A 72,089-nucleotide genomic window follows, 5' to 3' on the forward strand; every position below is an offset into this window, starting at 1 on the left:
AGAAGATAAACAAAATTGATAAACCTTTAGCCAGACTCATCAAGAAAAACAGGGAAAGGACTCAAATCAATAAAATTAGAAATGAAAAAGGAGAAGTTACAATGGACACCACAAAGAGACTACTACAAGCAACTCTATGCCAATAAAATGGACAACCTGGAAGAAATGCACAAATTCTTAGAAAGGTATAACCTTCCAAGACTGAACCAGGAAGAAATAGAAAATAAGAACAGACCAATCAGAAGTAATGAATTTGAAACTATGATTACAAATCTTCCAACAAACAAAAGTCCAGGACCAGATGGCTTCACAGGTGAATTCTATCAAACATTTAGAGAAGAGCTAACACCCATCCTTCTCAAACTCTTCCAAAAAATTGCAGAGGAAGGAACACTCCCAAACTCATTCTATGAGGCCACCATCACCCTGATACCAAAACCAGACAAAGATACTACAAAAAAAGAAAATTACAGACCAATATCACTCATGAATATAGATGCAAAAATCCTTAACAAAATACTAGCAAACAGAGTCCAACAACACATTGAAAGGATCATACACCATGATCAAGTGGGATTTATCCTAGGGATGCAAGTATTCTTCCATATACGAAAATTAATCTATGTGATACACCACATTAACAAATTGAAGAATAAAAACCATATGATCATCTCAACAGATGCAGGAAAAGCTTTTGACAAAATTCAACACCCATTTATGATAAAAACTCTCCAGAAAGTGGGCCTAGAGGGAACCTACCTCAACATAATAAAGGCTATATACAACAAACACACAGCACACATCATTCTCAATGGTGAAAAACTGAAAGCATTTCCTCTAAGATCAGGAACAAGACAAGGATGTCCACTCTCACCACTATTATTCAACATAGTTTTGGAAGTCCTAGCCACAGCAATCAGAGAAGAAAAAGAAATAAAAGGAATACAAATTGGAAAAGAAGAAGTAAAACTGTCACTGTTTGCAGATGACATGATACTATACAGAGAGAATCCTAAAGATGCCACCAGAAAACTACTAGAGCTAATCAATGAATTTGGTAAAGTTTCAGGATATGAAATTAATGCACAGAAATCTCTTGCATTCCTATACACTAATGATGAAAAGTCTGAAAGAGAAATTAAGGAAACACACCCATTTACCATTGCAACAAAAAGAACAAAATACCTAGGAACAAACCTACCTAGGGAGACAAAAGACCTGTATGCAGAAAACTACAAGACACTGATGAAAGGAATTAAAGATGATAGAGAACAGATGGAGAACAGATGGAGAAACATACCATGTTCTTGGATTGGAAGAATCAATATTGTGCAAATGACTATACTACCCAAAGCAATCTACAGATTCAATGCAATCCCTATCAAATTACCAGTGGCATTTTTTACGGAACTAGAACAAAAAAATCTTAAAATTTGTATGGAGACACAAAAGACCCCAAACAGCCAAAGTGGTCTTGAGGGAAAAAAACGGAGCTGGAGGAATCAGACTCCCTGACTTCAGACTATACTACAAAGCTACAGTAATCAAGACAATATGGTACTGGCACAAAAACAGTAACATAGATCAATGGAACAAGATAGAAAACCCAGAGATAAACCCACGCACCTATGGTCAACTAATCGATGACAAAGGAGGCAAGGATATACAATGGAGAAAAGACAGCCTCTTCAATAAGTGGTGCTGGGAAAACTGGACAGCTACTTGTAAAAGAATGAAATTAGAACACTCCCTAACATCATACACAAAAATAAACTCAAAATGGATTCGAGACCTAAATGTAAGACCAGACACTATAAAACTCTTAGAGGAAAACATAGGAAGAACACTCTTTGACATAAATCACAGCAAGATCTTTTTTGATCCACCTCCTAGAGTAATGGAAATAAAAACAAAAATAGACAAATGGGACCTAATGAAACTTCAAAGCTTTTTCACAGCAAAGGAAACCATAAACAAGATGAAAAGACAACCCTCAGAATGGGAGAAAATATTTGCAAACGAATCAACGGACAAAGGATTAATGTCCAAAATATATAAACAGCTCATGCAGCTCAATATTAAAGAAACAAACAACCCAATCCAAAAATGGGCAGATCTAAATAGACATTTCTCCAAAGAAGACATACAGATGGCCAAGAAGCACATGAAATGCTGCTCAACATCACTAATTATTAGAGAAATGCAAATCAAAACTACAATGAGGTATCACCTCACAACAGTTAGAATGGGCATCATCAGAAAATCTGCAAACAACAAATTCTGGAGAGAGTGTGGAGAAAAGAGAACATTCTTGCACTGTTGGTGGGAATGTAAATTGATACAGCCACTATGGAGAACAGTATGGAGGTTCCTTGGAAAAGTAAAAATAGAATTGCCATATGACCCAGCAATCCCACTATTGGGCATATACCCAGGGAAAACCATAATTCAAAAAGACACATGCACCCCAATGTTCATTGCAGCACTATTTGCAATAGCCAGGTCATGGAAGCAACCTAAGTGCCCATCGACAGATGAATGGGTAAAGAAGATGTGGTACATATATACAATGGAATATTACTCAGCCATAAAAAGGAACAAAATTGGGTCATTTGTAGAGATGTGGATGGAACTAGAGACTGTCATACAGAGTGAAGTAAGTCAGAAAGAGAAAAACAAATATCGTATATTAACACATATATGTGGAATCTAGAAAAACGGTACAGATGAACTGGTTTGCAAGGCAGAAATAGAGACACAGATGCAGAGAACAAACGTATGGACACAAAGGGGGGAAAGAGAAGGGGAGGTGGTGGGATGAATTGGGAGATTGGGATTGACCTATATACGCTGATATGTATGAAACAGATAACTGATAAGAACCTGCTGTATAAAAAATAAATAAAACAAAATTCAAAAAAAACAAAACAAGCATGGCAGCCTCTGCAGCACTAAGAGGAGGAAGCAGTGTGAGACGAGGGCTAGGGAAGAGACTCGGATTTACTCTCACCTCTGCTGCTTATTAGCGCTGGGACCGCTCATTCATGGCGTCTAGAAAGCAGGGAGACTGGAGGCTTCCTTCATGGAGTCGGTGGGTCCTAAATGGTGTGATGGGTGAACAGTGCAGAGCACAATGCCGTGCACCTCGTTGTAACTGAGAGATGTGGCTGCAGATATAGATGGATGATGGATGATGGATGATAGATGATGAGTAGATAGATAGATAGATAAATGGATGATATACAGACATAGAGTCAGGGCTAGAAGGGCTCTTCTGAAACCTGCACACCTCTTCTCATCGGAATCACCTGAGGCCTCTACAGCACCCTCCACGCGGGGCCCCGCCAGCAGGGCCGGTCAGGTTTGTCCCTGCGCATCCTCAGCAGCAGCAATGGGCTTGGCTCAGAGTCAGGGCACAATGAATATTCTTGAATAGGTGAAGCATCGCATAGACAGTGAAGCTTAAGAGGCTGAGCCAGCGGCTGCTATGGCCTCGGATGAAGAGATGGGGGTTGAAATCCTCGCCCTAGGAGCCCGGGGGGCCTCCATTTCACTACTGTGACGTCGGGGTGGGGCAGGGGTAGCGCCAGCCTCAGGGAAGACTGTGAATCCACAGAGAGCTGCTCAGGCCTGGCACAGGGGGTCTGGGGGCACCTTCTGTTTTATATCCACCATCCACGTTCGTCTGCTGTTCAGCCAGGAACTCCCGCGTGGGGCGGGGTGCCATGAGGCGAGGCCCAGACCTGGGGACCTGAGCGCTGGCATCAGCAAAAGGCGCTAGAACTTTTCTGGCAGGCATTAGGTAGCCTTTGGGTGTCTCTGCACGGGGCAGGGCCGGGAGACCTGAGCCTGCTGTTCGGGGCATCGGTTCCTGAGCCTCGGACCTCCCGTTACACAGGCAGCCGGCGGACCCCATCCCGGGCCCCTGAGACCATCTCGGGTCAACATTTGAGAACTCTCTCCAGTGAGACAGAGCTGTACCTCCGCCCTGCCCCTCACTCTTTTGGGACCCCAGCCCCCTAAAACAGGGGTCTCTTCCCAGAGCCGGGTGTTGGGGGTTTCACTGCCTCCGCCGCACTCCTCCCTGGGGCAGCCGGACTTCCCACCCTCCCTCTGGAGCCTGTGCACCAGGCCCGCCCGTCTGCCCCTCCCCCACCGCCCCCGGCCTCTCCATCCTCACACAGCTTGTCTGGCTCAGGCGCCCCAAGTGCCCAAGGCCTTCACGCGTGCTGTTCCCTCTGCCCCTGCCCTGAGTCCCCAGCTCACCCTCCAGACCCGCCTACAGCCGTGACCTCCAGAAGAAGCCACCCGAGCACCTGGCCTGGGTAGGTGCCGAACGTTCCCTTCAGCGTCACCATCCCATTTGCAATTTTGATGCGATTGTGGGACCCTTTGGCCCCTGGCCCTGCACAAGAGCTTCCCAGCCCTGGGGCCCCGCACAGCTGGCAGAGAGCAGGGCTCCGGCATTGCACGCTGGTGAAGGAATGAGTGAACGAAGGAGGGCAGAGCTGAAGACTCACTCAGGGCCAGCTGGGACACACAGGCCCATGGACCAGAGGGGACACAGCCCTTGGGGCCCCCAGGATGGGGGAAGGTGCTCTGATGGGGGGCAGCAGGGCAGACCAGGGTCACGGTCTGGAAGGATTCAGGTGGAGGCTGGACGCAACCTGCCCTCCTGCCCTGGCTGCCCCCCCCCCACCAGAGCCCCTGGGCACCGGACGCGGGCCCTGGGCAGCCAGAGGCCTGAATACTCATAGAGCCTGGGGGCAGGAGTCCCAGGAGGGGCACAGGGAAGGAACTGGGAGTCCCCTGAGGCCTCACGGAAGGGCCCAATTCAGGGCAGATTGTGGTCTTTGAACCCAAAGCCCTGGGTTCGAATTCTGACCCTGACCCTCCTGGATGCGGGGACTTCAGCAAGCCCCATCCCTCTCTGAGCTGTACTCTCCTCATGCATCAAGAGGACCACTGATTCCCCCCTGCACTCTGCAGATCAGGATGAAGGTTAAGAAAGCCATACCTGCGATGTGCTTTTTTAAGGACAGAGTGTCACTCAGCACCCCAGAGCACCACACGCCTGCACCCTCTGAGCCTTCAACCATGCTGTGCCCTCTGCCAGGCATACCCTTCCCCATCCTCTTGTCAGGAGCCCCTCCTCTTCCCTCCGGACTGAGGTTAGTGTCTCCATCTCTGTGACCACTTCCCCCACCTCCGGGCCTCCCAGCTGTGCCGCACGCTGGCTGTTCAAGCCAACAGCTGTTATTAAGCACCCAGTGCACGTCGGGCCTTCAGCGTAGGGATGCTCGGGCCCGGTCCCAGCTCCATCACTTCGAAACCATGGAGACGTGGGGCAAGTGTCTCTGCCCTCTGCTTCTGTTTACTTGTCTGTAGAACAGAGCGATGATAACAGCACCCTCCCCACAGCAGGGCTGAGGTGATGAAACAAAGTCATCTGCATCTACAGCCGAGTAAATGCCCCATCAACGCAGCTCTGCGTATGTATATTCACCGGGACATTTTGGTTGCAAATGACAGCTCAGACTGAAGCAGAAGAAGGAACGTGTTAGCTCAACTCCCTGGGCAATGCAAGATTGCAGGACGGGGAGGGTATCAGATCCCCCACCCTCTCCTTCCCCTCCCCCCGCCCCCCTTCTTTCCAGGGCTGATTCTATGATTCTCTCCATGAATCAGCCTCATTTCTCTCTTCTAAAGAGCAATGGGGTTAGGTGGGTGGGAAGCGAGAAGGACCCAGCCATCTCTCCATCTACTGAGCCCAAAAGGAAGAGGAAGCAGCCTCTTATAAAAGTATAAAATCCCAGGAAGAATTCTGTCTGGTAGAGGTGCCCACCTCTACCAATCACTGAGGTCCAGGGTGGGGACACCACAGTGAGTGGCTCCAGGGGAAGCGGCTGGAGTCGGGGGACAGTTCAACAGAAGAAAGGGGATTCGGGGTAGGAAGGAACAACAGACGCGCCCATATGTGGCCCCGCTCCTTCCAGCTCACAGAGGGGAGACAGCCAAGGCCCCCCACAGGGCTGGGCTGCAGTTTCATTTCACACTCGGTGCCCGAGCTTGCATCACGGTGCTGGCCAGGAGCCTCGTGTGTGGTTATTAAATGCGATGTGCTGTAGGTGTATAACTGTCAGAATGGTTTTGCATATTTTGATAAATCTATAAATATGGATTGTAATTATCCATCATTAACATATGCTTATGTTCTGCATAAGTGTACATTGTTTGCCCAAGGTTGCAAGTTGCCAATTCACGACCAAGAGACAGGGACCCTAGCCTGATGGTCATGTGTCCCCCATCACCCAGGACACGGAACGTGTCCATTCGTCATTCTGGGGACGAGGGGCAGCAGGGACGGTGGGCAAATCTCCCCACACCACAGGCAGGTCCTGGAGTCCTGGAGCTCCGGAAGGACAGAGAGCAGGGTCGAGAGAGAGGTCAGCCCCAGCCACCAGCCTGGACCAGGTGACAGTTGAGGGGGGAGGGGTTACCTGAGCACCTGCCTGTGGCTCCACCCAGGGCCCTGCAGGGGGTCAGAGCTGGAGCCCCGGCTGCCCTCACTCACCTGGGGTCACCCTTGAGTCTCAGTTTCCTTGGCTATAAAATGGGGATGAAAGCAGCTCCCTCCTCGAGGGGTGGCGGTGAGGATTAAGGGAGCGAGTGCAAGTGAAGGGCACCCAGCAGACGCAGGAAGTGCTCACTCGTGTGAACTGATGCCCCTGCTGTTGTCACCCCAGGACTGTGACAGAGAAGGCACCCGGGCCCATTTCACAAATGGGGCTAATGGCTGCGATGGCTCCTGGCTGCTGACACCCCCTTGGGCCAGGCGCCTGCACAGCCGACCCCATGTCCCCTTCACAAGCACCCTACATGGCAGGTGCTGTTCTGGCCCCCTCTCCACAGGGGGAGGCTGTGCCTCAGGTGGGTCAAGTACCTCCTTGATCACACAGCCTACAGGGAGCAGAGGCTCAGAGCAGAGCTTTCTGCCCCCAGGGACCAGGCTGGTCCACCACCCCAGACCCCACGCGACCCAGGACACTCAGTCAAGAGCATTGATGAGAAGGTGGCGGACATTCGTGGCTGCCTGCCCAGCAGCCCACCCCTCCTTTCTTCACTTGCAGAGCCCTTGGTTTGTTCTATAGCAATAGGTCTCCCCAGCCCAGGGGTGACACCAAGCCTGTTACCCCAACCCCATTCTCCAGAGATTGTTTCAGGGGTTGGAGTATGACCCAGAGCTGGTCACTGAGATGTAAAGGAAAATCTGCTGGTGGAGGGATTGCTTCTGGGAAATATTTTTTCTGCTTTACTCCACACCCTTCTTCTCAACTTGAATGTTATCGTGTGAGACATGATGTTTGGAGCTGTGGCAGCCATATTGCAACCATGAGACAATAAGCTAAGGAAAAAGGCAAGAATGGTCAATGATGATAACTAGGAAAAAGGAAAGACCTTGGTTTTTTGACATCACTGAGTATCTACCAACTCCAGGACTACCTCCCTCCAGACATCTTTTTGTGCTCAATCATTTCACATCTCAATAACTTGAGCCACTGTTGTTGCATTTTCTGTTACTTGATACCCAACACATCCCAACTGATGGAAGCACCTACTGTGTGCCCAGCCCATGTCTCACATAACCTTCAACACACAGAGTCAGGGCTATTCGTCTACATCTCTGTCTCTCTCCCATATCAGACTCTGGACTTCTGAAGGTGAATGTTTACCTTGTTGCATCTGACCCCCAGAGCTCCACATGGGTCATAACCCCACAGTGAGCCCCGATTGCCATAAGCTGAGTAACATGGATGAATGAGGGAAGGGGTAAATTAAGGACTAAGTGAACGTAGTGGATGTGAAAGTGCTTTACAAATACAAGGTAAGGTTCTGGAAGTTACATGGAGATGAGAGGTGGAGGAAGGTGCGAGGTGGAGAGCAGGGATTAGAGGAAAAGATTCTTCAGGGAAATGAGGCTGTGTCTTCTTCCCAGACGTCTCCCTGCCTCTCCGTCCTGCTGACACAGACTTCAGGTTGGAAACCCCACCTACCCGGTGCGCAGTCACTCCCCTGGGCTGAGGGAGCCTTTGACAGCCAGCGCCTGCTCCCCCAAGCTGGAGAGACGGGCTTTGTGCTCTGTCATTTTCCCCAAAAAAATTGTTGCGAGCAACCAAATGGTTATCATTACTTCAGCGGCAATTCTTTGCTACATTATTTTGTAAGAGATGGAGGACGGGCCACCGGGAGAGGAGGTGGCAGGAGAAGTGAGGAAAACCATTTAGGGTGAACAGGCTGTAAAATTTCAGCTCCGGGTTCTGCAGGGAAACTGAATTAAAGAATCAAATCAAATGAATTTTGCCATCAGAGCAAGAGATCTGTCTCCCCCGACATGCCTTACTTTGACAGTTGGCTTCAAGAAGTTTGATACAATTTATTTATCCAGAAAATAAGATCAAGGTATGAAATAAGACTCATTCTATCTGTTAAGCGCTTGACATAACTGTGGGTTATCCAGAGAGGTTTTTTTGGCAAAACTGATGAGTCTTTTTTTGTTGTTCTTTTTCCCACTGATGCCTTGCATTCCTGGTGCCTGGAAAGGTCCAGTGAGGCAGTAATCAGCAAGTACGTGGTGGGTGAAGGTGTGGAGGCCAGAGCCCCAGCCCAGCACAGCCCTTACCCTCCTGCTTCCCTCAGAGTCAGGTAGAGGACCAGGAGGGGAAATAGTAAAAACATCTTTCCTCCTTTGAAAGCATCATTAAAGAGGTTACCAGAGTGGACATATAAGATCCAGCATTAGCCAATTAACTCAGTTTCCTCATCCGTAAAAGACAATGGCCTTGATGCCATTTACCCCGTGGGGAGCTGCAGGTTCCATGAATCACAGATGCGAGACCTGTGCGCAGCCTGGCACACAGTAGGACCTCAAGAAGTAGTCTCCCCCCTTCCTGACCCACCTCGCAGACCCTTGGGAGAGGGCCTGGGCCCCCGTCCTAAGGCACAGTTTGCAGAAATGCCTCTGGGATATTCCCCATGGCAGCTCCCCTCCCCCACCCAAACACCGTCATTTTTCTGTGTCTTCAGAAATGACAAGAGTGACACAGTGTCTCCATCTCTAAAAAGAGCCTGTCTGCACATGTCAGATCCCCTGCCTCCCACCAAGGGTGTGCATGGGCACACGTGTGTGATCGTGTGTATGCGTGTGCACACGTGTGTGCAGGGCCCCACGGGGAAGGACCCTATACCTCACATCCTTCAAGGCCTCCAATGTGATCTCCTGATGCTGTCTCTAAAGTAGGGCCATAGGGACAGGCAGAAAGGAGGCGAAGCCCCACTAACAGCCTCCAACATGTGTCCCAGCTCCCATCTGCTCTGCCTCTCATGTGGCAGGAATGTGCTTTTTCATAAATCCTGTGGTTGTCTGGTGAATCACACAATTACAATGCATCATGTATTTATTGACGAAAGTGTTCATTTGTACTATGTAAATATTTGAGTTCTATCCCAGTGTCTGTGACTCTGTCATAGCATTTCTTCATTTTTCAATCTTCTGGGAGCCTGCAAGCAGGGAAGAGGCCTGGGCTGCCCTGGGCTCTGAGAGGCTGGCGTGGGGTGGACACGGGCATGGGTGATAGTGCATCACACAACAGGTGTGACCCCATCCACATGTCGGGGCCTTATAAGTGTGCCTGGGGACACACTAGACACAGGTGTGCAGGGTTTGGTCTTGTTACCTTCCTGTCTCATGGAAGGAAGAGAGGGAGGGAGGAAAGGAAGAAACAAGGAGGTGGGTTAGTTTCTCAATGACTTTGATCAAAAAGTGCCAGAGACTTTCATGGGGTTGATCTGTGATTTCCCAGGCATCTTGAGAGGGAAGTGGTGTTATCCCCATTTGACAGAGGAGGAAACTGAGGCCCAAAGAGGTCCAGCAACTTGCCCAAGGTCACATTATTGGTAAAGGATGGAGGTCAGCCCTGGGCCCCCTGAGCGTGAAGCCAGCTGCCCCCCACCTCCACTGTGGGCAGGAGAGTCGAAGGCTAAACAGCCGGACCAAGGAGGCAGACCGAGCTGGGCCAGGTCCCAGCTCTTCTGATGGCTCGCTCTGTGACATGGGCAAGACGCTCAACCACCCTGGGCCTCAGGGTCTCCCTCATAGAGGGTGTCTGCACCAACGCAGTCCCAGTGCTTTCACACATGTTCTCCTGTCACCCTCCCTGCTTTGCAACCCTGTGGGGTCTTGAGGAATAAGCGGGACCATCCACCTGCGACCTTCGAGCGTGCCAGGCGCTAGTCACCGGCTGTCACCGGGATTGTGTCAAGCCTGGAACTGTGTCCTTTAGAGCAGGGCCCAGGTTTGGGGGTGGCCACAGGCCCTGGACCATTGCAGGAAGGCACCAGTGGGGAGGTTGTGGAGGAGACAGGCTGGGGTCAGCTGGGGCCTGGAGGCCTCATTCTGTCCAGAGGCCAAAGTCACGGCCCTTTGTCCCGGAGGGAGGGCCTGCCACACACATGTGAGGTCTGCACCCCTCCCTCCAAGGGCAGGAGGAGTCACTGGTGTGAGTGCCACGAGGGCAGGGGCTTCGTCTATTTGTGTTAATCACTGTTTCCTTGGTGCCTACATGTTTGTAGGTGCTCCATGAGAGTTTGTTGAATGAATGAGTGAATGAGTGAATGAAGGACTATCCTTCCTCTAGCAGTGTATGCCTATCACCCGAGCCTGGCATGCAATGGGCCCAACGGAGCTGTGAGTTGAATGGATGAATGGTTCATACAGGGGGTGCCTGGAGGTGGTCTTCAGTTTTGAGGATGACGGCGGGAAGCAGAAGTCAGAGCCATGGGCAGGGGGCAGGGAGCCCTGGACATGAGGGAGGGGCGAGTGGGTAACCCTGAGTGGCACTGGAGCAGGCCCTGCTCGCCAGGGGAACCCAGCTGATCTAAGGCCCAGGGGACAGATGCCCGTGATTTGCTCTTGCCCTGCCCGCTCGCACCTGGGCCACTTCCTCATTCCCCTCCTGGCTTCTGGCCACAGGTCTGACACGGGACACAGGCCTGTCCACCTCCCATGCTGACCCTCAGAGACCCTCTCCTGCTGGAGAAGGGCCCTCTTCCTCCCCCGCTGCTTACCGGCTCTGACCCTCAGGGTCTGGGGGTGCAGGGTCAATGCTCCCCCTCAATGTGACCACCCCACTCTAACTCCTGCCGCGTGATGAATGGAGACCAAGTGGTGGGGACGGGGAAGGCAGTCAGGTTTCACTGGGCTGCGCTCCACGCTGGATGGACTAAGCGGGCGCTTTAGCTGTCGGGAACTGTAATAAACCGATTCCACAGGGGCAGCCAGGGTGGAGCCAGTGCAGAGCCCTCAGCTGGAGGCTGTGGTGGGCCCTGCCCCCGAACCCTTAAACCTGAAGCTCCTCCCGCACCTGTGGTGGGCTCCAACCACGCCCAGCCCTGCCCATCGGTGCCCAGCCGTTCTGATGGCCTCTTAACTCTCAGACTCCTAAAGTCCTAAAGCGAGCTGAATCGAGCTCATTAAACCACAGGCATTTAACATCCATTGTCCCACCCCCTCAGGTTCCCCAAGTCACAGAACCAGAGCCAGAGCACCTTAGACTCCCAAATTCCCACAATCAGAGCATCAGGGGGTCTGCGAACCACAGGAGGGGCGCATTTTAGACCCACAGACCCTGAGAAGCACAGACTCCGGGTATCACAGATGCTGGACCTGGGTGTGTATTATACACACCGGGGCTCATGGTAGGCCTGCCAGGAGCTTGGGGCATGGCAGGGGAGCAGGGGAGGGGTGAGGGGTGAGCACCGATCCTGCCCAGGACCGGCCCAGCGTGATATACTCGGGACCACAGCCCTGAGCTGGGTCCAGAGGCCTGTGGTGACCTCACTGTCCATTGTATGGAGCCATGGTAGGTAGAAGTAAGTCAGGCCCATACCTGGCCAGGAAAGAGGTTGGTGCCTAAAAACAGGCAGTATCTAGGCTGGGGACACAGGACTTCAGAGGAAGGAGAGGGTTGGGGCATCCTGGAAGTCTTCCTGGAGGAGGTGTAATTGAATCTGGGCCCAGAGGGAAGGTGGGATTAGCCCCTGGGCTCATGGTGGAGAGAGTGGGTCAGTGGGTAGTTCCTGGCTGAGGACACAGCTTGTATGAAGGGTGAGGCGTGTTTGAGGAACAGCAAGTGTTCTGGGAACCAGCAGCTTGGAGAGTTGGGGAAGGAAATGGAGAGAAAGTAACAGGCAAAAAAGTAGTACTTTAGCAAATGGTCCTGACCTTCCTTTGCAACTTGGCAATGCTCCAAGCTGGGCAGACCCTGCCCTGGCTGTCCCCTAGCAGGAGGATGACTTTGGAGCTGGACGGTGACCCTAGCCCTGGCGCCTTCCCTGGTAAATTCAGCTTCAACATCATCCTGTCCTATGGTGGTGCCAGGTGGGGCCCCAGCGCCGCCCACCTCCCCACCTCGGCATCTCCAGGCCTATTAAACAGGAGAGTCACAGGCTGACACGTAGGCTTGTATGAGCTGCACCAAGTCTCCACCCAGCCTCAGGCACCACCACTCAGCCCTTGAATTCATCACCCCCTCTCCCCCAACACAGGGCCTTTGCACATGCTGTTCCCATGGCCTGGAACATACCTCCTCCTCATCTCCCCAGAGTTTCCCTTCCTCACCTCTCAGACCTCCTCAGGGAAGCCCTCTTCGACCTTCCTGCCAAGGTCAAACCTGGGCACAGGCTCCGGAGCCCTGGGAACCTCATCCTGGGCACACTGGTCACAGGGCAGGTTCCAGGTCATTTGGGGGCTGTCTGTGCCCCCACTGGGCTGTGAGCTCAGGGCTGGGGAGTGTCATTGTTTCGTTCACTGCTGTAGCCCTCGGAACAGGGCCTGGCACATCGTAGGTGCTCAGTAAATACTGGTGGGAGGAACGCGTGGAGGGAGAAGAATCGGTGGAGTTCGCCCTGTTCAGAGAAGGTGCCTGGAAAGCAAAACAGCTACACAGGATGAAAGGAGGGAGGACCAGGGGCCCCCGACCCACAGCTGAGGACTCAGGGTATGTCATTTCCAACCAGGAGCCCCTGAGGCCGAGTCAGGGGACAGAGGATAAGAGTCACTCTGGGAAGCCCCAGATGGAGGCCAGAGAGGCGGGAGGGCAAGGAGGGACATGGTCTTCCCAGAGGAACACGGTCTCCACTTAAGGCTCCCATCTGTGGGAGGACCCACCACTCTGACCACATCCCTCCCCTGCTCCCGAACCATCCATGGAGCCCAGCGCTGCCTGCTCAACCCACCTTCCCCGCCTCACCTCCCTCCATTCACCCCCACAGGCCCTGGGCGTCAGGTCCCCAGACCAACCCCCTGGTCTCTAATCCACCACACTCTTCAGCTCAAGCGTCACCTCTTCCAGGAGGCCTTCTCTGATTCCCTTTGCTGCTTGTCCCTCCTCCGTTCCCAGAAGACCCAGCTGATGTCCTTCCTACAGAGCTTGTTTCAGTCTCACCACTAGATCGTGAGCTATTGGAGGCTACAGGAGGTTTTATTCTTCTTGCCCTGATGCCTGGCACACAGCCTGGCACATAGTAGATGTCAAAGTGGGCTGGATGGATGAATGAATGAGTGAATGAGTAAATGGATGGATGAATATTACTAGCCTCCATTAATTCAGGACCTGCTGTGTACCAGACACTATGCTGACATTTTACAAGCATCATTTCATTTACTCCTCCCTACAACCCCTTGTAGAGTGTACTGATATATGCCCATAGTACAGACGGGGAAACTGAGGCTCGGGGGGTTGGGTCACTCACCAAAGTCACACAGCAAGTAAGCTGAGGCAGTAGAACCTTCCTGCTCAACCCCATCCGATGCCTCAGTCTCCTGGCTGAGCTGAGCCCGCAGTTCATGGTCACATGCAAGACATCCTGGTCAATCTCTCCACTCACTGGGGACCCACGATGGCTGCTTTAGCTGAAAATCATGATCACGATCATCCAGCTTCAGTTCTAGAGCAACAAAGAAGGACCTGCCTTTTCCCAGCACGTGTGCAGACATGAGGGCGTCACTTAGGGACCCCTGCGTAAGTGACAGGTGCATCTACGAGACCCCCAGTCCTGCCCACGGAGACTCTGAATGCTCATCGTCAGCAGAGACCCCTGTCCTCTCCCCCGCCCCCCGAGGCTGGCAGCCTTTCCAGGCCCATGTGGACCTGGCAGCTTGTAGCTCCCTCTCCATTGCTCCAGGAACATCATCTATCTATCATGAAGACTGAGGCTATAATGTGAGGGTCATTTGTATATCTCCAACGAGCAGAAGCCACAGGGCTGTTCAGATCCCAGAGATTCTGGGGAGAGGGTGAAAATACTCAGATGAAAAGCAGAGGGGACACAGAGGAAACAGGATGTGCCAGGGAGATTAATCCACTGCTCAGGCAGGAAATAAATACATTCAATTATGTTTTATTGCATTTCATTTGAATGTATACATCGTAGTTAGCTGCCTGCAAGCCTTGGATTACCCAGAAAGAAAGCACAATGAAAGATGAGAGAATAAAAACACACACAAAAAATTCTCCTGAAATTGGAATCATTAAGACCAAGTAATTAAACCAGACATGAGACAAAAGCAGCCGCTTGGCACCGAGACCCTCTCAGCACTGACACCAGGTCCCCACAGCATACAACCCGGAACCAGGTGCCCTTGGCTAGATCGTCCTGATCACCAGCATCAGGGAAAAACTCATGACAGAGTCAGAAGATCCAGGCTGTCTTGAACTGGCACCAACATGCTGTGTGACTATGGGTAGGTCACTGCCCCTCTCTGAGCCTCATTCCCCAGGGGAGAAATGAGATGCCTAAACCAGATGCTCTTAAAGAATATGGGGAATATAGAGCAAAAAGGGATCCCATGGGATCCAGGGCAGGGAAAAAGAAACCCTAGAGACATCCCTGGGAGTTGTGATCTCCTCAACAGAGCCGTTCAATGAACCTGTACCAGATGGCATCTGATGAATCAGGGCAGCCAGACTGGGCACAGTGTGGGAGGGAAAGATGGGTTTCTGGTGCCTCCCATCTCCCTTCCAGCAACTTCTGTCTCCCCCCAGGAGTCCAGCCCTTGTGCTCTGTCCCTCCACCATCAACACTGCACCCAGGAAAAACCCTGGAAATCCCAAAGGTGCCTGGTCCCCCAGGGCAGCATCTACTTTCTAAGAAATGGGCACTAAGGTTCTCAGGCATCAGAGGGAGAGGACTTCGGTGGAAGGAGACCTTCCAGCTTCCTGGCCACTGATTCTGCCCACCCTTCAGGCCGGAAAATCGTGAGGGATGCAAGGAGCTCAGGAGGGGCCATTAGTGTAACATCCAGCTGCCGCGCATGTGTGTGTGTGTGTGTGTGTGCGCGCGCACGTGCAAGAGAGAGAAAGTGTGTACGGGTGTGTGTGCAGGGGACCAGCACCTCAGCAACAGGGCACAGTGGTAGGCAGGTCAGCACACTCTTTTAACCCTGGCATCAGAGGTAAATCATCCTCAGCTGCCCAGAGCAGGAGCGAGGCTCCCAGGCAGGCTCTGGAGACACGTTTGTGAACCAGACACAGCCCTGGGTTGGAAGGTCCGGCAGCTGGGCCCCACCATGTCCAGCCTCAATAAAAACACACTGACATCCCCTCGTGTATTCATTCAACCAACATTTAACTGAGCATCTACTGCATGCCAGGTTCTGTCCTGGGCGCCTGCAACAGCAACAGACAGAGCACAGACATCTCTTGTGAAGCTTTTATGTAAAGCCCTCTGCAAATGGCCAACAGTAGCCACCATTTATGGAGCACCTGCCGTGTGCCGGGCACGCTGCCCAGCACTCCGCACAGCCCATCTCTGAGTCAGGCACTGCCCCTGTCTCGGGGAGGGAGGGCGCGTGGTACCCACCCTCTGCCCAACCCGGCCTGGGTGTGGCCACCAGCCCAGCCTCTCCAGGTTCTGGCAAAAGCCACACATACTTCTCCCGAGAGGACCAATGGGGGCACAACAGAGGCCTACCTTATAGGAGCCCCAAGGCCCTAGGGAGCATCCAGAGACTGTCTGCTGGTCTTCCCCATCCAGCCGTCCCTGGGGAGCTATCATTCTCTCCAATTTACAGGTGAAGAAGCCGAGGCCTGATCACAGGATGGTCTGTAGCTGAGGCCTGAGTTCACCTTTCTCGCAGGAGCCCATGGCTGCACACAGCCTGGGGTCCATCTCCTGCCCCGTTCATTGCAGCTTTGTGACCCTGAGCAAGTACGTTGCACCTGTTCCCCATCTGTGAAGCAGCCGTAATAATAGGACCCACCTCACAGAGTGAGCAAACGAACTAGGAAACTGGCCTTTGTAAAGACCCAGCACAGGGCCCAGCACACAGGAAGTGCCAGGGGCTCAGCCCGCATCCCCCTCAAGGCCAGGGCTCTTTTAGTTTCCTTGGACTGCCCCCACCCCAGCGAGTGGGGGGTACCACCTTCTCCTGGGCACACTCGTGACCCATGAGGCCCCCATCTGCCCTGACTGATGGCCCGGGGGACACAGGAGGGGGTGGGGCGATCCCAGGATCCTAATAAAGTCTCCTAATAATCACAATTTATTTATTTATTTTTTTTTTTCATGGGTTTTTAAAAGTAATTTATTTTTATAATGGGGTTTAGCTGCTTTTCACTGCTGTGTTTATGCCGCTTTACACCCACTTGACTCACTTACACAGAGATATAAATACATAGGTTTTAAGATTCTTACTAGTCAGATATATTCTTGTGTGGTGAATAGGGGGTGTGGGGTCCAGTTTCCTGAGCAAGGAGTAGGTCTTTCTATTACATATTGGGTTTATGGAACGGTATCTGAGCTAATTTGAAACCCTTGTTTTATGCATCACCCCACCTCACCTTTCCCGTTCAGCAGCCATAGTGTGTTTTCTAAAGGTGTGACTCTGTTCTGTTTTGTAATTCAGTTCAAGTGTAGCGATTTTTACATTCCCTCTATAAGTGATATCTTATGATAAGTGTCTTTTTCTGCGTGTCTTATTTCACTTAGAATCGTCGTACCTAAATCCACTCATCATGCTGCTACTAGCCTTATGGCATTGATTTCACGGCTGAGTGATATTCCATTGTACATAAGGAGCACAACTTCTTTATCCATTTTTCTCTTTCCTAATAAAGTCTCCTAATAATCACAATTTAAAACAACACATATTAGGGGACTTCGCTGGCGGTCCAGTGGTTAAGACTTCGTGCTTCCACTGCAGGGGGTATGGGTTCAATCCCAGGTCGGGGAACTAAGATCCCACGTGCTGCATGGCATGGCCAAAAAAAATAAAGTAAAATAAATTTAAAACAACACATGTTATTTGAAGTGAAGAAAAAAAAAACACTATGCTTTAGAGAACCATGCTTCATCTAAAGGAAAAAGACAACAACATTAAAACATCATTTTTGGTTTTTTAAGTCATGTTTTCTTTGCATTCTCTCAATTCTAGTGGAGTCAACTGCCGTGGTATGCACTTCAACAGAGGAAAGCATGAGTCTGAGAGATGGCAGTTCTGGATAGATACCAAGTCCAGCATGTGTTTGCCAGGAGAGAGGGTGTGGGAAGAAGAAAGGAGGGCAAGGTTCCTCCAGGGTCACCTGCTTCTGCCCTGGGGCTCTCAGCTCTGCACCTGTGTGTGCCTTAAGGGGCCACACAACCCAGCGTCTAAGAGCTTGGAAAACAGGATGTTCATTTCTTAGAAACTTAAACATATACCTACCGTACGATCCAGTCATTCCACTCTTCAGTATTTGTGCCAAAGAAAGCATATATCCATACAAAGGCTTGTGCACAAATGTTCATAGCAGTTTTATTTGTGATAGCCAAGAACTGGAAACAACTCAAATGTCCATTAACAGGAGAAGGAATCAACAAATTGTTGTATATCCGTACAATGGAATACCATTCAATACTAAAAGGAAATGAACTACTGATACATGCAGCAGCACAGATGAACCTCAAAACAACTATGCTGAGACACATACGGTAGGATCCCACTGATATAAAATTGTAGAAAATGAAATCGAATCTATAGCGACAGCAAGCAGATCAGCAGAGGAGGCAGTAGGGAGGGCAGGACCAACGGGGCACGAGGGAAGTTAAGGATTTGGATTTGTTCACTATCATGACTGTGGGGATGGTTTCATGATTGTATACCTATATCAAACTCATCAAATTGCACACTTTAAAAATGGAAGTTTATGGTATATCATTATACCTCAATAAAGCTGTTAAAATATATTAATAAAAGTGGAAAAGGGGAAAATAAGTCTAACCATCGGCTATCTTCTATGAGCGGTTTCTGCTGTGTGCTCTGTACCCCTGCACCGCCCTGGCCGGGGGCTCCCTGGCTGGCGTGCTGGCCATCGCTCTCATTCCGGGAAAATCACCTCAAGTTCCACAGGTGTGATTATGAAGAGGGCAGGGGAAATGAGACAGACCAAGACAGTCCCCCGGCACTGGGGACGCGGGAACCTCAGGGAACAGGCTGGAGGTGCGTGACAACTGTTCTCTTCCTGCTCACTCATGCCCGATGATTTAATATAGTTTGGATATTTCTCAAGCTGATCGGCAGCCAGGCCTCGGGCTGCATGAAATCAGGCAGATAAAAGCCGGAGCCAAGGGCACCGAGATTTTGGCTCCCTGACGTTTTGCCACCGGCTCTGCCGGAGCCCAGCTGACACCACAGTGGAGAGTGAGAGTGAGAAGAAGAGAGAAAGGGAGAGGCTGAGAATTCCATGAAATTGTCCCTTCTTTAGAGTTGTGTGTTTCTGCTGCTGTTCCTTTCGCAGGAGGGGCTTCAGGGAGGTCCATCCAGCTGGGCAGAGGGGACCCCAGCCACTGGCAGTGGATTCTGAACACCTACTGTGTGCCAGACCAGCATGGGTCCCAGGGATGCAGTAGTGGACAGGCCCGGCCCACAGCCACCATCACGATCGTGATAGTAAATCACGGTCCTAAGTGCTCTCTGCGCCTCCTCTGTGCTCATGGCTCTACTCCTGCAGTGCCCACCCAGGGGACACCTGGCAACACCTAGAGATATTTCTGGTTGTCACACCTGGGGGGAGGTGGGGAATGCTACTGGCATCGTGAGCAGAGGCCAGGGATGCTGTTACACATCCTGTAATAGGACAACCTATAGGACAGCGGCCGCAACAAGGAAGTACCTGGACCAAATGGCAATAGGACCAAGGTTAGGACCCCGGCTCTGTATCCATTTCTCATTTAAACCTCACAGCTGCCCTGGAAGTAGGATTATCATCATTCCCATTTTACAGAAAAGGAAACTGAGACCCACTGAGGCTTAAGCAAGTCACCCACCATAACTCACCTGTGGAAAGGCAGAACCAGGATTTGAACCAGGTCTGTCTGTGGCCAGAGTCTACACTGTGCATACCATACAGAATCCTCTAGGAGCCCGGGTCCCGAGTTCACGTTCCAGTGGAGCCCAGTGGAGCACCAGGTGAGTCATTAGCTCTCTCCAAACCAGGAGCACTTTACTTTGAAAACTGGACTCATGAGCCATGGCCTGGGTAAGCACGGGGTGCATGAGACGCCTCCCACCTTGTGAAAATGTTGAGGAAACAGAAGCGATCTCACATTCGCTCATTTATTGGTCAAGTATTCACTGGGCATCTACTGTGTGCTTGACACTGCACTAGGCACTGGGGATGAGCTCTGAACGAGACACAGAGGTCCCTGCTCTTGGGGCACTTAGGTTCTCAGAAGGACCCGGAGTCCCACGAGCAGGGCCTCAGGTCCCAGCTTTGCTCTTCACCAGCCACAGCCCTGGGGCGCTTTGCACCTGGGGGTCCCCTGTAAGACCCGAGAGCGCCCTCACCTCCTCCAAGGCTGTGGCTGGAGATCAAATGAGGAAACGGGTGTAAAGCTCTCAGCACAGGCCCAGCACTTACCAATCTGCAATGAATATTCACTTTTATTATTAGTGATGATTCTATTTAGAACAGCTGCTTGAGTAAAACATAAAACCAGGGGTTGTTACTTCCTCCTGTTTTAAGACTTCTGCTCCCTGTTAGCATTCATTCATTTATCCCTTCCTTCCCTCTGGGCCCCGCAGGGATGGGGGCACCAGGCTCCCGGCCTCTGCTGATCGGACCAGGGCTGACACCTGACCCAGGCCAGACCAACCAGGCTTGGATTTGACCTGAGGGACCCTGGCCAGTCCCTGCTGGTAGCTAGCCATGGGACACATACTCTGGCGCCTGGGGGCCCCATGGACAGGAAAGAGGAAAGGCTGGGCTGCAGAGGGCGGGCTTGGAGCCAGGATGAGAGGAAAGGGGTCTGGCAGTCTTTCTTCCTCAGGCCCTGCTGCCCTCTCCCTGCCTCCTAGGTCTCTGTGCTGCCTTCTCCGCCCCCATTTGTGTAATCAGTTCCCAGCTTTGACTTAATCCAGCCCAAGCCCCTGACCCTCCTGTTTCCCCATAAGCCAATCAGTGCTCTGCACCCCTCTGGGCCCCAGGCCCACGTTGTATCTTCTCTGGGGCCTGTGCTGGACCCCAAGCTTCTCAAGGGCCTGGGCCCTGATGGTCTTCAGCCATGTTTACTGGAGGAAGGAGTGAATGAGTGAGTGAAAGAGAGATGGAGTCTCAGAGGCCGCCCATCCAGTGGGAAGAGCCAGGGCCAGGGGTGGACAGACCTGCGTTTGATTCTGGCCCTGCTGCCCTTGGCCTCCGTGAGTGTCCACCTCCTGCCTGCAGCTGGAAGGGTGGGTGGGACACTGCAGGTGATGTGGGGAACGTGCCCACCACCCAGCAGCACCTCGTCATTGCCAGCTGTGGTGACAGTTGTGGCCTAAACCTCTTAAAATCATCTTTTTGCTTTAGTAAGGGATTGCAGATCTCGCCTCAGCTTCCTTCTTCTTCCTAAACATCTTGCGATGCCCCCCCTCCTGGATCCCTCTGCTCTGGGGACAGCAGGGACAGCAGGGGACAGGAGTCCTTCCCTCCTCCCCGTTGCTAGAGACTGTGGAGGAAGGGGCACGCTGACGCATAGGTGCTCGGGTCCTTGGTTGGCTATTAACTGGACCTGATGACCCAGGGTGGAAGAAGATGTCCCAGCCTGGAGTCCCTGGGACCTGCCTCCCACTACTGGGACCTTACTGGTTACAGCTCTAGGGGAGGAGCGAGGGGAGGGGGGGGAGAAATGCGAGAGAGAGAGAGAGAGAGACAGAGAGAGAGAGAGACAGAGAGAGACAGAGAGAGACAGAGACAGAGACAGAGAGAGAGAGAGAGGGAGGGAGAGAGAGAGAGAGGGAGGGAGAGAGAGAGAGAGAGAAGGAGAGGAGGAGGTGGGACTTCCCTTGGAGGGGGTGAGACACAGGGGGAAGAGAGGATAATCGTCTTCTAGAAGCAAAGAGTGCACAACCCTTTAATGTAATGGGTTGGGTTTTTTCCAAGATTTCTAGCGGCTCATCAACTTAAGAAAAATTTTAACTCTAATTTTTAAAAATTCCATGTATCTAAATCTGGTCTTTTCTGATGCTCAGATTTCAACCCCCAACCGTCTCATCAGCCGGGCTTGGAGACCCTGACTCCTGCCAGGTCCACAGACTGGTCCAGAGAGGTGACTGGACAGTGCCCCTCGGTCTCTGTCCCCTGATGCCCAAGGGCCTGAGCACTGAGCTGGGAGGGAAGAGAGCTGGTGCAGGAGAGTGGCTGGACCAGCTCCCGGTCTGGAGTCTTGGGCAGGTCCCTCCCTCTCCATGGGCCTCAGGATCCTCACGTCCTCACTCTGAAATGGGGGTGATGGCTTGGAAGGGTTGTGTTGGGTGATGGGAGGGGGAGGAAATTCATCGCATCACCTGGCCCAGAGCAGTCACTCCCTTGCGCCCACAGCTCTGCCCTGCCAAGACAGCAACGTGGAAAATCGTGTGGAATGTTTTCATTGCAAATGGTAGAAAAGCCAACCACCTAAATCAACTTAAGCCGAAAGGGAATATTTTTTGTCCACAGTAACTGGGAAGTACTTGGGTGTCTAGGCCCCGCTCTGCTCCTGCAGCCCCTCCCTCCCCCCTCCACTGCCCCATCCACCAAGCTTGGGGTCTCACCACCTCACTTGCCCAGCATCCACTTCGTCACTACAACAACAGCATCAATAATAATGATGATGATGATGGAAACATTTAGTGAGTATCAACTATGTGCCAGCCCTGTGCTAAATGTTTTTCGTACATTATCTCATTTAATCTTTTGAACAGTCCTAAGGAGTAGCGATTCTGGGTTAATTTGCTGAAAATCCATTTAGTAAATAGTCAATTCATCAATTAACCAATTACTAAAAATTCATTTGCCCAATGATCCGCGAGATGCTCAGAGACAGGCAGATACATTAGCCCTGGTCTGGGCCTAGAAACCAGTCAGCTGTTTCACCAGAGTGGCGGAAACAGAGGCAGAACTGTAGCTACGAAGAACCAGGACATAAATCTGCAAACACCGGGACTTCCAGTGACTGCTGGAAAGGGAAGGAAGCCCATCCATTGGATGAATTGTTTTTCTGTGAATTGACTTCCTGAGATGAAGAAACAGAGGCAAAGAGAAGTCAGGTAACTGGCCCAAGTTCACCCAGCTGGGGAGCAGGTGCCGCAGGGGCACCCAGGAGGTGCGGGCTCTGTTCCACTCAGACACCCATGCAAGTCGCTTCCCCTCGCAGGACCTCATCTTCCCCATGTGTGAAGGATGAGTTGGACTGTATTATCCCTAAGGCCCTCCTGAGCTGATGTTCTGTGAAACTAAGACTCAGAGACAGCTAGCAGCCTGCCCAGGACCACACAGCAGGTCAGCTGGACAGTAGCGCCTGTCCCAGATCTCCTGCCTCCCTGTCTAGGGTCTGTCCCTTGTTCCTGCTGCCTCAGTCACACACCCTCTGGAGCATTAACCTGCTGGAAATTCTGTCTTAGTTACTTTGCAAGGCAAAAACACATCTATATCAAGAGATAACTGAAAAATAACACTGATGAAGAATGAGTTCCAGAGATGACGTAACTAATTACACCCATCAACAGGTTCAGAATCACCTCCAAACAAGAAGTGAATGGTGCCCTAGGTCATTGCCCACCCAGCCCTCCCCTCGGGTCTGGAACCCCCCAGATGCCCACCCCTGGAAGTTCGCCTTGCACTGAAGGCCCAAGAAAGGCCTTGTGATACAGATGGATTTGGGGATAGACATGAAAAAGGCCAGGATGTCGTGACCATGACCGAGGAGGAACCTGATGGGTTCATGGCTACAGTTAGCGCTTCAGCACTGTGCCAGGCTGGGCTCCGAAAGAAGCAGGTGGGAGACCAGGATGTGGGTGCCAGTGGTTTGTTTGCAGGGACTCCAGGCAGCCCCAGTGGGGAGCGGAGGAGTGAGACAGGGAAGGAGGGAAGGAATACAGTGTGCGGGTTTCCAGACTATGACTTTTCTCAGAGCAGAAAATGCCCTCCCTGCCCCTCCACCCACTCCCACGGGGCTACAGGACCAGCCCAAAGCCAAGCTCCCCCAGCAAGACCCCGAGCACCTGAGGCCGGCCTCGTTCAGCTCTCTGCCCATCCAGTGTCCTGTCAGAGCTGACGTGGGGATTATGGGATAGCACAGCTGGGAGCCCCAGCGCCTGCCTGGGCCCCTGGCGACACCAGCTAACACAGTCACAGTCACTGAGCACTTGCTGCCTGCGGCTCCAGAGCACCTCCCACTGAAGCCTCACAACAAACCCATTTTACAGAGGTGGAAGCTGAGGTAGAGAGAGAAAACTACCCAGTGTGGTCCTTGTAGCAACAGCAGGTCCTGTCACAGGGTGGGTGCTCAATAAACGCTCCTCCTGTGGACCAGCGCTTATCAAAGTGGGATTCCCAGGCCGGCAGCATCAACATCACCTGGAGACACATTAGAAATGCAGATTCTCAGTCTCACCCCAGCTGGTGTGGCCTCTGAGGGCCTGGACTCTACAGCCAGATTGCCCGGTTCAACCCTGGCTCTGACACTTACCACTTCCATGTCTTCTGGCAAGTCACCTAGCTCTCTCTGTGCCTCAGTTTCCCCATCTGTCTAATAGGGATGTTAATGCAATGGCCCTCAAAGGGTTGTTAATAGGATTAAATGAGTTACTTCATGTGAACTGTTTAGAACAGAGACCAGCTGGCTGACCATAAGGAATCCACTTTTACGGAGAGCCTCCTGTGTGCTTGGGACACCACCAGGCATTTTCTGTAAATGATGCTAAAATATACTGAGCGTGGACCAAGCACTGTTTTGGCTGCCTTACCAAATTCGCTCATGTAATCTTCACAGCCTCCCCATGGGGTGGGTACTAGTGGCATTGTATTTTATAGTTGAAGAAACTGATGTTCAGAGTGGTTCTGTAACTTACCCAAGGTCACAGCCAGCAGCTGGTGGAGTCAGCCAGTGAACCCAGGCAGCCTGGCTCCAGGCCCTGCATACCTCACCATGACCCTCTGCCACCTCTCCCCTCGTGAGCTCATTCAAGTCTTATAGCAACTGTGTGAGTTCTCCATCATCATCCCCATCTGAGAAAACCAAGGCCCAGATGGGTAATCACATCGGGCACTGTTTTAACTACCTTACAAACTCAACTCCTTTAATCCTCACAGTCACCCTATGAGGTATGTACTAGAGTTACCCCATTTTACAGATTAGGAAACCGAGGCTCAAATGAGGTAGATGACTGGCCTAACATCCCACAGCTGGTATTCGGAGGAGTTGGGATCCAGGTCTGTCTGATTCCAACGTCCAGGTTCTACCCCCCACCCTGGCCGCACTGTCCTCCCAGGGCACAGAGAGCCCTCACACAGGGCAATGGACACAGAACCACACCCCCACTGCTCTTCATGATGCAGCCTCCGCAGACCCAGGCCACCCCTGCTTCTTCCTGGAAGAGCTGAGCTCCTGCCTTGCTATCCCTTCTCCAAGCTGCCTCCAGTCCTAATCCTTGGTGATTCTGATAACCACGGAGGTGACCTGGCCGATGCCCTGGACTCGTGGTTCCTGACCTCCCCTCCTCCACGGCTATTGGAGGGGTTGGTTTTGAGCCACCTGAGACTCACAATGGTCTCTCAGGTGGAGGTTTGCAATAGATCACAGGGCCCTTGAAAGCGGGAGGCAGCGGAGCTGGCAAGACCAGTTCTGCCTGTGACAGCCGCCATCCCATCCACAGGCCGGTGTGACCCAGACAGTCAGAGGCCATGGCCACCCAGCCAGGAGTGCCCTTTCCCCCAAGGGCCCCCCACGCCAGCCCCCTGCCATCCAGATGCCAGCGCCTGCCCCAGTTAGGCTGGCCGACACGGAGTCAAGGTCTCGGGTCAAGAAGGAAACCTGGCCCAATGTGATCACGAGGCCCTGAGCCTTCTAGCCTCGGCCGCCACCATCCTACCCCCAGCCCTGGAGCTATCAGCGTCTCCAGCTGGCACCACAGTGGCTGGTCCACAGAAACACAGCCGCCCTCTCGCTATGCAGATTTGTACCCAGGACACGGAGACCTGCAGCATGTTTTATTTTCTTTGAACAAATCAACTTTCCATCACAACGTGAAGAGTGGAATGTTCCGATATCAGAGGTCTAGAAACGAATATCCAATTCTGTGGGTTTTATTGGTCTCACCCACGCTCACCTGCTGTCCCTTCAGGGAGCCCCCAAGGCTTGGCAGTGTTCTCAAAGCCCTGTGTGTCCCTCCCTCAACTGAATGACTGTTCTCTCTTGTTTTCTCTCTCCCCCTCCCTCTCCCCCCCTCCCCTCCCTCTCCTCTCCCTCATCCTCCCTTGCTAGTTATAATCTCTGAGAACAGGAAAACACAAATTCAGAACGGCATTGTCTTTTATTAATTAGGATTTAGTTCCTTTATTGAAATGTTGCAAGGTGGAGGTTTTCAAAAGAGACAATGAAGGTGCTGGTTGTAATTAACATTGCCCTGCTGTCTGGAAAACAAGAATTTTTCCAGGGTGTGAATTTCTTTTTAAAGAGCTTTAGCATGGGAGACTTCGGGAAGGCCAGCCCAGCCCAGCCCAGGGATTAGCAAGCAAAGCAGGAGTCAGAGGAAAGGAGGGTTGTCAAGCTGAGACACAGAAGGGTGAGCCTTGAGGAAGGATCAGGGAGACTCCACGATAGGGAGTGACACCCCCCGACCTTGCACTACCAGGACAACTGGGTGCTCTGGGCCTGAGGGAGGGACGGGAGGATCTGTCCAACAGTGGAACAGGTTCCCTTGACAGGGGGTGAGCTCCCCATCCCTATAAAGGTTTGAGCTATTACTCACAGGACAGTGAAGGGAGGGCTTCCTGCATTGCCACGGGGAGCTGGACTAAGGTCTCTTCCCGTGCTAAGATTCTGGTTCCAGAACGTCTATTTCAACTGAATCATTTCTCTGAATCATTCCGTTCTTTCTAAGAGCCAAGCATGCTGTGAATGTGGTTGCAAATCTCTCTGAGCAATTCCTTAATTCAAAGATTCTTGGGGCCTGGGATTCTATGAATGCATCTGTGATCTTATAATTCTAGGATTTTGTGAAAGGCATAAGATTCTGCTATTCAAAGACTCCATTAAGGTAGCTTTGAGTCTTTGAAAGATGCTCTTATTCCAAGATCCTGTGCATCACAGATGCCATGAAAGGGACTCACAGATACGAAAATACTTGACTGTGAGAGAAGGAAGTTTCCAAGACCCTCCCCTCTCACATTTCAGCATCTGCTAAGGGGAGGACACTGGGCCGATGACCCGCAAGCTACCCTCAGCACTAACATGTGGGGTCATGGGAATCCCTGACCCCACACTCCACCCCCCTCCTTACCTGTCCTCATCTGGCTCACCCCAATCTTCCCCGGCAGGGATCCAGGGCCCTAGGGGTGAACCAAGCATCCCGGAAGCCCCACCCCTCCCCAGCTCCACATGAGCTTGGTGCCTGGTTAACCTGGGAGGTGGACCCCTCCCAGGAAAGCCTCAGTAGTTAACATGTCTGTAAACTGCTTTTTGGATTCTTCTCCCCAAAACTCCCTGGGACCATCCCCCCAAACAGGCTGGAACACCTCCCAGCTTCTCTCTTCTTGCTCCCTCCACCCCTCAGACCCAGGGCAGCCGGCGTGGGCACACCCCTGCTCTGCCTGGCAGAGCTACTTGGCAGCCTTCTGTGTTGTAATAACTGAGGTTAATCTGGCCCCAGGGACTCCTGAGCCCTCCCCATGGGCTGAGTGAGCTAAACAGGCCCTGAAGCCCCAGGTGACAGGACCCAGGAAGCCAACCCCTCAGCAGATGGGCTCCCAGCCACACACGTTTCTCCCTTGGGATATTAATTACAAGGAAGATGGCGGGTGCAGCCTTGGATGCCAGTGGAAATTTTCTGGTGCGGCTCATTCAGAAAAATGCAGGAGAAGGAGTGAGAACCAAGAGCCCACTTTCATTTCTGTTCTGTTTGTGTTTCCTGGTCCTCTTGCCCTGCTCCACGGAGCTCTTCTCCTATATTCTCTGTTTAATCTGGGCGCTCTCAGTGGGCTCTGAGCACCGGCTGTCCTGCCGGGTTCACTCTGGCTTCTCTGGAAGGAACTGGATCCCAGGGAGGGAGAGATGGGAGACAGGTAGGGAGGGGCCGGAATTCTGGAGGCTGGGTCCACAGTCGGTCCCCCAGGACATCCCAGGGCGGCTCCATCCCACCCACCCTGACGTCAGCTGGCAGGTGGGGGTCCTGGGCACCTGCGACAGACAGGGAACCCGGAGCCCAGAGCCCGCAGTCTTAGCCCTGGGGATTGGGACAAGCCAATCCCCTCCCTGCATCTCAGGAGCCTTTCTGGAAATTTCCCCAGAGTTGGCCTGGCCTAAGCCCCCCGGGAGCTGGCAGAGGAGGTCTGACCTCACCCGGGGGAGGCGAGCAGAGGCTGCCATGGCCGCAGACCCAGGCTCTCGGCTCAGGCATCCCAGCCTTTCCCAGGCTGAGGCTCAGGGACTCCATCTCCAGGACCAGAGGGCCGCTGCCCACCCCCTCACCCGTTAGGTGCCGGTCTCACCTCTGGAACCTCAACTGCCTTGTTCACTGCTGAGCAGCCAGGGGTCTGGCATAGGTCCTGGTACAACATGTATTTGTAAGGAGGAAGGGAAGACGGAGGGGGGGGAGGAAGAGAGATAACCTTCCTCCCTTCCTCTCTCCCTCTTATCTTATACATTACCCACTGTACATCCCTGCCCTCATGCAGCTGACATTCCAGGGGAGCAGACAGATAATAAGCTGTAAACATAATGCATTTATAAATTATATAGAATATTGAGGGGGGAGAGTGGGAGCAGGGTTCAGTGGCCGGGGAAGCCTCCTGAGAAGACGAGGTTTGAGCAAAGACTTGTCCCCTTGTTTCATCGTCACATGATGAGGAAACAGTGGCTCAGAGAGGTTGAACGTGTGCCCTAGGTCACACAGCATGAGGGGGAGGCAGGAATTCTGTCCACTCTGCTGCACTCTGAACCCTGACAGGCATCACCTAGCGGGTCTTTGCACCAACACTGAGACAAGGACGTTGTCATCCCCACTTGACCAGTGAGGAAACAGAACCAAGGGACCAGGGCCATAGCATGGAACAACCGAGCCAGGACTCAAACCCAGATTTGCCAGAATGAAAAACCTCTTGCCATCCATGAGCTATCACTTGAAAGAAAGCCACATGGGCCCCAAGGTGGGGTCTCGGGCAGCCCCGAGGGAGCTGTTTAGGGCACGAGCCCTTCTCGGGACCTCTGCTCACTGCCAATCCAGGCAGCAAGTGACATCCTCAGGAAACAGGCGGGGGCTGGTGCCAGCGACAGCATGACTCACTGTGGGAGAATCAAGGGGGGACCTTCTGAGGCCTGAGCCATAGGACAGACCTTCCAGGCCATAGCTGGGCCCAGAGTCAGCTGGTTCGTGGTCACTAAGGGCCCACTTGGCCAGGAGGAAGAGAGGCAGCCAGGAGTCTCAGATGCCCACCCCCTTGGGTACAGACAGACCCTCGTGCACTGCCTCACAGCCCCCATCAGAGCGCTCAGCACCCACCCGGCCACCCAGCCCGGAGGCTGCGTCCCAGGGTGGAGCCAGGTTCCAGGCTGCACCCTCCAGAGTGGAGGAGAGGAACAGCAGTGGTTGGGGGTTACATTTTCCGCACGTGAGGGAGGGGGAGTCCCTCGGGGCCAGGCGGCGAGGGCACCCACCAACCTGCTCCCTGTGGTCCAGACGGCAGGAGCATCTCTGGCAGCTGCTGCCCGGGCCCCTCTGGTCAGATGTGAACAGAGGGGAGCCCGCACCCACCCCAGGCCAAGGCAGGACAGGTGTTTGGCTCAAGGACCAGAGCCCGGGCTGCCTGCATGTGGAGAGATGCCGTGAGGCCAGAGCATCAGGGGGCAGATCAGAACCGTGCAGCCTCATTACCCTCCGGCCTGTTTCCCACCGCACGGGGCTGAGGTGGCGGCTACACTAACCACACGGACAGCCGGGGTGACACAGGCAGCTGGGGTCAGGGCCGAGGGGAGAGAACCCAGGGCCCGGGGACCTGAGGCAGGGGATGGCCTGGGAGAGAAGGGAGGGGCACGGAGGGGGGTTGTGTTCGGAGCCCCCACCCCTCACCTGTGACGGGCACTTCACACACTCTGTCTTCTGTAATCCTCACAACGTTTTGAAGATGCAGCTTCTGTCTTGAGCCCCTCGGGCCCCTTGCCCCACACTCGTCACTCACACACTGTCTCCTTTCGGTCTCCATGCCCCAGCCAGGTGGGAATTGTTCTCCCCATTTCCTAGGTGAGCAAACTGAGAGCCAGAGGGGCAGTCACGTGCCCGAAGCAACACAGCACGTCAGGGACAGCGCTGGGACTCACCCAGCTCTTTGGATTGTGGCATCCATGTTCTTCCGAGGGTTCTAGAAGGGACTTCTTGGGGACCCCATGGGTAAGAGTTCAATCAGGAGACAGAAGCCACATAGCTATTTGAGTAGGGGATGCTTAACATAAAGAATTATTAAGCTATGCTTTGGAGTGACTCTAAGGATATAAGGAGAAATCTGAAGGGAATCCTAGGACTGAGGAAGCACAACCTTGGACTTGGACAGGGTCTCTTCACCCAGCGGCCAGGATTTGGACGTTGATGGAAAAGTGTGGTTGCAGCCCCCTGGATAGCAGAGAAGTTGCTGGGTTCACCCAGAGCAGATGCTAGTGGGCAGGAAATACCCTCAGACACGAGCCAGCCAAGGCTAGAGGGCTGTGCACAGAGGGAGCCGGATGATCTGATTGTGAAAATCCTGGCGCACACAATCCCCTCGGGGTCACCTATGGTCTGGTGACACAGCAAGGTGGTCACCAGACCCAGGGTGGGCTGTGAGCTCACCGAGGGGTCATGCACTCTGGCTTCCCACGCTCACACTTGCCGGCGGAAGAAAAACAGCACAGCTGACCAGAGAGAGGCCCCTTCACCCGCCAGTGTCCCTCCGTCACCCTCTACTGACAAAGCTTAACACGATGCATACGCCAAGGAGAGGTGCTGACTCCAGTCCAGAATCTAGGACCAGCAACTCAGGGGGGAATTTGGGGCTGAGAGGCAATCAATCAGGGGTCTGAAAACCATCACCTGCAGGTCTCATCTGGCCTTTCATCTGTTTTTGTACAACCTCTCAGCCAAGACTAGTTTTAACTTTTTTAAATGTTTGAAAAAATAATTAAGAGAATATTGTTTCATGATGTGACCATTATATGAAATGCAAATTTCAGTGTTCACAAGTTTTGAATTGTGTCAGTTAAAAAATTGTGGAAATTTTCTCTCTGGTTACATAAATACCTTCATTGTATCCTTGATTTGTCTCTTGGTCCACCGATCCTAAAATAGTTCATAACTGGCCTTTACAGAAAAGTCTGACAAGTCCTGCAATGAGTTGATAGCTGTCTAGAGCTTCCTTGGTTACCACGAATTGCCCTCCGTGCCATTCCCAAAACTGTCAGATCTGGGCTGCCATGCCCTGGCCTGGCCAAGCCTCTGAACAGCTCAAGGCCAGGAGATGGAAGAGGAGGCCAATTAGGGACCTCATACAGACACCTTAGGGTGAGGGATCCAAGGGCGGCCTGGCTGGAGAAGGGGTGCAGTCTCCTCTGAAGGTACAGTTTTCTTTTGCCGGGTTTGCCCCATGAGAGAAGTCACTGCCCCCTTTGGGAGGTTTTAGAGGAGGTTAAAGGAATCAGATGCTACTGATGTGGCTCTAATAACAGGGGTGAAACCAGCTCTCTCTGACCAGGTCTGAGCCCTGTTCCTGATCCCGGAACTGGAGGCCCCAGTGGTTCCTGGACCACAGAGTCCCCTGGTGTCAGATCCCTTCATTCCAGCCCCACATCTGCCATTCCAGGCCCACCCTCCTCAAAACCACACCACCCCAAAACCTAAGACGTCCTTCACACTCATCTTTTTTTTTTTTTAATGAAGAATAGTTGATTTACAGTGTTGTGTTAGTTTCAGGTGTAATGCTCATCTTGTCCTGTCTCTGGGGCCCATTTCACAGTTGGGGAAACTGAGTCAAGTTCACTGGATGACAGCAAAGAGGGAGTAGAAATAGCAGAAACTTAGAGACAACAGGCCTGGCTTCCAATTCCAGCTCCAACTCGGGTGCTCTGGGTAAATCCTGCCTGCGTCTGAGTCTCCTTTAACACCTATAAAATGTCCATCACCCACCCTCTCTGCACCTCACCCAGCCCCTGCACATATCTGCCTGGCTTAGTTCCTGTCTATAAAATGGGTCTGTGAAATAAGCACTGTGAAGTTTAAGTTAGAAAATCCATGTAAAGAGCCCAGCACATGGCGCCCAAGAAACAGTAGCTTAATAGAGCAGCGGTCCCCAAACTTTTTGGCACCAGGGACCGGTTTCGTGGAAGACAATTTTTCCATGGACCGGTGAGGGGGGGGAGATGGTTTCGGGATAATTCAAGCACATTACATTTGTTGTGCACTTTATTTCTATTATTATTACATTGTAATATATAATGAAATAATTATACAACTCACCATAGTGCAGAATCAGTGGGAGCCCAGAGCTTGTTTTCACTTGCCACTCACTGATAGGGTTTTGATATGAGTCTGCATGCAATCGATTTATTATGGTCTCTGTGCAGTCAAACCTCTCTGCTAATGATAGTCTGTATTTGCAGCCACTCAAGGAGCATGAAATCTAGACCCCTGGCATTCGCAGTTCACAGTAGCGTTCTCACTCCTATGAGAATCTAATGCCGCCGCTGATCTGACAGGAGGGGGAGCTCAGGCGGTAATGAGAGTGATGGGGAGCAGCTGTAAATACATATGAAGCATCACTTGCTTCCCAGCTGCTCACCTCCTGCCATGCGACCCGGTTCCTAACAGGCCATGAACTGGTCCTTGGCCCGGGGGTTGGAGACCCCTGCAATAGAGGACCAAGGTTGCCCAGACCCAAATCCCCAGAGATTGCATCCCGGTGAGCAGAGCAGCCCCTCCCCAGGCCAATCCACCTGATGCCACTCAAACTTCTGTGGCCGAGCCTCCCAGCCACGAGGTAGCTCTGAAGAGGGGGTGAAGCACCTCAGAGGGGGTGGGACCCCGCTGAGCAACTCCTGTCTCCTCCTGTATTAATTGTATTCCTATCTGGAACAGATGGGGTGGTAGGTCTTTTTTCTCCCCGTTTTACAAAGAGCTTTGGTCCAAGAGATAACTGTGTAATTAAATGAGGAAAGCAAAACAGTCCTCTTAGACGGACCTCACCATCTTCCATCACTTGTAAATCTATTAATGAACTGTAAGTGCAAAGATTAAACCCTTCCTGAAACCTGGTAACCAGTTCATCGTGCAGCAAAAAGACTCCCAATGTAATCCAAGACCTAAAGATGGAAAGAAAACAATGTTAATTAGCTTTGCTCTGTTTATCTACACAAAAATAAAAGAAATACAACTTGGTTGCATAGCAATGTGACATTTGCCAGTAGACTCTGGCTGCCTGGGGAGATTCTGGTTTTCCTTCTTTCTGGGGTTTGTTTATAAGCTTCTGTTAATCAAACAAAGAGCTGAAAGAGATTTGGAAGCTGGGTCTCCTAAGGACCTGGAGCAGATGTGGGGAGAATGGAGATGAGTTAATGGCAGGAGTTTGAGTTGGAGAGCGATCCTGAGATGATGCCTGCTGCCTTCCTCAGGGCCTGGAGAGGTAGAACGAATCCCCCCATGCAGGGAAGAATGTGGGCAGAGGGAGCTGCATAGGGCAGGCATGGGGGTGAGGGCGCCAAGTGAGCTGTTAGTAGCCCACACTCATCGCAGATGGACGACTGACCTGAGAAGGGCATCTTCGCTCTTCCCTCACCCATCAGTGACACACAGCACAGTGATGGATTCAGAGATGAGTGTGGTCAGAGATGCTGATTCTTGTGCAAGCAGTTTAATGAGGGAGTGTCTCAGGAGAAACCTGCAAGAAATGGGCGTTTGAGTGGTTTTCCAATTTTTGGCTAATACAAATAAAGGTGCCACACGTATCCTTGTAATAGACTTTTGAGGACGTATGTTTTTATTTTTCTAGGGAAAATAGCCAGGGTGAAACCACCAAGTCATAGATTAGTTATATGTTGAACTTTATAAGAAGCTATTAAATCGTTTTCCAAAGCAGTGGTAACAGCCCACATTCCCACCAGCAGTGGGCAGGAGTCCCAGTGTCCTCACACCCTAGCCAACACTTACTCTTAGAAATTTTAGCCATTTCAGTGGGAGTAGAGTATCTTTTGTGGTTTTATTTCACATTTGCCTGATAACTAGTAACATTGTCCATCTTTTCCTGTGCTTTTTGGTCATCATGAACCCATTGTGAAGTGTCTCTTGGAGCATTTTGACCATTTTTATTGCAATTTTCATAGGAAGTCTTGTACATTTTTTTGATTGAATCTCTTTGTATTTATTTTTAGGTTTTGTTATAATAGTAAATAGTATTTTTCTTTCACTTGCCAATTTTGGGTTGCTAGTACATAGAAATACAACTGATGTATATATAGCAAACTTGTATATCCCTCAGCTGGCACCCGAGCCTGTAGTAAACAAGCATTTATTTGAGCTCCCTGAGTCTACTTAGGTTTGATGGTGCAGGAGATGGCAGAGATGAAGGGAAAAGGAAGCCTTTCTCATCTGCCAGTGAGGTTAATGCTAATAGTTTACATTACATAGCTCTTAGTATATGTCACCCACTACATTAAATGTGTGTGTGTGTAAACATGTACACACATATATTCACTCATTCAATCCTTAGAAACACCCCATGAGGCAGCTGCTGTCATTATTCTTTCCATTTTACCAGGGGAAACTAAGGCGCAGAGAGCTCATGTAACTCCATAAAGGTCACCCAGCCAGTAAATGCAGAGCCAGGGTCAAATCCAGCAGGGCTGGCCTTCTAGCCTATGCTCCCAGACCTGAAGCTGTCCTGTCTCCAGTACATCCTTGAAGATGACCTTGGAGGTTAATTGATATATGCCTGTAAAGGCTGAGCACGGTCCTGGCACACAGTCAGTGCTCAGTAAATGCTGGCTGAGGGTCAGGCACTGCCCTGCACCGTGGGGAGACAGTGGTGACTGAGCCAGACACAGATCCCTAAGGGGCTTCCGGTGCCATGGGAGGATGGAGGCGTAAACAGTCACTTGCAGCGCAGAGGAGAGCTGACAGGAGAAGCTCGGGGGCCACGGGAGCCCAAGGAGGGGCAGTGGAGACAGAGGAGGGAACAGCATGTGCAAAGGCCTGGTGGTGAGGAGGACGGGCCTGGCCCCGTGCCCAGAAAGGAGCAGGGGGCGGACCATTCAGCAGGAGCGAAGCAAGGAAGCAGGGTGACCAGGCAAGGTTCAGGAAGGGTAATTTGGGGAAGTGCCAGGACTAGACCGAGGAGGCATCGTGGGGCAGGCCAGCAGGAAGCAGCCAGGTTGGGGGCCGGGCTCACAGTCAGCTCTCCCCCGCCTACATCCCATGAGCACGGGCACTTCCCCAGAGAGCGCTGCAGGGACGTGGGGGAGCCCTCCTCTGTTCTCCGCCTGAACCCTCCACTCTGGGGGCAGCGCTGTAGACAGACCCTGGAGCCCCCAGGCTGTGGGGTGTCAAGCGCCCCCTCACTCCCCCATCCATATCCTCTCCCATTTTATCCCCCTCCCTCTGAGACTGTTCCAGTACATTAAATGGTGAAGCAGCCTCATTCTGGAAGCTTCCAGCTCATTAACTGGTGAGGAGGGAATGAGTGAGGGAGACCCCCCTGCCCAGGAGTCCTCCCCTGAGCTTTCCGCCCTGCAGGGGGCGGGGCTGGGGAGGGGCGTTCAGGGAGCAGATCTGAGACCCCCATCTGTGCCTTCCGGAGACCTGACAGATCTGTGTCCTACTCGCCAGGAAAGGCAAGCCCCACGAGGCCTCCCCCACTGGGTCCCTTTAGTCCTTCAAGGTAGGAGCATGACACTCGGGCCAAGGAGGCAGCCTCTGAGGACCCAGGGCTGTGGGAGCAGAGGACGGTGGCCTGACAGGGTCTCCTTGCTGGTCCCACATGGCCCCCTCATCACGGGCTCCTTCTCCCGCTGGGCAGCAGGGCCCACCAATGCCTCCCTGGGGATGGACATAGAAGGGACCTTGGCAGGGGCCTGGAGCAGGGCTGTGGAGGGGGACCCACTGTGGTTGGACCACGGGGTGATGGTGGCCAGATGCTGGCTCTGGGTTCTGTGTGTCTAGCACCCCCTTTCCCACAGAGGGTTGAGAAATATAAAACCCGAGCAGGGCAGGCAGGGGGAGGGGAACTAGCCCTGGTCCCAGGCCAAGAATGTGCTCAGTGTGTTTGGTCCCCCATCCTTGAGATGTTGAATAGGTGCCTAACTCAGCTCCTCCTTACCTCCCAGGAGGTAAAGATGGTGACACTGGTGGGCAAAGTGTCCTCTCCTTCCCCCACCCACTGGACAATGGGGGAGTTCGGAAAGGTAGGGAGGAGAGGGGAGATATTCCTGGCAGGGGAACAGTATAAGCAAAGTCTCAGACGTGGGAGCTTAGATGGTCAAATAAGGGGATGGTGAGGAGACAGGCCTGAGTGAAAGACAGGACACGTGCTGGGGACAAGGGACAGATGTCCGTGTGCACAGGGAAAATGGGCCGTCCTGTACAACTCAGAAGGCCGGGGACTCACATCTTAATAGGCAGGGTGGGTGGTTCCCGTCACCTCTGACTCTGTGCCCCACTGGGTCCTCTCTGACCACGTGCAAGGAGAGCACGCAGAGCCGGAGGTTGGGGGGTGTCCCTGGCCCTCAGAGGACATGGAGCTGATCCCGGGCGTCTGTGTAGGGAGGGACGGGAGTGTTTTTCATCCTCATCCTCCTTCTGGGACCCTCACGGTCATCATCTGCAAGGGTAAGTGAGGCTGGTACCCTGGCCCCCCTCCAGGTGGCCGTAGAGGCCTGGTGGGCATAGAGGCATGGCAGCTGGGGACAAGCGGGGCAGCTTGCTGGGGGTGAGTGTGATGTGAGAGGGGGGTCTTGATGGTCACCAGCCCCTCCCTCTCCTGAGGGTCAGTTCCAGCCTGAGCATTGGACCTGTGCATAAAGCTTGTGGTGGGAAGACAGGACCCTGCAGATGGAGAGGCCTGGCTTCTGGTGGATGCCGGATGCCACTGCCCAGGGAAAGGCGCTCAGTAGGGAAGCTGCTCCAGCTGAAAGGGTGTTTGCAAGGGCTGAGTCTCTTAGTGCACTTTGCAGTGGGCAGCAAGAATCTCAGTACATCTTAGAATCCAGAACGTAGAATCATGGAATTTTGGAGTTTCATAAACCCAGGACTTGGGATTCTAAGACTCTTAGAACTGAGAAATGTAGAGGCTCAGACCCCAAAAAGTGAGCACTCCAAGGTAGTTCAGGGCATCTAGTCTAACAAGCAAATTATCTTCATAAATACAGGGGCAAAATTACTTTAAACCATTCCGTTGGAGCACAGTACGTGGAGTTCCTGAAGGCTGAGCCTCTGGTTGGAGCAGGTGGGAGCTTCTGAGACCCCTCTGCTCTCCCTCCCCGCCCCACCGCATTCCCCACCAAGCAGCCCCAGGACTTTGTGGTCCAAGCACCTTAACTGAGGGATGGAGATGCTGAGGCCCAGAGGGGTCATGGACCTGCCCGAGGTCACCCAGGCAGAACCCGCTCCACCCTCTCCCCGCCTGGGCTCTGCGCAGCTGCTGCCAGGCTGGACGCCACCTGGTCAGTTGGCACAGGGACTCAGGGCTGCCAGAAGCAGATAAGCAGGATCCAGGGGAAGGAGAGAGAACTGGCTGTGCCTGAGGCCAGGCACAGGAAGGAGAGATCCTGGGAATGTGGCAGCGGGGGGATGTAACAGGGGAAGGGGGGCCTGTCGAGGGCACTAGCCTTGATTTTTCCCCGCCCTTCTCTCTGCACAACTTCTCAAAATAAAACATCTAAAACCATAATGTTTTGAGTAATGACTCTGTGCCAGGAGCTCTACACATATCACCCACTAGAACAGTAGTCATTAAGCACCTACTGTGTACCAGGTACTATTCAGCACTCGCGATACATCAAAGAATTTTTCCTTCTTGGATCCTGACCCACAAAGCAGGTCTGAGTCCCTTTTCACAGATGAGAAAATTATCATTAAGTGACTTACTCATGTCACTCAGCTGATAAGTGGTAGGGCCTGACTGAACCCAGGCCCGACTGCAAAGCCCGTCCGCCTCAGGGCCCGGGATGTGAAGGGCCTCACCACGGCTGACACGCAGTAGGTGTGCATAAGCGGCAAGGCTCTGTCCTTCTCTCAGTAGGGGTCCTGCCTGTAGAGGTCCTGGGAGTTGATTCTCAGGGCATTAGTGGGGGGCAGTGAGGGGCAGATAGAGAGGGCTGTAAGGGAGGGCTCAGATGTTGGGGGGTATTTGGTAGTATTTGGCATCTTAGAAATCTACCCTCAAGGAGACAGGATTTGCCAAGTGGGGGCAGGGGGAGAGGAAGCCTGCCACCCAACCCGGCAAAGAGAGCTGGTGCTCAGTTCTTCACACAGAATCTGCACAACAACCCTGAGAAGAGGCACTGTGATCACCCCATTTTACTGATGAGGAAACTGAGGCTCAGGGAGGTTAAGGGACTCGTCAGAGGTCATAGGACGGGCAGAGCTGGGGTTACAACCCAGGCCCCCGTCTGACTCCACGGCTTGTCCATGCTGCTCTGTTTCCTGCCTCTGTGATCGCTGACCCTGCAAGCCTTCCAGAACATTCCCCTTACCTGTGCTTGTCCCTTCCTTGCACAGCAGGCTCAGGTGGCCCCGGGCCAGCCCAGGGGATGGTGGTCTCTCACCTCCTCCCTGGACCCTCTTCTTGCATCGAAGTCACCCACCGTCACACTGGCTTTTCCAGCAACCACACCCCCGTCAACTCACGTGGAGCCTCCAGCTCGGCTTTTCCAGGAGCTGCTGACAAGGCAGCTCGCCCTCCCTCTCTACTTTGCAGCTAATTTTGAACCTAAATGCAGAACTTTTCCAGGTGTCCATGTTACGTGGCATCTGCTTGATCTCACCCTGAGATGGGCTGGAGGCCTCAGTGCGAGGTGTCCCTCCTGGCTGTGTCTGTGGATCTGGTTGGTTGGTGTTTCAGGTTCCTCTTCCAAGTGGACCAGGAGGCCTGGGTGGGAACAGAGCCCTGGGGTACACCGCTGCAGACCTTCTAGGCCAGTATCCATGGTGACAGGTCCTCCTTGGGCACCATTGTTCAGCCAGCTTGATGGGCTGTCCTCTGTCTGTCTTCCCTGTGGTTGCTGGTGTCTGACCTGTCCCTCCCTCCCTCTGTCCCCTTCCCTCTCTCTCTCTCTCCTTGTCATTGTCCCTTTACTCTCCTCCTCCTCTGTCAGTCCTCTTGCCTCTTCTCCCTCCTCACCTCCCTTCCTCCTCCACCTTCTCTCTTATGTTGATGGTCAAGGTCACAGCCACAGAGGCTTCTTCTCACCTGCCCCCAAAGGGGTCTTTGGCTCTGCCCCGGGCCACAGTAAGGGTGACGCCCAGAGCCCGCGGGTGGGGCTGGGAGCAGGAGGCCTGGGCCTGCTGAGCCATCTCTTGTCCAGACTGGGAAGGCCGCGCCCACCGCAGTGCCCGGCAGCACTGGTCCCCAGCGTGGACACAGAGCCATCTTAGCACAGGAAGGACGTCGAGGTCCTGGCAGGAGGGGCATCCAGAGGTCATCCTGTCCCCCTTGGGCCCCAGGCGGCTCTTGAGCCAGGAGGGGCTGAGTGGAGTTTGCCTGTTTGTCTGGGGGATCCCTGCACTGGCCTCTTCATCTCCAGGGATGACCAGTGTCCCTGAGCCCGCATGACCCGGAAGTCCCCTCTCAGGTCTGCCCCACACCCTGCATGCTGTAGGGCCTAGAGGTGAACGGCTCTCTCGTCTCGAGCCTTCCCTGTGATGGGGCCCTGGCTCTTCTCCAGTCTCAGCGCAGGTCCCAAGTCCTTTCCCTTTGCCCGTTGCTCAGCCCCTCGGTCTTGGAGCTGTGGCCCTTGCCTCCCCACCCCGTTCTCCCTCCCACTTTCCTCCGAGTTCCCTGGGGTCACAAACTGCCATCCTCATCTGTAAAGCTGGGCTGCAGGCCTGGGCTGTGTGCGGCCCCTGCCCAGGGGCTCTCCAGAAGCTCTGCCCTCTCGGGAGGGACTGGGGCCTCTCGCCTTCTCTCTCTGCTGCTTCCGGTGGCTGGATGGAGTGGTGGGCTCTGACATGAGGTGGGCCCTGCGTGGGCTTCTGTTCCAAGTCCTTTGTGTCTGCTGATGCAAGCAGGCCTCTGCGGGGAAGCAGGCATGGGGCTAAGCAAGGTGGGAGCTCAGCCCCTGCCCGTGGCCAGACCCCCGGCCATGAGGGAGCAGAGAGGATGGCCTCATGCAGCCCTTCCCCACCACTGGAAAAAAATAGTTCAGATTGTAAGTCTCTGGAGCAGACAAGGAGAAAGGAGGCTGGAGAAGGGGACATTCTGGAGCTGGAGCTGGGGCAGCCCTAGTCCTAGTTTGGGGTGCAGTGAGGGTGGCTATCTGCTCTGACACGAAAACAAACCCAGAGTGAACTGTATCCCCATTTGCTGGGTGGGGTCCCAGCCTGAGGCCACTGCTGTTCCATCCCTTGGTGTCAGCAAAGGTCCCCAGGACAGAGACCCTGCCCAGTCCCTCTTGGGGGAGGCAGCAGCTCACTGGGTCTGGTGGGCAAAGGATGGAGGCAGAGCCCCCTCAGCCTCCAGAGATGCTTCTAGACTGGCTCCTGGCCTCAAGGCCCCCTGACTGCCAGACCTCCCCATCCACCTTTGGGTGCCGTCCTGCCTAGATGATCACCCACGTCTCTAGTCTACACCCCTCTGCAGAAAGCCAGTGAACAAGGCCACGATCAAGTACTGCCAGGAGAAGACCCACATGATGAGTGCCGTGGACCAGAGCTTCACAGACCAGAGCACCTTGCAGGAAGATGAGCGGCTGGGCCTCTTCTTCAAGGAAACCCATGGCTACAGCCCCCGGGGTGAGTGCCCGGCCCTTCCTCGTGGCCCCCAGGCACTCCTCCCCAAGACTTCTGAGCCAACAGCCCAGAGCCCCACATCAGATGATTCTGTAACACGCCGAACCAACAGTACTAAGCATCCTGCTGGGTACCAGCACCGGCCCTGGGAACACAGAGAAGGCACAGCTGGTGATCTGTAATGTGAGCTGGAGGAGCTTGCAAGGGACTCTACAAAGGTAAGCGGGATGCAAGATCAAATGTGACAGTTATCAAAGAGAAGATGCAAGGTGCTGCCGTGTGAACAGAGGAGATCGTAACGGGCTCACCGTTTATTAAGTACCTGCTGTGTGAGAGGCAGGGGATCCAGGGGCTGAGAGGGACTGATCTGGAGCCACACATACTTGGACTTGTCTCTCAGATCCTCTTAGCTGTGTGGCCCAGGGCAAATCGCTTACCCTCTCTGAGTGTCTGCTTCCTCCTCTGTAAAATGGGGTAGAAATCATAGGGCTGCTGAGAAAACAAACTGAGACTGTGCATGTAAATCCCTTGGTGCCCAGCCTGCCCCCAGGAAAAGCACAGGCATTGTGTGTACGTGCTGGGCCCTGAGCTAGGAGCTTGTCGTATATTACTTCACTAACTCTCTTCTTTTCATGATGTAGTATTTTATTTCTATAAAAAATTCCATATAACAAACGTGTAAATTATGAAGCATAACAATAAACTGCTGTGATTCGGAACTTAGGAAGTAGAAGGTTTCCAAGAGAATGGAAGCCCCTGGCTGAGCCTCCCACTGTCTCCCAGAGGTGAACGCTGTCCTGCATTTTGGGTTTATCCTGTCCAGTTTTCTTTGTAGTTTGACCACATATGTCTATACCACCAAGCAAGGCATCATTTAGTTGTGCCTCTGTGTAATCTTTATAAAAACGACCTCATTAGGTATGAATTTTTCTGTGCCTTGATTTTTTTGCCCAATGTTGTTTCTAGATATGTCCATGTAGATGTGTGTACCTGTGGTTCATTCATTTTGCTGAGGTGTGGTATTTCATCATATGAGTATATCACACTTTATGTATCCATCCTCTCTCCATGGATATGAGTTATTTGTACTTTCTGTTTGGTTTTTTCTAGTTTTTTGTTTGCTTGTTCTTCTAAATGAGGCTGCTGTGAACATTCTTGCCTGAATCTCCTGATGGACCTGCACAGCAGATTCTCTGGGGTGTATTCTGGAAGGGGAATTGCTGACTTGTGGGGGTGTATTTGTTCAACTTTACAAGGCGGTGCCAAATTGTTTTCAAAAATGACTGTGGTTGTTTCCACTCCCAGCAGCGATGTGTCAGACTTCCCATTGCTCTACATCCAGACCCGAATTTGTCAGGCTTCTAAATTTTTGCCAGAATAGTAGGAGTAAAATGGTGACTCTGTGTTCATAATTTTCATTTCCCTGATTACTAATGAAACTAAACATATTTTCAAATGATTATGGGCCTTCGGATTTCTTCTGTGAAATGCCTATTTGTGTCTTTTATCTAATTTTCTACTGTTTGTTGCCATCCTAATGATTTTTAGGAATCCTTTATCCATTTAGGATAATAGCCACTTATTGATTCCATGCTGCAAATGTCTCCTCCCCATTTGAGACTTGTCTCTTCACGTTACTTGTAGTCTTGGATGAACAGAAGGTCTTTATTGTTATTTAGACACATTTTTCTATGCTTTCCTTTTTCGGTTTGCACTTTTAGTGCTTTGGTAAAGAAATCCTTCCCTCCTCAAGGTCATAAAAATAGTCTCTATTTTCTTCTAAAATATTTAAAGCCTTGCATTTCACATTCAAATCTTTATCCACCTGGAATTGATTTTTGTAGTGTTCTGAGATGGAGATTTGATTTTCTTTTCCTATATGGATCACCAGTTGTTGTAGCATAGATCATCCCAGGTCTACAAGGACAATTTCATCATATGTCGACTTTCCTTATGCATGTGGGTCTGTTTGTGGACACTCTGTTCTCTTCCAATATGTTATACTAATCAGTGTGGCTTTATAAGTTTCATATCTGAAATGCAAGTCCCCTGCCTTGTTCCTCAGGTGTTTCTAGGCTATTTTTCCCCTTATTCTTTTTCTTATGAATTTTATAATTGGCTTGTCAAGTTCCTTGAAATATACCTTGGAATTTTGATTGGAATTTTATTAAATCTGTAGAACTATTTAAGGAGAGCTGTCGTCTTTGCAACATTGAGTCTTCTCATCTATGAATATGATATATCTCTTTACATTTAGGTATTGAGTATCTTTCAATAATTTTCTCCAGAAATTCCCTGAACTTTTTATTGTTAGGCATATTCTTGTGTCTCTTATATTTTTTATTGTTATTGTAAGGGCTATCTTTTACACTAGGATTTCTAAGTGTTGCTGGTAAATAGAAATACAAATGATGTTTCTGTGTTGACCTTATATCTATATTCTTTGTTTGAGTCTCATTAATTTTAATAATTTGCCTGTAGATTCTTTTGGATTTTCTATGAGTAGAGTCAAAGAAGCTTAGAATAATGGAAATTTGCTTTTTTTTTTCTTATTCATTAACCTTTCATTTCATTTTCTTGTCTTATTGCACTGGCTCTGGTTGAGAGATTGGAATCTCCAATACAATATTGAGTGGAAGTGGTGATAGGAGCCATCTTGTCTCGTTTTCCTGATTTTAAAGAAAATTCTTCTACATTTCAACATATGCTGTAGACTCTTGATAGAGACATTTTAACAGGTTTAAAAAGTTCCCTTCCATTTCTAGTTTGCTAAGAATTATTTTGTTGATGAGTGTTAAATTTCCTGGAGCATATATTGAGATGAATCTGTTAATATGGCAAAAATCATTTACAGATTTTTCTAATGTTAGTTGATCCTTATATTCCTGGGATAACTCAACTCAGTTATAATGCATGATTATTTTTTCAGTAACTTAATAGTGTTTATGACTTTTACAGTTATGATCATGAGAAGTATATGAACTGTAATCTTTCTTATAATACCCTTGCCTGATATTTGGAATCAGTAGTATAGTAGTCTCAGAAAATTTATCAGGAACTGTCCCCTTTTTCCCAATTTCTGGAATTTTGGAATGATATATTCCTTGAAAGTTTGGTGGAAATCATCTGTAAAACAATCCGGGCCTAGCATTTTTCTTTTTGGAATGATTTTAAGTTTATAATATAATTTATTTAAATTAGCATAAGATTATGCAGACATTCTGTTTCTTTTTAGTCACTTTAAGTAAGTTATACTTTTCTAAGAAGATATCCATTTAATCTAAGTTTCAAAAGTATTGGCATACACTAATTCACTCTAATGTGCTGTCATTTTTTAATACCCCCATAAAATCTTTCAGCCCTTCACAATGGTTATTATCAACCCCTCATTTTACATGAGGGGGAAAAAAAGGCTTGAGGAAAGGGAGTTACTTGCCCAGGCCACATATTCAAAGAGTGACAGAGTCAGGGTTTAGAACTAGGTATTTCTAAGTTGCAAACACATGCCATTCCTACTATACCACACTAGGCTTTGAAGAATGGGGTAAGATTTGGACAGACATTTACGGGAAGGAAAGACAGTACAGCTGTAAAATAGCCAATCCAAGAGCATGAAAGTGGGCAAGTGAGAAAGACATGGAGAGATCTGACTGGGCTGGAGACTGGGCCAGATTCTCAGGTGAGGAGGAGTGTGGTGAGGGGCAGTCTCGCCGTGAGTCTTGGTGAGGTGCTCAAAGAAGAAGGAGAGCTGTATAAAAAAATAAAAAACCAAAGAAGCAAGAGACACAGGCTTTTCCCCCAGCAGCCTCAGCATCTAGTTGGAGAGACATGACTGTATTCGGGGAGGCAAGATCAGGCTCATTGCCACGTGGGTGGTATGAACAATTAACGCTATCAGAGTTCTGAGAAGGGATGCCAGGGTGGTCAGGAGAGACTTCCCTAGTGAAATAGGATTTGAACTAAGATCGACAGGATTTGACTCATAATAAGGGGTGAAGGCACTGTAAGCAGGATACAGAGCATGGGCAAAGGTATGGCAACTGGAAAAGCCAGGGATTTAGGAGACTGGAACCAAGCCTCAGCACCTGTATCTCCTTTCTCCATTTACCACCAGCTGTCCAGCCTTCACCTCCACATTTTTCTCTCCCAGCAGTAGAAGAAAGGTTGTATTCTCTGACATCTGCCATGACACAGGGCTCCATGCCCAGAAGGGCCTCATAGCTGGTTTAGTACCTTGTTATCACTGTTTTGAAATTCTTCATAATTTTTTTTTAAATAAATTTATTAATTGATTGATTTTTGGGTGTGTTGGGTCTTCGTTTCTGTGCGAGGGCTTTCTCTAGTTGCGGCAAGCGGGGGCCACTCTTCATCGCAGTGCGCGGGCCTCTCACTATCGCGGCCTCTCTTGTTGCGGAGCAGAGGCTCCAGACGCGCAGGCTCAGTAGTTGTGGCTCACGGGCCTAGTTGCTCCGCGGCATGTGGGATCTTCCCAGACCAGGGCTCGAACCTGTGTCCCCTGCATTGGCAGGCAGATTCTCAACCACTGCGCCACCAGGGAAGCCCGAAATTCTTCATAATTTTATCTTTGAACTTGTGTTTTGTAAGTGAAGTCCAAAGTGACAGCGGAGGATGCAAGTGAGCTGGGGAGATCCATGCTTATATGTGCCACTGATCCTTATCACCCCATTTGCATAAAGTGGCCATGATGCCCCCTAAACACAGAATTCCAGGGGACCCACGATGTGTGGACAGGCGTTCAGCCACACGCGAAGGGAGAACAAGGTACCACTTCACACCCACTAGGATGGCTATTATTAAAAAATTAATTTTATGATACAGATGAACTTATTTGCGATGCAGAAATACAGACACAGGCGTAGAGAACACAGGCATAGAGACGTATGGATACCAGGGGAGGAAGGGAGGGTGGGATGAATTGGGAGATTGGGATTGACATATATACACTACTATGTATAAAATAGATAACTAATGAGAACCTACTGTATAGCACAGGGAGCTCTACTCAATGCTCTGTGGTGACCTAAATGGGAAGGAAATCCAAAAAAGAGGGGGTATATGTATATGTATAGCAGATTCACTTTGCTCTAAGCAGAAACTAACACAACATTGTAAAGCAACTATACTCCAATAAAAATTAATTTTAAAAATTAATTTAAAAAAACACAATATAAGAAGTGTTGGTGAGGATGTGGAGATATTGGAACCCTTATACGTTACTGGCATGAAAGTAAAATGGTGCAGCCACTGTAGAAAACAGTATGGCAGTTCCTCAAAAAATTAAAAATAGAATTACATGTGATCCTGCAAGTTCACTTCTGAGTATAGACTCAAAGGAATCCAAAGTGGGGACTTGAACAGATGTTTGTACAGGCATGCCTTGTTTTATTGCACTTCACAGGTATTGCATTTTTCACAACCCTGCATCGAGCAAGTCTCTTTGCACCATTTTTCCAACAGCATTTGCTCACTTTGTGTCTCTGTGTCACATTTTGGTAATTCTCACAATATTTCAAGATTTTTCATTATTACTGTATTTGTTATGGTGACTGTGATCAGTGATCTTTGATGTTATTACTGCAACTTGCTGAAGCCTCAGATGATGGTTAGCATATTTTAGCAATAAAGTATTTTTAATTAAGGTATGTACATTGTTTTTTTTTTAGACATAATGCTATTGCATACTTAATAGACTACAGTATAATGTAAACATAACTTTTATATGCACTGGGAAACCAAAAAGTTTGCGTGACCCACTTTATTGTGATATTCGCTTTATTGCAGTGGTCTGGAACAAAGCCTGCAGTATCTCCGGTATGCCTGTGTATCCATGTTCATAGCAGCACTATTCACAATAGTCAGAAGGTGGGAGCAACACAAGGGTCCATCAACAGATGAATGAATGAACAGAATGTGATATATAACATATTAGAATATTATCCAGGCTTTAAAAGGAAGGAAATTCTGACACATGCTACAATACGGATGAACCTTAGACATTATGCTAGTGAAATAAACTGATCACAAAAGGACAAATACTGTATGATTCCACTTATATGAGGGTCTTGGAAGAATCAAATACATAGAGGCGGAAAGTAGAATGGTAGTTTCCAAGGCCTGAGGGAGGGGAGAATTGGGAGTTATTGTTTATTGGGGATGAAGTTTTAGTCTGGGAAGATGGAAGTTCTGGAGATGGATGGTGGTGATGGTTACACAACAAATGTAAGTGTATTTAATGTCAGTGAACTGTACACTTAACAATGGTTGAAACGATAAATTTTATCTTATGTATATTTTATTACAATTGTTAACATCAGTACAAAGTAAGTATGTTACATCTGTGACTCATTGGGGGTACTGACAGCTCCAAGAAAACCATGCTTTTCATTGGGTATTAGGATTCACTAAAGAAACAGAAACAATAAGATATATAGATCTACAAAAGAAGATTTATCATGGGAATCGGTTCACACAATATTGAAGCTGAAATATACCATGATATGCTGTCTGCAAGCTGGAAAGCTGGTGGTATAATTCCAGCTGAGTCCGAAGGCCTAAGAACGGGGGTAGGGAGGAGTGGGGGCACTGGTGTGAGTCCTGGAGTCCCAGGCCTGAGAACCAGGAACTCCTATGTTCACGAGCAGGAGAAGATGGATGTCTCAGCTCAAGAAGAGAGAGAGAATTTGCCCTTCCCCCACCTTCTTGTCCTATTTGGGCCCTCCATTGATTGGATGACGCCAGCCCACACTGGTGAGGGTGGATCTTCTCTACTCAGTCTACTGATTCAAATGCTGATCTCTTCCAGAAACACCCTCACAGACACACCCAGAAGTAACGCTTTACCAGCTATCTGGGCATCCCTTAGCCCAGTCAAGTTGACACATAAAGTTACCCAGCACACAATGGAACCAGAACTTGATTCAAAGGCAGAAAGAAAGTCATGGCCTTCCAAGAAACAAGAATGACCAAGAAATCCTAGAAATCCTTTTTCACTTGTGTTACTTCCTTGCATTAGACAACCAGTTATGCTGAAAATGATGACACAGAAGCAAAGGGAAAGTAGGGGATTCCTTTGCTTTTCAGCCTTTCCTTCTCATCAATAAGCTGAATGCAGAGAGTTTTGGTAGAATGTGTGCATAATAAGAGTAAAATAAGCACCGCTCAGTTAGCTTTGTGTAGTGCTTCCACCGTTCTGGTAAGAATGAAATACATGTTTATGATGAGCTACAAAATACAAATCGTGTAATTTCAAAGATCCTACATATGAGTTAGATGTTCCTATATTTGCATTATACAAATTAGCATTATACAATATAAACGTGAACAGTAAAATTTATGCTAATAATGAAATATTTTAATTTTTTCTTCACTTAGTATGACATTAAATACAAAATAAAAATACCATGATGAGGCCAACATTATTCTAATATCAAATACAGATAAAAACATTACAAGAAAGGAAAACTACAGGTAATATCTCTCATGAACATAGCCACAAAAATCCTCAAAAAATATTAGACATCAAATCCAACAATGTATAAAATGAATTATATGCCATAAACATTTTTCCAAAGAAGACTACAGATGGCCAACAGACACATGAAAAGTTGCTCAACGTCAGTAATCATCAGGGAAACGCAAATCAAAACCACAATGAGATATCACCTCATACCTGTCAAAAGACTATCCTCAAAAAGACAACAAATAACAAGAGCTGACAAAGATGTGGAGAAAAGAGAACCCTCATGCACTGTTTATGGGAATGTAAATCGATACAACCGCTATGGAAAACAGTACGGAGGTTCCTCGAAAAGTTAAAAATAGTACTACCATATGACCCAGGAATTCTACTTCTGGGTGGTGTTCTGAAGAAAACAAAGGCACTAATTTGAAAAGATATATGTACCCCATTATATTATTACACTACAGGTTAAGAAGTATATTATACAAAGGTACACTATGATAAGCTAAAGATGGGTATTGTAAATGCTAGAGCAACCACTGTAAAAATAAAAGAGGTATTTCTAATAATCAATTGATCCAAAAGAAGGCAGGAAAAGAGAAACAACAAAGAACAGATATAACAAAAAGAAAACAAAAAGCAAGATGGCATGTTTAAATTTAACCATTTAAGTAACTCCACGAAATGTAAATGCTCTAATTCTGGACAAGGCAAAATTAGGGGAACAGAGAAAAGATTAGTGGTTGTCAGGGGCTGAGGGTAAGGGAAGGAGGTTGGCTACAAAAGAACATAAGGGAACTTTTTAGAATGATACATGGTTCTATATATTGATTATGGTAGTGGTTTCACAGCTATATGCACTTGCCAAAATTCATAAAATGGTAAAATAAAAAGGTGAATTTTTCTACAAACTATGCCTCAATAAATCTGTTTTTAAAAATTGTAATTAGTCCAACACCCCAAATAAAAGGATTGTCACATTGTTAAGAAAAGTTTTAAAAGACCTAAGTAAATAAAAAGATATATCATGTTCATGGGTGGGAAGATTCAGTATTGTTAAGATGACAATCGTCCCAGAATTGATCTATAGATTCAATGCAATACAAATCAAAATCCCAGGAGGATTTTTAATGAAATTGACAAACTGGTTTTAAAATTCATATGAAAAAGCAGAGGACCCAGAAGAGCCAAAACCATTTTGAAAGAGAAGAATAAAGTTGGACTCTTACTACCCGATTTTAAGACTTACTATGAACCTATAACAAGTGATAACAGTGGGTGTTGGTGTATTAGACATAGAGGTCAATGGAGCAGAATAGGGTTCAGAAATAGATCCACACATACAGGCCAACTGATTTTCAGCAGAGATGACAATGTAATTCAAAGAGAAAGAATATTCATTTCAACAAATGGTGCTGGAGCAATTGGATAGCCATGTGCAAAAAAAAAAAAAAACACCTATATCCATTCCACTTCATTCACCACACACACACACAAATTGACTCTAAATAAATCACAGACCTAAACATAAGAGTTAAAACTATAAAATTTCTAGAAGAAAATGTAAGAGAAATCTTTGTAATCTTGAGTCAGGTAAATATTTCTTAGGACAAAAACGCACAAACCTTAAAAGGAAAAAAAAATTGGACATCATCACAATTTTTAAATATTGGCTATTTGAAAGACATACTCAAGGAAATGAAAGCCACACACTAGGAGAAGCTGTTTCCAAATCAAGCATCTGATAAAATATATAAAAGTCTTGTATAATATATAAAAACTCATATATATAAAACTGTTACAATTCAATAATAAGAAAATAAACATCAATTAGCAATGGGCAAAAGTTTTGAACAGATACTTCACTGAAAAAGACATACAGATGGCAAATAAGCACCTGAAGGATCCTTAACATTATTAGTCATTGGGGAAATGCAAGTTATAACCACAATGAGACACCATTACATACCAACTAGCATGGCCAAAATGAAGGAGACTACAATATCAAGGAGAAGATGCAGAGCCACCAGAAATTTTATTCATTGCTAGTGGGTGTGCAAAATGGGACAGCTGCTTTGAAAAACTGTTTGGCAGTTTCTTACACAGTTCAGCACACATTTTTCCATACAACCCAGTAATTCTGCTCCTAGGCATTTACCAAGGGAAAAAATGTGTCTACACACAGACTTGTATGTGAATTTCATAACAGCTCCATTCATAACAGTCATAGACTGACAAATGAATAAACAAAATATGGTATATCCGTAGAACAGAATACCAGCCGGCCATAAAAAGGAATGAACTGCTGATACACAGATCGTCATGGATGAATCTCAAAAGCATTACACTAAGTGGAAGAGATCAGACACAAAAGGCTATATACATTGATATGTTATTCTGGAGAAAGCAAAACTATAGAGACAGAAATCAAGCCAGTGATTTCCAAGGGCTGGAGATGAGAGGAGAAGATGCACTTCAAAGGGAGGTGAGGGAATTTCATAAGATGATGGAAATATTCTACATCTTGACTGAGGTGGTGGCTATAGGACTCTATACATTTGGCCAAATTCATTGAACCATTCGCTTTAAAAAAGCTTTATTTTATGCAAATTATACTTCAATAAAACTGACTGCCTCTACAACAATTTGGTTAAAAGATCTTCCAACTCTATTAGGAAATTATTCTGTTCATTTCTGATTGACCCCTCCCCCATCTGGTTGACCTCTAAGCCTCCCTTGACGGCTCACGCATCACAGACACGGGCCAGGCAAGAGTGCGGAGGGTCTGGTCAGATCTGCCCCCATATAGGAAACCGCCGAGTGTGCAGGTCATCCTGGCAGCGCTGAGGGAGTCCTGGGCCCGTGTCCTGGGTGGGTTGGGCAGGGTGATGGGGACCATGACCTCTGCAGAGAAGCTGCCGGAAACTGGAAAGAGGGGGAGGGCTGCCCAGCACTTGTTCCACCGAGTCAACATGTCCTTCCTGCTCAGGGAGCAAATGCCTGTCCCAGCTCCGCAGAGTTCAGTGTGACCAGGCCTGGGGTTGCCTGTCTGCTAGTCAGCACCAGCCGGGCCCCAGAGCCGCCACCTCTCTGTAAAGAAGATGGGCACCCCTGGGGCTCCGTGCACACGTGTGCACCTGGGCATGTCCCTGCTGCCTCCTCTGCTCTCTAGCCTCCCCGCCCAGGCTGCCCCATCAGGGACGTGCTCCCAGGTGGGACCCTCACTGGGAGGGGGGCGGGAGGGGGCAGCTGACAGCGACGGAGCCTCTAGCAGGGCTGGCAAGCTGAAGTCGTAAAGTTATGCTCCCAACAACCCTCTGACAGGGAAAAGATGACACTGAGGGGGGAAAGGGGAAGCTCAGAGAGGGTGCACCATTTGCCTCTGTCACACAGCAGGAGGTAGCAGAGCCAGGATTCAAACCCAGGTCTACTCCAGAGCCCACACTCTTACCCACAGCTCCACACAGCAGTGTGACCTCAAGGCCACCCAGACCTCACCTGTGACATCACCTGCCTTGCAGATGGTGAGTGTGCCAGCCCCTCCACAGCGCATCCACATGCACAGTCTCCATTGCCTGCAGTGATGGAGAGGGCGTGGGAGCTATCATCTCCACTGGACAGAGGAGGAGACGGAGCCTCAGAGAGGGGAGGGGACTCGCCCTAAGTCATCAGCTGGCTGTAAACGGCAGAGCTGCCATTTGGCCCAGGTCCACGTGATGCCAATGCCTTAGGCTAGGATGATAGGGGCTCATCCTTGGCCAGCCCTGCCACTCCCTGAGCTGTCAACCCCCCAGCTCCTCCTATTGACGCCATCACTTTCCACCAGCCCATAATCCTGGCGAGTCCTCTGTGCTGGGCTTTCTTCAGCTCTGGGAGGGCGTCTACTGAATGTCAACTACAGCTCCTGCCGCTCGGGAAAACTGTAGTCGAGGCGGGTGCAGGGCAGGGGGCGACCCTCAGCATTATAAATGTTAGCTTTGCTTCAGATTTCAGATGACAGGATCTTGGAGGAAGAGAAAGCACTTTGGATGGCAGAACCAGGGTAAGAAGAAGGTCCCCATAGACTAGAGCTGCTGAGGGAGACTCACAGGGAGGAATTCCATATGTAAATGTGAGTTTAGCATGCAGAGCAAATTTCTGAGCTGAGATGAGAAAAGCAAATCAATGGCTTAGGTACAGAGGAGAGAGACAGGCCTTGATGGGAGCTGACAGGGAGCTCAATGTGAACCCATAGAAATCGAGTGTTTACTATGTATTAGGTACTCACATGAGGTTTATCCTCCCAGCACACTTTCAAGGTTGGCATTATTAGCAAGAGAAAACTGAAGCTCAGAAAGCTAAAAGTCACAGAGCTAGTAAGTGGAGAGCTGAGATTTGAATTTTGGTTTATCTGACTCTGAAGCCAACACTCTTCCGTGTACCTTACTGCCTGGACATGTTAATAGAGGCATGGAGTCTAGAAGAAGGGAGGTGAGAGTCTGGCTTAACTGGGAGGCTGAGACTTATGCACCCTTCTGAGAAACAAACCTAGAGGGTTGTAGATAAGCTGAACTTTGTCTAAGTGCCTCCAGACTAAAAAGGGCATGGAAACAAGGTCACATGAGTAAATAAATTAATTTGCTAGTTTTCTGAGTTTGCTCTTATGTTCTAGATTCTCTTGTAGGCACTGGAGACAGAGAGGTGAAGAAGATCGACAAAGTCCCTGTTCTCATGGAGTTTATATCCATGAAATATTAGATTATATATATATATATATATATATATATATATATAGTATATTAAAATATATTAAATATTTATGCATTAAATATTTATATATAATATAGTATGTAAATGTATATATATATATGTATGTATATATAAATAAATATATATGTCTAAATCTCTCTATATAAAAATTTTCAGTACTTTTTGGTAGATACTTCTAAGTGAAGTTGCTGGGTTATAGGTTGGTTGTATATAGAAACTGCCAAACTGTTTTCCAAAATAGGTGTACTATGTAACACTCCCAGAAGCAATGTATGAGAATTCTAGTCACCCTGCATCCTCATCAATACTTGGTATTGTCAGGGTCTTTAATTTTAGCCACGACTGCTATCTCATGATATTTTCAATTTACATATCCTGGATGACTAATAACATCATATATATAATGTATGTATATATACATTATATATACATAATATATATTATAATAACATTATAATGTATGTATATATAATATATATGAGATATAGATAAAGATCAAGTAGTGATGTGTTCTATGAAGAAAAATGAGGACTGGAAAGGAACCAGAGATGAGGGTTCTAGTAGAGAGGGTGGTCAGGTAGAATCATGGAGACTAGTTGGAGGAATTGCATAAGTCCAGGTGAGAGATGGCAGTGACTTGGATGTGGGTGGGGTATAGGAAGGCTGAGAGGTGGTCACTTACACAGAAACTGTTGAAGGGACAAGACATTCATCCTAAAAAGATTCTCAGGTGGACACAGTGCTGCCCTCCAGCTTCGGAAGGGTTGTCATATGGACCAGAAGTTGGTACTATTCTGGGGGCCCCAAAGAACCAGGAATGTGAGTGAGGCCAACAAGGAAGCTGGTTTCACTTTGCAAAGACAAAGACCCTTCTGTCAGTTCTGGCCAAAGTTGGACCATGCTTGCTGGTGGAGGTGTATAAGCACAGATCAACTTTCAGGGCTGCAAAGTAGTGGACAATTAGCCTCTATGACTAAAAGACCTGGATTAAACCCTCCCTCTTCTATTATCTGTGCTGCCTTGGGCCACTTCACCTTTGCCAGCCTCAGTTCCCCTATCTGTAAGTCAGGATCATATCATTGCATTGTTGTGAAAATTTCGTGTAACCAAGTATGTAAAGCAACCAGCACTGCGTCCTCAGTAAATGGTGGTAATGATGTCAGTGGTGGTGGTGATGGTAATGATGATGATGATTGTAATGAAAGTGATGACGATAAAGGTGAAGAGGATGGTGATGATGCTGATGGAGATGTTATTAGTGATGATAATGTTATTGTGTGTTGGTGGTTGTTGAAGGAATTCAAGCATCAAAGAGATGGTTGAACTAGAAGACCACTAGGAACTTTTCCACATTTAAAATTATACCAGGCAGGTCTCAATCTATCTGTTGGCATCGGTTGACTCCCTCCCTGGCTGTTCATACTTGACCATGTGCCTCCCACACTCTGGGCAGCTCTAGGAGCCAGAGAAGAGGCTGAAGGTAAGCAAGACCTGCGGGGGTGGCAAGTGTGGAATGTTCAAGGCTCTCACCTCGGCTGACATTTCCTACTGCTCCATATTTTCTAAACACCTACCCATCCAGCCTGGGTTGTAGTCAGAGATCCTTGGAGCCATGAGGAAACATAGATCTTCTCCCTTGCTCCATTAAGATTCCATGTATAAATTGGGGGTTTTGCTTTATCTTTTCCATCTTTGACCCTGCCTCAGTGTTACCTGTTAGCAATAAATCCAGATACTGATGGGAATCTCTAAGACAGCGGTTTAAAAAAATTGAAGATGTATGTTTCTCTCATGTAAGAGAATTCTGAATATAAGAGTTCCTGGGCTTCTATGGTGGCTTCATGCACAATTTTGTCAATGTTCTAGACTCCCTTCTTGTTTGTTCCACCATCCATAGTACACGAGGTCATCCTAAACATAGAATTGAGTCACTAAGTCCAGCCAGCGCTCAAGGGAAGTGAATACCAAGAGGCCAGGATCATTGGGAGCAGTCTTCAGGGGTGCCTACCACCCTGGAAGAGGGAGGGAGGGAGGGAGGAGGGGGAGTGGCCATCTGGTTCACTGGGCAGGCCAAAGTTCAAATTTCAGCAAGTCTTAAGAGCTGAAAAGCAACTATTATATAGGTCAGCTGGGGTAAGGTGTCAGAGCAGCCAAATCACACGCTGTCTGGGATGCCATGCCCCCAAAGCCAAGGGTTGCAATTGAACTGTTGTAGGCAGAAGTTTGATGTGTTCAGGTTTGTCTTTTGGGAAGCCCATTCTTGCTGCCTTGGTGGGTGGGCAGGAAGGGCACGAGGGGGCATCAGGTGAGGATGATGGCTGAAGCAGACGTTATCGATACTCAGTCTCCTCACCAGCTCTGGGCTCACCTGCACCTGTAGTGGGCGGTTCCCAGAGTGCTGGCCACTCCCTCCTCAGGCCCTGCTTCCCTCTGCTGCTCCAGCCAGGGGTTCTCCAGTGTCCTGGGGGCTTGACCAGCCCTGGGCAGGGTAGGCCCAAAGTGCCAGGGATTTAACGTCCCAGAGGCACCTCTCAACCAGGGAGGGATGGGTGATAAATAGATCACCCAGCTTCCCTCTGAGGGACAAGTCTGAGGCACGTCCCAACACTTCCTCAGAGGGTGCCCAGCAGGGCTGAGCCCACAGTGTGACCTGCTCTCTGATTCAGCCTTTAGGGCTTTCCTCCCTCCTGCCTCTGTCTCCACCTCACTGTGCGTCCTGGGATCACCTCCCACATAAACCAGCTGCCATTTTGGAGGAACCCAAACTCAGCACTGATCCCTCGATGACAGCAGCAGCGGATGGACAGAGTAATCCAGATTTGAGAGATACTCAGGGAGGGCGGGGCTGTGATGGGCTGAAAGAAGGGGGGGGTGGAGTCTAGGTGTCAGCTCCACCTAGATTGATTTGCAAGTGAATGATGTTCCTTTCCTTAGTTTATATATGTACAGAAATTTTGTACACATCCATCTAACCAACATCCCATTAAAATATACCACGTTTCATTACATCAATAATGTCTCTTCTCCTCTATTGCAACCAATCCTCTTTCCCCAGCCCCTGGCAACCATTGATCTAATTTCCGACACTGTGGATTTGTTTTGCATGTTCTAGAATTTCATATAGGTGGAACCATAGTGTAGGTTTCTGGTTTTCACGCAACACAAAAGTTTTTGAGATTTGTATATGTTGCTATCTTTATTCATAGTTTGTTCTTTGTTATCACTCCATAAATGTCCATTTTATGCATGTGCCACAATTTGTTTATCTATTCACCCAAAGATGGACAACTGAGTTAGGTTTGGATTACTATAAATAAAGATGCTATGAAAATATTTGTAGAAGTCTATTTGTGGACGAGAATTTTCAGGACTTTTAGAAGCAAAGTTGTCAGGCTATAGGGTAGTTTTTTATTTAACTTCATAAGAAACTGCTAAATTATTTTCCAAAACAGCTGTACCCGTTTACACTCCCAGAAGCAACGTATGAGAATTTCTGTTGTCCCGCATCCTCACCAATGCTTGGTATTGTCAGACCTTTTTTTTTTTTTTTTTTTTAATTAATTTATTTATTTATTTTTGGCTGTGTTGGGTCTTCGTTTCTGTGCGAGGGCTTTCTTTAGTTGCGGCAAGCGGGGGCCACTCTTCATCGCGATGCGCGGGCCTCTCACTATCGCGGCCTCTCTTGTTGCGGGGCACAGGCTCCAGAGGTGCAGGCTCAGTAGTTGTGGCTCACGGGCCTAGTTGCTCCGCAGCATGTGGGATCCTCCCAGACCAGGCATCGAACCCGTGTCCCCTGCATTAGCAGGCAGATTCCCAACCACTGCACCACCAGGGTGCAGCCTGGAGCTTTCATTGCGAAAAAGTTTTCTATTATAAATTCAATTTCTTTAATAGACATAGGGCTATTCAGGGCTTCTGTTTCTTCTTCTGTTAGTTTTTGTTGTTGTTGTTGTTGTTTACAAATTGTCATTTCATTTTTTGGAACCAATTTTTTTAAATTTTTATTTATTTATTTATTTGACTGTGTCAGATCCTAGTTGTGGCATGTGGGACCTTTGTTGCTGCATGCGGGATCTCCGTTGCAGCATGCAGGGGTCTTTTCGTTGCAGTGTGCAGGCTTCTCTAGTTGCAACACAAGGGCTTCTCTTTAGCTGTGGTGCGCAGGCTCCAGAGCGCACAAGCTCAGTAGTTGCGGCGTGTGGGCTCTCTACTTGTGGTGCACAGGCTTAGTTGCCCTGTGCCATGTGGGATCCTAGTTCCCCGACCAGGGATCAAACCCACGTCCCCTGCTTTGGAAGTCAGGTTCTTAACCTCTGGACCACCAGGGAAGTCCCCTTCTGTTAGTTTTGATAAGTTGTGTTTTCAAGAAATTTGCCCAGTTCTTTGAAGTTGTTGAATTTATTTGCATAAAGTTATTTATAATATTCTCTTATTACCATTTTAAGGACTGTACTATCTTAGTGATGCCTCCTTTACCATTGCTGATGTTAAAAACTTTTACTTTCTCCTCTTTTTTTCCCAGCTAGGGACTTATTCATTTTATTAATATTTTTAGAGAATCAGTTTCTGGCTTTTTTGGTATTTCGAATTGTTTCTCTGTGTTCTATTATATTGGCTTCTGTTCTTCTTTTCCTAGCTACTTAAGATACTTAGATCATTGATTTTAAACTTTTCTTCTTTTCTAATACAAGACTTTTAACCTCTATAATTCACTCTCAAGACTCTTTTAGTTACATCCCACAAGTTTTGAAATGTTAATGTTTTCTTCTAATTCAATTCAAAATGTTTTTTAACCTTTCTTGTGATTTCTTCATTGACCTACAGGTTATTTAGACATATGTTGTTTAATTTCCAAATATGTGTGAGGTTTCCAGATGCATTATTGTCATTGACTCCTAATTTAATTCCACTGTAATCAACAAAAATATACCCTGCATGATTTCAATTCTTTTAAACTGATTGATATGTGTCTTATAGTCAGCACATGGTCTCTCTTGGTGAACATTCCATGTGCACTTAAAAATAATGTGTAATCTGCAGTTGTTGAATGTAGCGTTCTATTCACCCAATTAGTTCAAGAGCAAAGAACTGTCTGGAGGTGCAGGGCTTAGCTCCCAAGAGTTTAGCCCTCCTGAGCCTGTCATTGCCTATCTCACAGGGAGCATCTCTTCCAAAGCCACAAGATGGGAGAAAGGGACTTCTTTACTGGCCTGAGGGAGTGGCAGACACAGACCCACGTGGGCACCTGGGTACATACCCACATTCAGACCAAGAAATATATAGGCACATGCCTACAGAGAGAAACACAGAAACAGAGAGATAAATAGTTCAACAGAAAGACCCACGAACCAACACTATACAGACAGACACTCAGACACGTACAGAGGGTCAGAGCCACAAAGAGACAGACGTAGATACTCAGACAACTCACACACAGATGATCAGAAACATCTAGTCACACGGGCATAAGCACAACACCACCTGGGCCCAGGTAAACCCCCAGACCCAACCTATTGACACAGACATAGATATGCACATTGATAAAAACTGGTGACAAAATATAAACACAAACACACAGACATCAGAAATAGACATAGAGCAGAAACACAAACAGACACACAAATACACACCTGTTTATAGACCCAGAAATGGATACTGAAAGAAACACAGCTCCGCAGCCACAGAGAACCCGCCTATAGAACACTCAGAAACATATTCACAACAGACAGATACGGAAACACAGGCACATGGAAGAAAGTGTGAGCACAGAAAGATACACAAATGGATGAGGGTGCACGGCCATACACAAACACACATACACGTGATCACGAACACTCAGACACACCTAGGCTCAGGATCCCATGCCGCACATGCAAGTCCATGCATGTCCACACATTGGAGCAGGTGCAGAAACACACAGGTGCATGCACACGGCTCTGCCATAGGCACATAGGCCATAAATTCATGCACACGCAGACATACAGACTCCAGTGCAGTTCTCCACTCAGACACAGAGACAGTCTCAGGCAGTGGAACCTCCGGGGCTGGGTAGGGATCTGGGGAAGCAGAGGCATCAGTGGGTTTAGAAGGGAGAGGGCAGCTGGCCAGCCCTGCCCTGGCCTCTGAGTGGGGCTGACCTGAGATTGAGGCCGTCTCTGTTCTGGGGTTCCCCTGGCTGCACCCAGAGATCCCTGTGTGGTCTGGGCTCTCAGGGAAGAGGAAGCTTCTGCCATTCAGGTGGAAGTGACCACACTCACAGCCCCATAGTTCTCGCCCTCCCTCTACCCACAGGTCACACCCCCCAGCCCTGGCTCCCCAACCAGCCTTGCCACTCCTCCCACCCTGCCCTCACACCATTGCTCTCTCACCCATCACTCTGGTTGGTTTCTTCAAAGCCCTTACCCATACCTGTGTATTTACTTATGGTCTCCCCGCAACTTTGAGCACAGGGGCCTGTGCCCCGTGTCCACAACTATGCTTGACACCAAGTAGGGGCTCAGAAATTTTCCTAGTTGGTTGAATGAGTGAATACACAGGTCTTCGCCGCAGCTGCATATTTACATTCAGCCACATCTCACGTATCCAAAAGTTGGGTATCTGGCAGCTTCGGTGATCTGGAGCCAAACAACAAATTCAAAACACACAGAAGCTACCAAAATGCAAACCCCGGGGTCATGTTCCAGAGCACAAATAGTAAGAGTAATTATTATTAAATATTGCTATTTGAATCAGAAATGTTCTCTTCACATTCTCAGCCAGAGAGCAGAGACTCCTACTGCAGACACACCCTGTGAGCTGGTTTCTCACCCACTGAGGGGCAGGGGCAGGACGTTAGGAGGGGTGGGAGACTGCTAGAGGCAGAAACACTGACGCCAGCAAGAAGAAACATGTGGAGCCTGGAAAACACTGGAAAGGAGACTGGAGAATGCAGGGGAGAGCAGGCTGGGCCTGAGTGCGAGGCAAAGGTCTCTAGGGATGTCCTGGGGTTAGAACACACAGGGGCAAGAGGAGGAGTCCAGGCCACAGAGCACACCAGGTATTCTCCACAATCCACGTTGTATAATTGCAAAGGTCAGGCTTGGAGTGCATCTTATTGATTGCTTTTTATAACCTCCTTTGCTTTAGTGCAGAAGAATAAACAGAAGAAACCCGAAATCACTGGTCATTTCACCTGCAGAGATGCCTCTATGGGGAGCTTGTTGTATAGGTAGCTGTGGGTTCTCTGCTCTATTCCCATGTCATCAAATACGCTTCACAGCCATGACTGTTATTGGCTGCATAATATTCCATCATAGTTTACCCATCTATTCCCCTCTTGGACACTTGGGTTGTTTCCAATTGTCGACTATCATCTTCAACGTTGCAATAATCATCCTTATTAGTAAACCTGGATACTCAGCGTTCATTGTGTTTTCTGATGGTAGAATGGCTGGGTGAAAAATGTAAGCATTGTTAAGGCTGATAATCCGTACTGTGGAATTGATATGCTCATAAGCTGAGTATCAGGGAATTTTCACATTTTAGATGCTAAAGTAACCTGAGAATGGAAGGTAAATAGTTAAGGCTCTGTGATTTAGAAAACCCATCGAGTTTGAGATCTTTTTCCTGGACCGTCATCAATTAGTAACCAGGATCCTGGGTGGTCAGACTTCTGCATGTGAGCATGTGTGCGTGCATGTGTGTGTGTGCACATGTATGTTTGTGTCCAACACCCCTCCCACGTGCGTGGTGCATTTCTCATCCATCATTTCACTAGCACTATCCAACCCTCTGTGAAGTATACAGAGTATAGTGCTCCCATTTTACAGATGACAAAACTGAAGCACAGGGGTCGTATATCATACAAGAGAGAGGAGCATGAGCTTTGGGAGCAGACACCTGGCCTTGAATCCCATCCTGCCTCTGGGTGAGCTGGACCTGTGTCTTCTCCCATATCTCTGAGCCTGCCCTCTTGTGTATAGAATGGACACAAAGACAGCTGTCTGTTGTAAAGATTAAGTGAGAGGTTGGATGGAAGCTTCTGGCACAGGTGGACATATAGTAGAGGCTCAACCAATGGGAGTTGTGGTCCTCGTTAGGAAAGCCTCTTTTCTAAAGTCCCAGAGGCACGACATGGACCCCTGTCTCCCACCCCCAAGTACAGTACATGTTCTAAGCACTTAGGCCTTTGGAACACACACCTGAGGAGGAGAAAGCTTAGATAACTCTAATGTGGGGTTATCTGTGCTGGGCCCCCAGAGGCTCACCTTGCTAAATATGAAAGGAGACAACTTCCCTGCCTAAGCCAACCTTTAATATACTACAGCCCAATGAGGCCAATGATTGTCTTCTTGTGGCCCACTAGGACTGGAAGATATTTTTCATGTTGAACTGAGCCTCAGACTATCTCAATGTCCTCCCAGCCTGGTACCTGGTATCCTGCATTCCCCCAGGTCCTGGGCAAAACTTGCTTATGGCAGGAAAGAGAGGACTCCTTCTCCACCCAGATCTCTGGAAAGTTATTCCAGCTGCCAGCTGGGCTGTTCTGGATAAGGGATGGCTTTTCTTTCATGCTGTCTGGAAGATGGGCTCCTCCTTAATCTGCTGCAGTGTCATTAACTCAGAAAACATTTGCTCCTTGGGGTTCCTGATGGCCTTTAGAAGCTGCAAGTTACACACCAACCAGGAAGGGCTGCTCAAGGCTTAACCCTTCCCTTCCCAGCACAGTACCAGGCCTCTGCCAGTCAGGTCTACAGATCACTGGCCTCAACCCCCAAGGAGCCTCCAGATCCCATTTCCAGCACTTTTTAGCCCAGGGAGCAGGTGGATGTGAGGGCAGAGGGAGGACGAAGGGAGAAGAGGAACCCTTGACCCCTGAGTCACTCAGTTCAGGGGTTTGTAGACAGAGGACCCTCCCCCAGGCTGGTTACAGAGCAGAGCACCGGGGGGCCTTCTTTGGGGGCTGGGTGACTTTGGACCACTCCCTTAACCTCTCTGTGTCAGGTTCCTACAGGGCAGAGGGGCTGGAGGGGCCTCCAAGCTCTGATGTTCTAAGGTCTGTGTTTCACAGCCTGGTTCCCTGAGAGGAGTGACGTGTCCATGTCCCCACCCAGGTCCCTGCTCCCTGCTGGGACCACATGTCACATGTGACCAGGTGGGGAGGCCACCCCTGGGGACAGCAGGTGACCTGGATGAGCTGACAGAGGGAAGGGAGCCCCTGTTACCCAGAGTCCCTTGGGAGCCCAACACTGTGCCGGGACCACCCCCCACCCTACACAAACACACACACACACACACACACACAATACCCAGCGCCAGCCTCACAACAACCCTGTGAGGACAGGGTGTCGTTACCCCCACTTCACAGCTGGTAACGCCGAGGTGCTGAGTGCTACAGGGACTTGTCCAAGGTCACACCAAAAGCAAGTTATATCCAGGTCTGTCTGATTCCAAAACCCAAACTCTTACCCATCACACCACCGGCAGGAGCACACAGGAGAGAGAGGGCTCACCCTGACCCCTCCCCTTCCCACCTCCCTGCTTGTGCACGTGCAGTCCCCCCTCCTAGCACGCCTTCCCTCCTCTATCCAAGTCCTACCCAGCCCGAGGCCTGCCTCTTCCAGGAAGTTCTCCTTGAAGACTGACAGTCAAACCCCCGATGCCTCCACCCAGCTGGCTCCCTGGTTGTTCAATTTCCCAACATCATTTTAGATTTTGGTGTCATGAGGCCCAGACACAAACATTAGCTCATTTCATCATCTCACCAGGTTAATCGATATTTACTGGGCGCTGACTTGGGGTCAGGCACTGCGAGGTCACAGAGGGGACGGGAACAAATGTCCACTGAATTCCTGCAGATCCCCCCACCCTCATGCCCGGTGGGAGCCCAAGTGTGGTCCCTGCAGGACCCTCGCCCTGTTGGAGGATGAGGAACCCGAGGCCCAGAGAAGGGGGGTGGGGGTGAGGTGCCGCTCAGGTCCGGTGGTGAGTCAGGGGCCGGGACTCAAAACCAGGCCAGACTCCAGATCCAAGCCCACCCCCTTACCTGCCCCCGGAACTCCTTAAACCCTCAGCTGGGGCAGGATTGGTCCTAGAGCCTGGAGCCTTCTGGTCTCACAAGTGGGGCTCAGGTAGCCACAGCTGTGCAGAGAGGGGGAGGGACAGGGGCAGCAAGGCAGGACACTTACACCACCCCTCAGGGACACCCAGGGCCCTGTCACCCTCAGTGACGTGCTCCCCACCTCTGTTGACTCCAGGCTGTGCCGGCACCTGGGAACTCTGTCCACCCCCTTCCCCCAACTTTCCCCAGGGCCCCGCTCCAGCTGAGAAGCCTCAGGGCATAAATTAATCCATCTTCAGCCTTCGGGCTCCAGATGCCCTTTCCCCTTGCCTCCCCGAGCTGGTCCCTCTCCAGCTCGATTCTCAGAGAAATATTCAAGGAGCAGGTGGTGCCGCGGTGCCGCGCCCGGGAGGGTGAGGCCTGGCCCGGGACTGGCGCCGGCTGGGAACTCCCACCCTGGGAGCTGGTAATGACGGGGCCCAGCGTGAGAGGGGGACGGCCCCTGTGCAGCACAGACGCATCTGCTCGTGGGGACAGTGAAGCCCTAGTGCCCTCCCAGCACTGGACTCGGCTCTGGGGCCACGTGGGGCGACTGGGGTGCGTCCCTGCTTTGCTGATGCAGGACTTGCTTGGTAAGGAGTGTCACCTCATGAACCCCCCTGGGCGCCCCCTCCCAGGCTTTATGTTCTCAGTCTGCCTCCATTTGAAAGAAGAAAGGAGAGGCTGAGAAAGAAAAAAATCGAATTCCAAACTGCAATAGCCAGAAGGTGTCCCCCAGGTCAATTATAACTCTTATTGCTGCAGGTGGGGAAACTGAGGTCCAGAGAAAGTGGCAAAGGTTCACACAGCCAGCTAGTGGCAGAGCCAGGACTAACCCAGGGCTGCTGCCCGTCAGTGCATCCCTGTGAGATGGTGTGTGTGTGCGTGTGCATGGGTGTGTGCGTGTGTGTGTGTGTGTGAGGACACGGCCGTCCTAAGTTGTATACAACGGTCACTGTGCAGCTTGTCGTTTGACCCTCTGTCTGAGTCAGTGCCCCCTTTTCAGGGAACTCTCTGGTCCTCAGCTGGTGTGAGGTGGGGAGAGAAGGGTAGGATGAGGGCAGAAAGGCGATTCTTTATTTGGTCTTCAGATTACGGACTGAAAATTAGGTCTAAACTCTTTGTGGGGAGGTAATTTTTCCTAATCACTCACCCTGCTGCACGGATCTCCACAACTTGATTACGTCTAATTAGATTAATTGGACGGAAAGTGATTTCTCTTCTCTGAGAATATGAACTACAGAGAAGGGGGGCAATTGGAGGCCGGTGGGGAACGGCCGTGGGGCCGGGTCCAAGGCCTCGCTCTGGCCTCCCCTCTCTCTCCGCTTCTCTCTCCTTGTCACTTGCTCTGTCACTGAGTCCCTCTGTGTCTCTGGCTGCCCCTGTTCCCAACTCTCTCCTGGTTTGGGCTTCCGCAGCCCCGGTTCTGTCCTGACTGTGCTGGGGTTCACCCTCCTGCACCCCTTCTCTCTGCCAGGAGATGACCCAGGGCTTTCCCTGCATTACCAAGAGGTGTGACGAGGAGGACAGAGGCACAGCAGGACTGGCCCAAGGTCACCTTCCGCAGCAGCTGAGCGCCGCAGAGGACGGCCTGCAGGGCCAGACTGGACCACGCCAGCTGCGGGGCTCAGGGAGCTTCCGGCTGGAAGAACGGGATCTGGGCGGTTCTGAGGGCGGCGGGACCGGCCATGCTGGGCAGAGGGTGGTTGAAGGGTCTGGGCATTCCTGTCCCCCCATGGCCCAGGTCGGGCACTGCCACCTGCAGGGGCCTGAGGCAGAGAGCCCCTGGCCCCAGACACTGTTCCATCCCGGGGTCCTGGCCCGAGCTCAGCACCCTCCTCCCCATCTGTTTGCAGAGTCATAAAGCTGGGCCGTCCTCGGCTGCTGCCTCCCTGCAGCCCCATCCAGGGGACGCCCTGCCCTGCCTCAACTCCCTTGTCGTCTCTCCCCGCTTCTGTCCACTATCCACACTGTCCCGACCTGGTCCAGGGCACCATCTTCTCTCCCCAGATGCTGTACAGCCGCCCCACTGTCCTGGACCCGGCCCCCTTCTCCAACTCCAGTGCACAATCTACAGCTTAAATGAACATGCCATGCCCCCCTCTCAAAGACCTTCCATGGCTCCCGCTTCTCTGAAGACTAAAATCCCAATTCACACGGACTGTAGGGCTCTTATAAACTGGCCACGCAGACCTCCTAGCCCCATCTCTCACCACCCCTGGCTCCCACTCTGACCCCGCAGACCCAGCTGTGTGCAGGCCTTTGCACGTGCTAGTCTGTCTTCCCGGAACACCCTTTCCCAGGCCCTGCCTGACACCAGCTTTCTTACAGCTTTGCTCAGCGGGTGACACTAACAGCGGGTGTGTATTGAATTGGTGTGTATGCTCCAGGCAATCAGCATTGCATGATTATCTCATTTAATACAACTCCCCTGTGGGGATCATTATTATCCCCATTTTACAGAAGAGGAAATTGAATTTCAGAGACATGAAGCACCTGGCCAAGGTCACTAGGCTGGGAGCTGGGATTTGAACCCAGGTCATTTGCATGATGTCAACTCTCCCCATCCCACCCACGCTCTATAAGGTTAGGAATCCCTCCTTCACAATCCTGTGTTTCCCCTATAAAAGCATTTACCTGTTTCCCCATCTCCCCATTGGGCCTCAGCGGTGAGCTCCCCATGGCCACCCTGGGTCACACCTGTCTCTGATGTCCAGGGGCCAGGCATGTGGTAGACACTTGGCCAGAGTCTGCTGACTAAGGCACTCCAGTGGCAGCCTTGCTGGCTTCCGGGCCCCTCCCTCTCATAATCTTCACCACCCCCGTCCCCCCACCAAAAACATCCTGATTTCAAAGCCTTTAAGCCAAATAGAGTTTCACAGTTCATCTGAGTTAACTGCAGCTGCCCTTTCTGGAAACCTCTTCCACAAATTGTCTGCAGAGATGCAGGCATCCTGCCGGCAGCTCTCCCAGCCCAGACCTCACTCCATCCCAGTGCCCTGGACCTCCAGGACGGGGCAGCAGGGGGACATAGGACTGGCCTGAACAGCATGCTTTCCCCAGGCTCACGACTCCACTGGATCAGGAGGTTGATCAGGCTTTGCAGCCTCCTGAGTCACACAGGTGGGGTCTCTGAGGCAGAGAGGATTGTCTGGTCCCTGAGCGCACAGCGGAAGCTCTGGGATGAGCGTGGTGAAGCCCCTGCTCTCACCTTCAGCCTCAGTTCCTGCCCGCATCCCCAGGCTCCAGGCCCTGGGGCTCCCTGCCGCGCCCAGCTCCTTTTCCCCTTGCTGGCCCTTCTCCCTGGGCTCCCTTTCCTCTACCTGCCACTTGTCTAATTCCAGCTCACATTTTAAGGCTCTGCTCAGGTATTAACTCCTCCAAGAAGCCTTTCCTCACCCCCGGGTGAGGTTAGGGGCTCCTCCACAGGACCTCCCCAACTTCTGGGCTTACCCTCCTCTTAGCACTTCGCAGCTGTGCTAATGCTGGTGGGGGGATGAGGTGGCGGCAGGTCTGCCTTTGTCCTCCTTCCCGCTCCCAACTCCCCTAGACCAGGAGCTCCTCCAAGGCGGGGATAGCCTGAGACAGCCCCAGGCTCCCAGCACCTGGGGCCAGGATTCCCAGAGGAGGCACCTTGACACAGGATCAAGGTCGCACCATCCCCAGGGTCATGTTGGTGGGTGGGGATCCAGGGAGGTGGAGGAGCCCAAACCTGGTAAGTGGAGCCATGTGTTGGCCTCCCAGATGAGCACTTACTCATCTCTCTCTCTTACTGCATGCCCTAAATCACTCAGTTCCTTACATCATAAAAGGCATGGCGGAGGGGAGGACAATTCCAGGAAACCTAAACTCTGGCCAAGGAATTCAGAGACTCTGGGAGGGACTGGCGCCTGGCCCTCTGCTCGGACTCATCTGGGCATCCTTATGGATGTAGGTCACCATCAGAGCAGGTCAGACGCTGCGCACGTAGCCTCAGCGGGCTGCTCTTCCCCCTTACCACCGGTAGGGTGACTTGGGCCCACCGGCAGGCTTACTGTCCAAGCCTGGATCAGCCCCGACCCACAATGTGATGGCTCCAGCCCCAACCCTTGCGGCTCCTCACCAGTTTCTGTACCCTAAGCTTTGTCCTCTATGCCAGACATCCTGAATTCACTAACACCAATCTCCCCACTCCAGCCCTCCCTACACTCAACAAACATTCATTAAGCCCCTGCCCTGTATCTGACACTGTCAGGGATACAGTGGTAAATGAGGCAGACAAAGTCCTTGGTTTCTTGTTGCTGGCATTTCGTTGAAAGAGACAGACAAGCAATAACATGTGGGGAAAAAACTAGGAAATTTAGAGCGTGATGGGTACTGGGAAGGAAATAGGACAGGGGCACGTGATGGAAAGCGACTTCCTCTAACCTTGTTCAGCCACCATCGTCTCTCACCTGAGTTTTCGAATAGCCTCCTGGATAGTCTCCTGGCCTCCAGCCTTGTACCCATAAATCCACAACTAGTTGTGTCAATTCCTCACTTAAAACTTGTCAATAGTTTTCTATAGCTTTCAGAAGAAAAATCGAAATTCTTCAACAAGGCTCATAAGGCCCTGACGTTGTCCCTGCCCAACCCCTGTCCCCCAGACTCAGTGACAGCATTTGTTTCAACTGTACCCTCCAGCCTTAGGTCAGATGGAGCGGCACATGAGTAGTCCTGGAGGTGAGAGCTGAATCCTGTGTCCAGAGAACTGCAGGCTTGCAGGTGATGTAAGAGGCCAGAGATGCCATTAAATCCTGCAGGACCTTGTAGGCTGTGTTAAGATATTTAGGCCTTATCTAGTATTTCCTTTGCCTGTCTTATGTCCCCACATTGACTGTAGCTCCTTGGGGGCAGGTACTCTGTTTTCTCCTCTCTTCTTTTAAGCTCAGGGATGAGAAAAGGTTTGGTTAAGAGAAAAGGCCAGTAGAGATGTGGCCTCGCAAGAGTGCTGTTGATCCAGGAACCAGCTGAGGCAGCTATGGGAAAAGGAGTGATCTAATGTCAAGTTATAGAACAGAGGTGTTAGTAAAGTAGCCAGGACCAAGGAGCGGCAAGCTCGAGGAAGACAAGTACTGAGATAAAGGAGTTACGTGAGGTTGTGTTTCAGCACCACGGAGAGCTCTGTGGGCCAATGGAAGGCTTTTCCCTTCAGCATTCAGGAGCCACTCATTAGCTTCTGTCTTTGGGTGGAATTATCTGGCTGCTAAAGGAAATTTGCTCTTGCAAACTGTACTTTGTAATCAGAAATGAGGGCACAGACTCTGGAGTCAGGCTACATGTATTCAAATTCTTCATCTATCACTTACCAGTTGTATGAACTGGGTCTCATTTCTTAACCTCTCTATGCTTTGATTGCTGTGTCCGGCAAATGAAGATAGTAAGAGTACTTACCTATAGGGTTGTGATGAAGATTAAATGAAACAATGGGAATAAAAAACTTAACATAGAGATTGATACATGGTAAATGTTTTAAAAGTTTACTATTGGGACTTCCCTAGTGGTCCATTGGTAAATAATCTTCCTTACAATGCAGGGGAGGAGGGTTCGATCCCTGGTCAGGGAACTAAGATCCCACATGTCTCGGGGCAACTTAGCCTACGTGCCACAACTACTGAGCTTGCGTGCCTCAACTAGAACCCACGTGCCACAAACTACAGAGCCCACGCGCCCTGGAGCATGGGCACCACAACTAGAGAGAGAAAACCCACATGCTACAACTAGAGAGAAGCCCGCATGCCACAATGAAGAGCCCGTGCCGCAATGAAAGATCCCGCATTCCTCAACGAATATCCCACATGCTGCAACTAAGACCCAATGCAGCCAAAAATAATAAATAAAATAAATTTTTTTAAAGTTTATTATCATTATTATTATTATTATCCCCAAGAGCTTTTCTATATAATGGGAAGGGCAGTGCCTAAGAGGGTATTCATATCCTCAGGGATCTAACAACCTTACTGGGGGATGTGTTTTGTGGGGAGGGATATTGAGATATGTCTTAGTTGGGTTAGGCTGCTGTAACAAATACCATAGACTGGGTGGCTTAAACAACAAACACTATTTCTCATAGTTCTGGAGGCTAAGTCCAAGGTCAAGGCACTGGTAGATCTGGTGTCTGGTGAGAGCCTGCTTAGTGGCTTGTAGATAACTGTCTCCTCATTGTACATTCAAGTAGCAGAGAGCAGAGAAAAAAGGAAAATCTCTACTTATAAGGGCACTAATCCCATAATGAGGGCTCCACCCTCATGACCTAATTATCTCCCAAAGGTCTCATCTTAACATACACCACAGTGAGGATTAGGGTTTCAATATATAAATGGGGAGGGGAGCAGGGAGGACACAAACATTCAGTCCATAGCAAGATATTTGATGGCGTAAGAAATGCCAAGCCAGGATCCTGATACCAACTACGTTTAATGAGCTGTCTTACTTTAGATGAGTCTTATAACCTTTCCAGACTCCATTTCCCATGTGAAGATGAGACTTCTTTTTAATCCATTTGGTTAGAATTTCCTTTTTCCTTTTCCTTTCCTTTTCATTTCCCCCTTCCTTCCCTTCTTCCTCTCTTCCTTTTCTTCTGTAAGGATATAATATTCATAGATCAAGTAACCAGAGCAGATTACACATTTTCTTTATTTCTCCGTATCAGATAATCTAGTTATTTGGTTATCCATTCAGGCATATCACTCATTTCTATTGTATTAAATACCCATGTTGTGACAAAAGGTATAAACTGCATCAGAAAATAAAGACACTCATCATCAGAAAAATAAAATAAAATAAATAAAACTTACCTCTCACAAACAACAACAAAAGAATACATGCAGGTACTACTTGGTCAATTAGACACAAAATAATATAAATGGGTGTTATGGACTGCATGTTTGTGTCCCCCTAAAATTCATATGTTGAAACCCTAACCCCCAGTGGGATAGTATTAGGAGGTAGGGCCTTTGGAGGTATTATAATTAGGGTTAGATGATGTCATATGAGTAGAGCCCCCCACTATGGGATTAGTGCCTCCATAAGAAGAGAGACAAGAGCTCACTCACAGCCAGGTGAGGGTACAGCAAGAAGTCAGCCACCTGTAAACTCGTAAGATGGCTCTCACCAGAACCCAACCACGCTGGCACCCTGATCTTGGACTTCCAGCTCCCAGAACTGTGAGAAATACATTTCTGTTGTCAAGCCACCCAATCTATTGTATTTTTTTTATAGCAGCTCAAACCGACTAAGACAATGGAGATATTAGACTATGTGGCATTTAAAGGCCTTTCTCATCCTAACTGATCTTGGGTCGTTGGTTCTGCCTTTCTAAGAGTGCACAAAGTATTAGGATATAATGATAAGGGATGTCTTTGGGAAGGCAATGGGGGCACCTATCAAAAGGAGTTGGTTGTCTTTGTTTTGGGTACAAAGAATCTCTTAATCCAACATTGGACCTCACCTCTTTTTCTGATTTATGCTCAGGTCTGTGGACCCTCTGAACTTTAATACACTGACAGTCACCACTTTATTCTTGCTCACCAAGCTTCAGCTATATTGGCATTCTTTCATAGGCTTTGATTCTTCCCCTGGGCCTTATCATACACCCTTCCTTTTGATAGGAATGTTCATCGTCACATAGGATTCTTTCAGTTGTAAGAGACAGGAACCCAATATGATTTAAATAAAATAATACAGGTAGGAAGGGGGACAGTTTAACTGGCTCCTTCACCTGAAAAATCCAATTCAGGTGTGGCTGGATCCAGGGAGTCAAATGATACTGTCAGGACCTTCCTTTCAATCTCTTACCTGAATTTTCTTTTGTATTACCTTCATTCTCAGGTGGAAGATGGCCACTAGTAGCTCCAGACTTATATCACACAGGCTTATCACACTTCTTTGCTGATAATTTAAGCAAAAGTCCCTGGTATTTTCTCTTATTGGTCCAGCTTAGATCATCTGCCCACCTCTGAACCAGGAGTGACCAGGAGCAAAATTTACAGTTAACCAGGCCTGCGTCCCTAGCCCTACTATGTGGACTGAAAGTGAAGGAGGAAATTGTTTCGAAAAGAAAATTAGGGTGTGTTAACTGAGAAAGAGATAAAGGATGCTGGGCAAAAAAAAGGAAAAAATAGATACCCATGGCTTCTCTTCTCTCTTCCCTTGGCTGATTTCCACTCATCCCTTCAGATTTCAGTTTATATGGCACTTACTCAGGGAAGACCTCTCTGATGTACTGATCTAAACTAGGACCCTTCAATATTTTTCTTTCTCATTTTAGTTCTTATTATATTAAGAGCTAACATTTATTGAGCACTTACTGTATACCAAACACTATCCTGAGTATTTTACATGTATTAACAGATTCAGTTCTCATAACAACCCTAATAGGTAGTTATTTTATGATCTCAATTTTCTAGAAGAGGATCTGAGGGCTAGGAAGGTTAAGCAACTTCCTCAAGGTCTCATAGCCAGGACATGGGTTCAAACCCAGGCAGGCACTGTTCAGAGCTCACCCTCTACGAAGTCTGTCCACCTTTTTTTTTTTTTAATTTATTTATTTTATTTATTTTACTTTTGGCTGCATTGCGTCTTCATTGCTGTGTGCGGGCTTTCTCTAGTTGTGGCAAGCGGGGGCTGCTCTTCGTTGTGGTGCACGGGCTTCTCATTGCAGTGGCTTCTCTTGTTGCAGAGCACAGGCTCTAGGCATATGGGCTTCAGTAGTTGTGGCACGCAGGCTCAGTAGTTGTGGCTCGTGGGCTCTAGAGCACAGACTCAGTAGTTGTGGCGCACGGGCTTACTTGCTCCACGGCATGTAAGATCTTCCCAGACCAGAGCTCAAACCCGTGTCCTCTGCATTGGCAGGGGAATTCTTAACCACTGTGCCACCAGGGAAGTCCCTGTCCACCTTCTTACAATAACCATGCAAAACTATTACCATAATCACACAGCTTACTTGTACTTGCATGTATTATTGATGTGATGACTTGCTCAAAGCCTGCCTCCTCCACCAGATTGTGAACCCACAGAGGCAAGATGCTGTCTGTCTGGTCCGTTGTGGTATCCCCAGCACCCATCATGATGCACAGAGCAGGACTGGGTGTCCTCACTTCTCCAATGGGAAGAATGAGGCTGCCCAATCCTGTTTTCCATAGGAGTGGGTCCTGTCTCTCCTCTTCCCCCCTTTCTTGCTCACTACCTCTGTCCTTCCCTCACTCTCTCCCCTCCTTCCTGTTCTCTCTCTCCCTCTGCCCTCACTATCTCCC

This window comes from Balaenoptera physalus (genome assembly GCF_965194825.1).
Source record: "Balaenoptera physalus genome assembly, chromosome: 1".
Taxonomy (NCBI): domain Eukaryota; kingdom Metazoa; phylum Chordata; class Mammalia; order Artiodactyla; family Balaenopteridae; genus Balaenoptera; species Balaenoptera physalus.